General features: G+C 50.1%; 1 protein-coding gene across 1 annotated transcript; it reads right to left on the bottom strand.

Moving 5' to 3' along the window:
• Positions 1-6,406: 6,406 nt before the first annotated feature.
• LOC123351475 (IgGFc-binding protein-like) lies at positions 6,407-46,180 on the bottom strand. The gene is made up of 21 exons (XM_044990861.1): positions 46,014-46,180; positions 39,854-39,924; positions 36,106-37,329; positions 35,473-35,813; positions 34,120-34,693; positions 31,581-32,179; positions 28,054-28,621; positions 26,716-27,305; positions 25,629-26,202; positions 25,160-25,359; positions 24,403-24,544; positions 23,362-23,693; positions 21,025-21,598; positions 15,970-16,568; positions 14,590-15,154; positions 13,620-14,215; positions 12,530-13,100; positions 11,836-12,035; positions 9,254-9,634; positions 7,565-7,851; positions 6,407-6,585 (listed from the first exon to the last, which is right to left on the bottom strand). Exons 1-21 carry the CDS (start codon positions 46,178-46,180, stop codon positions 6,576-6,578), a joined length of 9,165 nt encoding a protein of 3,054 aa, XP_044846796.1. The 3' UTR covers positions 6,407-6,575.
• Between the last annotated feature and the right edge of the window lie 20,838 nt (positions 46,181-67,018).

The raw sequence follows: 67,018 nt of genomic DNA, 5'->3' as shown, positions 1-67,018 counted from the left end.
CGCGGCCCGACGGAGGCCGTGGGCGTGTCTGCCGGCGAGGATCCCCCCCAGCACTCCTCATGGCGCCGATCATCTTTGCCACTTTGAACGCCCGGGGCTGTAGGATTGGTCTCCGCAGGAGCCAGGTGCTCTCCTTCCTTCGGGACGGGGGGTACTCTGTGGTTTTCCTGCAGGAGACCCATACGGATCCGGCCGCTGAAGCTAGCTGGCGGCTGGAGTGGGGGGACACGGTCTACTTTAGCCACCTCTCAGTTCGCTCGGCAGGAGTGGCGACCCTGTTCTCCCCCGACCTACGGCCCGAGGTGCTGGGGGTCGCCGAGGCTGTGCCGGGCCGCCTGCTGCACCTCCGGGTCCGCATGGAGGGGCTTGTGGTTAATCTCGTCAACGTCTACGCCCCGACATCGGGCCTGGAGAGGTTGCGTTTTTATCAGCAGGCGTCCGCCTTCCTCGGCTCTCTGGATCCTCGTGAGTGCCTGGTCCTGGGCGGGGACTTTAACACCACCCTCGAGGAACGGGACCGCTCGGGGACCGAGCAGTGCCCGGCCGCCGCGGACGTCCTCCGGGAGATCGTCGAACGGCACTTCCTGGTGGACGTCTGGCGCGACCACCACCCGGATGACGTCTCGACGTTCACCTTCGTCCGGGTGGAGGCCCATCGGTCGCATCACTCCCGGCTGGACCGCATTTACCTGTCACGTTTCCACCTTTCACGAGCCCACTCCTCCAGCGTTCGGCCGGCCCCCTTTTCGGATCACCACCTTGCCACCGTGACGGCCTCTCTCTGCGCGGAGAGGCCGGGGCCGGCCTATTGGCATTTTAATAATAGTTTGCTGGAGGATGCGGGCTTCGTGGCGTCCTTCCGGGAGTTCTGGCTGGCCTGGCGAGGGCAGAGGCGCGCCTTTCCTTCGGCGCGGCGATGGTGGGACCTGGGGAAGGTGCGCGCCCGGCTCTTCTGCCGCAACTACACCCGGGGCGCCAGCCGACGGAGGGATGTGGCGATAGAGCGGTTGGAACGGGAGGTTTTGAAGCTGGAGAGGCGTCTGGCCGCCAGCCCCGAGGATCCATCCCTCTGCGGAGCGTGCCGGGAGAAGCGGGAGGAGCTCCGGGCCCTCGAGGATCATCGAGCCCGGGGTGCCTTTGTTCGATCCCGCATCCGCCTCCTTCGGGAGATGGATCGTGGCTCCCGCTTCTTCTACGCCCTGGAGAAAAGGAGGGGGGCCAAAAAGCACATCACCTGCCTCCTGGCGGAGGACGGCACCCCCCTCACGGATCCGGCGGAGATATGCGGGAGGGCCAGGGCCTTCTAGGCGGCTCTTTTCTCCCCGGATCCGACCGATCCTGACGCTTGCAGAGTGCTCTGGGACGGACTCCCGACGGTCAGCGCGGGCGACCGGGACCGGCTAGAGCTGCCTCTCACTCTGGCCGAGTTCTCGGAAGCCCTCCGTCGCATGCCCACCAATAAATCTCCGGGCATGGACGGGCTGACCGTGGAGTTCTACCGCATGTTCTGGGACGTCCTCGGCCCAGACCTAGTCACCGTCTGGGCCGAGTCTTTGCGGGGCGGGGTCCTCCCTCTCTCGTGCAGGTGAGCCGTGCTCGCCTTATTGCCGAAGAGGGGGGACCTCCGCGATTTACGGAATTGGCGTCCCATCTCGCTCCTCAGCACGGACTACAAAATCGTTGCGAAGGCCATCTCGATGCGGCTAGGGTCCGTGCTGGCGGACGTGGTCCACCCAGACCAGACCTACACCGTCCCGGGCCGCACGATCTTTGATAATCTGTATCTGGTCCGGGACCTTCTGGAATTAGGGTGTAGGGATGGTCTGTCGTTCGCCCTCTTGTCCCTGGATCAGGAGAAGGCGTTCGATAGGGTGGACCACGGGTATCTCCTGGGCACTCTGCAAGCGTTTGGCTTCGGACCCAGTTTGTGGGTTTTCTCCAGGTGCTGTACGCTTCCGCGGAGTGTCTGGTCAGGCTCAACTGGACCCTGACCGAGCCGGTCAGCTTCGGGCGAGGAGTGCGGCAGGGGTGTCCCCTCTCGGGTCAGCTGTACGCTCTGGTGATCGAGCCCTTCCTCTGTCTCCTCCGTCGGAGGATGACGGGGTTGGTGCTCCGGGAGCCGGAGCTGCAGCTGGTCCTGTCGGCATAGGCCGACGATGTGCTCCTCGTGGTCCAGGACCCGGGCGACTTGGCGCGGGTGGAGGCTTGCCAGGCCATTTATTCGGTGGCCTCTTCCGCCCGGGTCAACTGGGTCAAGAGCTCTGGCCTGGTGGTAGGGGACGGGTGGCAGGCGAGCTCCCTCCCACCCGCGCTTCAGGCCATCCGGTGGAGCGCGGGTCCGCTGCTCTATCTCGGCGTTTACCTTTCTGCCACGCATCCGTCTCCGCCGGAGAACTGGCATGGTTTAGAGGGCGAGGTGAGGGCGTGGCTCCGGAAATGGACAGGACTACTCCGGTGCCTCTCTCTTTGAGGGAGGGCGCTGGTGCTGAATCAATTAGTCCTGTCCATGCTCTGGTACTGGCTCAACACCTTGGTCCCGGCCCCGGATTTCCTGGCCAACCTCCGGACGGCGGTTCTGGAGTTCTGGCCAGGAACGCACTGGGTCTCTGCAGGGGTCCTCCACCTGCCCCTGGAGGAGGGGGGGCAGGGCCTGAAGTGCCTGCGCACTCAGGTCCACGTCTTCCGCCTCCAGGCCCTGCAGAGACTCCTGTATGGTACGGGTAGTCCGGCGTGGAGCGTATTGGCGCACACCTTCCTCCGCCGCTTCCGAGGGCTCCAATACGACCGGCAGCTCTTTTATCTCCATCCGAGAAGTCTTCTGCGAGACCTCTCTGGGCTGCCGGTCTTCTACCAAGACCTCCTCCGGACCTGGAAGCTCTTTTCAACGACCAGGTCCGTGGCGGCCACCGTGGGGGTTGATCTCCTCGCGGAGCCCCTGCTACATAACCCCCAGCTCCGTGTGCAGGTGGCGGAGTCCCCCGCGGTGCACCAGAGGCTGGCCTTGGCAGGAGTCACCAGGGTCGGAGACCTCCTGGACTACGACCGGGGAGACTGGCTGGATCCCCTGACGCTCGCTCAGCGCATGGGGCTCTCCAGCCCTCGTACCCCCCGGCGCGTACTTCAGGAGGTGAAGGCCGCTTTACTGCCCGCTGCTCAGGTTTACCTCGACCGGGTCCTGCGAGAGGGCACGCCCCGCCCACCTTCCACCCCGGGCCCTGTGGATCTTTTTATCGGGCCCCTGCCCCGTGGACCCAATCACCCCCTTCGCCCTTTCACTGCGAGCCGGCTGCCCGATCTGCAGCCGGTTCTGTTCCAGACCGCACCAAGAAAACATCTGTACGCGCTCGTGCTCCACACGCTTCACTACCTCACCCTCGCGTCCCGCCCCGATACGAAATGGCGGGACCTCCTGCCACCTCTCGAGGGTGAGGAGCCCCGGTGGGCCAGCCTGTATTCTGCCCTAGTCCCGAGGCCCGCCGGGGATGTCAGTTGGCGGCTCCTTCACGGGGCCGTGAGCACGGGCGTGTACTTGGCACGGTTTACCCCTGTCCCCAACACCTGCCCCTTTTGCGGCGTGAAGGAGACCCTGGTGCATGTTTATTTAGAGTGCGCCAGGTTGCAGCCCCTGTTCCGGCTCCTCTTGGATCTCCTATTGCGTTTTTGGTTGCACTTTTCCCCTCACTTGTTTATCTATGCACTCCCCATCCGTGGCCCCAAGAAGTCGCGGGCTCTCCTTGTCAACCTCCTCTTAGCCCTGGCCAAACTGGCCATCTATAAAACCAGGGAGAGGAGGTTGGTCGACGGGATTTCCTGCGACTGTGGGGCCTATTTCCGCTCCTCCGTCCGTTCACGTATCCGGGCAGAGTTCCTCTGGGCGGCGTCCACTGGCTCCCTTGACGCCTTCGAGGAACAGTGGGCGTTGTCCGGGGTTCTCTGCTCGGTGTCCCCATCTGGTTCCCTTCGTTTAGCCCTATGACCTCACTCCCGCTCCTGTTTTTTTTTTCATTGGTTGTCCCACGTAATTAGTGTCCCGGATCTGTGGATCCTCCCCTTAGGCTGGGGGGAGGTCCTTTAGCAGTGGGCGGGCTTTGCCCGCCCACTTCCTGGATACTAATAGGACCAGACTCCTGGACCCCACTGGTCTAGGTTTGTCACAGTACTTATAGACTTGGATCAAATCACCCTTTAATCTTCTCTTTGTTCTACTAAATAGACAGCTGCTGGAGTCTCTCATTATAAAAGCATGTTTTCTATTCCTTTCATTCTCAAATGTCTCTTCTGAACGTCTCTCCAATTTATCAACATCTTTCCTGAACTGTAGACACCAGAACTGGAGACAGGATTCCAGCTGTGGTTCCATCAGTGCCACATAAAGAGGTAAAATAATCTAACCTTTTTTATGAAGATTGAGCTCCTTAAGTCCCTGTGTGGTGTGGTGTGATGTGGTGTGGTATGGTTGGGGAGGCATAGCTCAGTGGATTGAGCATTGGCCTTCTAAACCCAGAGTTGTGAGTTCACTCCTTGAGGGGGGCCACTTAGGGATTTGGGGCAAAAATCAGTACTTGGCCCTGCTAGTGAAGGCAGGGGGCTGGACTCAATGACCTTTCAAGGTCCCTTCCAGTTCTAGGAGATTGGTATATCTCCAATTATTAAGTCTTGCTCTATTGGCCCTGTTCTTCAGGCATCCTTGTAGCTCTTTGCTGAAATCTCTCCAACTCTGCCCCAATGATGTAGCCAGCTTATTAACTCCTGCCCACCTGTTATCTTCCCCCCCCCCAAGGCCAGTGTAACACAAACACAGACACAGCAGCTATCATGGGGAATACAACTCAGGACCATCCATTCGAGAGACACAGACTTCTCTAGCTCATGGGATAAAGCTTCATCCTTACTAATGTAACCCTTCTGCTGGGCTGAAACGATAGCAGCAAGGGCCAGGTTCAATACATAGGGGTCCCTTCCCCACAACATAATGCAAAACCAGCTTGAGCCCCCACCCAGTGACCTGGGAAAATCTTACACACACCCCGGGCGCCTCGAGGAGGCAATACTTCCCCTCTCGCAAGCACAGAGTCTTGGTGTAGCAGAAAAGTTTTAATTACATGATAAACAACAAGCATTAAATTGGGAAAATACCTCAGCTAGAGTTCATAGGTCAAACCGTGAGCAAAGATCCACCCCAGCAAATTGGGCCGTGCCCTTCTCTCTGGGCCCTTGAGTCCAGCAACCCCCAAATCACCCACAGTCCCAAAAGTCCCACAATCCAAAAGTCTCTGTCCCGGGTCAGTGCAGCCCCAGAGTTCAAGAGTCTCTCTGCAGAGGTCCCCCTCCCCAGCCTGGGTAGAAAGGGGCACCTTACGTGGTTTCAGGGCCAAGTGCCCTGCCTCTTCGTGGGGTTCTGCTTCCACTAGTCGTCCCCACAAACAGCTCAGCTCCGCTTGCTCTGTGGGCTGCTCTGGTCCACCAGCTGTCCTGTGAGCCACTCCAGCCGTCCTCGCGAGCTGCTTGGCTCCACTCACCCAGTGGCTGCACAAACTGCTCCACTCCGCTCTGCCAGCTGCTCTGCTCCATGGTATTGCTTCAGGCTCCCCCACTCATTAGCACAGTACTCAGTGCTCTCAGCTCAGCAAGTCCAGCTCTTCAGTGATTTCAGCTCTTAGTGATTCCAGCTCATAGTAGGGGAGCCCCAGTGCCAGTGAGTTCAGCTCAGTAACCTGTATCTAGACTCTTAAGGGAATCAAAAAATTAACTCTGACATTCCACAGTGGAGAGAGGCATAGGTGGAACTGGTGCTTCTGGCTCACACAAGGAGCTTATGGCACCAAGTACAGATATCTGTCCCCAGCCTCTCTCCCTTGACTGGGTTTTGGAACCCATGTCCCTTGTCTAGCAAGTGCTATTTAGTTGACAATGAAACCCTCTATCATAAGACAGTTTTGTAGTTCCTCATTTACTTAATCGGGATGACAACATTTTATTGCTCCTGCCCCAATAACAACGAAATTGGGGCTCCCATAGCTGTGAAAATAACCATCCCAGGCTGCTGTGCGGTATGTTAAGTGGGGTGGGAGTGTCAATGCAAATAACTGAAATGCTAATGCAAATACTTGAAACTTCTTTCTGCACTCCCCATAATCTACCACCAGATGTCAGGGTAGAGCTCATCCTGACTCTGCTTACACTAACAAGTTTTAGTAGCAGGATGCACTATTATTATTGTTAACTATTTGTATGGCAATTTCACTCTATTGTGCTCAGCGCTGTACAGACACGGAACAAAAAGACTGTCTTGTTCTCTTCCTCTGAGTCAGGAAATTACCTTAAGATAGAAAGAAACAGGCTGCTATAATAAAATCACAGGATGAAGTTTGCAAAAATGAATTTATTGCTTCACATATCCGCAGGTTTATTTGTTTTTATTGACAATCAGAACAAAGTCTTTTTCCTCATTAAATACCCTAGAGGACACAGAAAGTCACGAGGGCTACAGTTATGGCCCTATGAGCAATTCCTAGTTAAGATGGCAGCGGGGTTCACTCCAGGGAGGGAAGATACTTCAGCAGCCAGGATTTTGTTTAGACGTCACTAAAAGACAAAAACAGGAGAGGAGTTAGTCAGCCTCCTTCAGGACTGGGAAAATTCCTTTGCAATTGATTCATAGATTTTAAGGCCAGAAGGGACTAAATCAGGGGTGGGCAAACTTTTTGGGCCGAGGGCCACATCTGGGTGGGGAAATTGTATGCAGGGCCGGGGCGGGGGTTGGGGTGTAAGAGGGAGTATGGGATGTGGGAGGGGGTGTGGTGTGCAGGAAGGGGCTCAGGGCAAGGGATTAGGGCAGAGGAGGGGTGCAGGGCATATGAGGGAGCTCGGAAGGGGGTTGGCGTGCAGGAGGGGTGCCGAGTGCGAGAGGGGGCTCAGGGCAGGGGGTAGGGGTGCAGGAGGGGTGGGAGGTGCAGGCAGAGGGCTTAGGACAGGGAGTTGGGGGGCAGGGTGCAGGAGGGGTTCGGGCTCCGGCCCGTGCCACTTACCTAAAGCGGCTCTGGGGTGGCAGCGGTGCGAACCGGGGCCAGGGCAGGCTCCCTGCACGCCTGCCCTGGCCCCACGCTGCGCCGTTCCGGAAAGCGCTGTGGCCCCTGGGGGAAGGGGGGTGGAGGGCTCCGCATGCGCTGCCCTTGCTGCGCCTCCAGGTACCTCCTCCAAAGCTCCCATTGGCCATGGTTCCCCGTTCCCAACCAATGAGAGCTGCGGGAGGCAGTGCCTGGCGGCAAGGGCAACACATGGAGCCCTCTGCCCCCCCCCCGCCCCTGGGGGGCTGCAGAGAAGTGGTGCCGGCCGCTTCTGAGACCGGTGTGGGGCCTGCAGCACCACGGGGGGCAATCCCACGGGCTGGATCCAAAGCCCTGAGGGGCCGGATCCGGCCCGTGGGCCGTGGTTTGCCCACCCCTGGACTAGATCATCTAGTCAGCACAAGCCAGGGAATTTCAACCACTTTCCTCCCCAGGGAGGTACCTATAGACCATCATAGAAAGATCATGGAAAGGGCAGCATCTGCAGAGCCACTCACCACCCGGAGAAGTCTCTGGCCTTCCAGGCATCGATGACCTCAGCAATGTTTCCTGCGACCTTCCCGCTGGGCAACTGCAGGTCGTCGGAGACGTCGCCATTGAAGTTCCCACAGGACGCGCACAGCTTGTTAGCCAGGCTCTCGCTGACTCTCACCGTCACCCCCCCACTGGGGCTGAACAGAACCTGCATCCCCGAGGCCTGGACCACGGCCACGCCGCCCTGAGACCTGCTCACAGACACGGCATCGGAGACGTTCACTGGCAGCTGCACCAGGCGCCCGTTCACCTGGAACACAGAGACATAGGTCAGAGGAGAGCTGGGGAATGTGGAGGTGAATGAAATAGGCCAGGAGCTGAACTAGAGTCCATAGGCCACGTTACATGGCAACAGGATCTAGAGTCTATAGGCCCCATCCTAAGGCTATGGGATCTAGAGTCCATGGGCCCCAATACCAGATAAGGGGATCTAGAGTCTATGAGTCACAATAAAAAGCAATGGGGTCTAGTGACTATGGGCCCCATTATAAGGCAATGGGGACTAGAGCGTATGGGGCACAACAAAAGCCAATAGTCTTAGACTGAGAGGTGCAGAAAACACTATGACTGACTGAGAAGCCAATCAATAAACAGTGCTCTGGAGAGCAACTTTTTCCAATTCTGTCAATACCCAATCAAGGTGCACTGATTTGCATAGGCAACTTGATTGGCTAAAGTCCCTCCTGATTTCAATGTTATTGACCTGTGAGCAACAGTGTTTCTTAGTGCAAAAAGAACTGTAGAGATTTTATGCAAATGTTTAATACCTTAATTTACATATTTGATTAATGATACCTGCACTTATTTGCATCAATGACGGCAGGCACTCAAGAGAGAGACAAGGTGGGTGAGCTAATATCTTTTATGGGATCAGCTTCTGTTGGTAGCAGCACAAGCTTTCAAGCTACACAGAGCTCTTCTTCAGGCATGTACAGCTCGCAAGCTCCTTCCTTCCACCAACAGACATTGGTCCAACACAAGGTATCACCTCACCCAGTTTGTCTCTCTAATATCCTGTGACCAGCACGCCTACAACAACACTGCAAACAGCTGTTCAGGTTACTGAGTTCTGAATGTGACACCATGATACTGACTCTGATTCCTCCCTCTCTCCCCAGGGGGCAATCTCGCCTCCCCCCAATGGACAGTGTCCCCCCCATGAACGGGGGGTCTTTTCCACAATGGACAGCTGCCCCAGTGAACGGAGGGATCTCTCCCAGGGAACCTACTGGTTCACAGAGACCCTTCCTAGAGCAGTTCCCTGCATCTCCTCCAACCTTTGAGGTGGGACACAGCAGGGGTGAGGGGGGCTGGGAGTCAGGACTCCTGGATTGCAGCCCCAGCTCTGGGAGGGTAGTGGGCTCTAGTGGGTTAGAACAGGGGAAATTCAGGACTCCTGGGTTCTAATTCAGTCTTTGCTACTGAATAATTGTTCATCAATAACTCATGTCATCCCCCCAAGTCTGTACACCACATCCTGTCAACACCGGGGTTTCATGAGGCTGAATGAATTGAGCTTTGAGATGCCCAGATCAGCCCCAGTGATTAGGATCAACATCACTGTAATTTCTCGTCTTTTCATCATTTTGGTGGCAGCTGAATGAACTTCCTGCCCCTTTGACTCAGGCTGTTCTAACGTGGTCCCCTCTTACCCAGGTCTCCTTGTTCCTTTTCACAGCTATGAAAGCATCTCGGAAGAAAATGTAGGCGGTTGTCCCAGCCATTGTTGCTCCGTCGCTGCATGCCCTGATGTCCACCACCACCCTAAACCAGGAGGGGGCGCTGTCGTTGCAGAGAGAGGCCAGCTCGTAAGCGCCACTGTGGAGATCTCCTCCAGAGGCGCCGTCGAAGGAGGTGAGCTGGGCTCCGGGGAGCAGTGTGCACCGGCCTTCCTGCTTCACGCAGCCGCGCACCCCATCCTGGAGCGCACAGATCTCTTTGTTGGGGCAGCTGTGTGGCTCGCAGACGAGCCCGCCTGTGGCATGGCAGGTGCACTTCTCGGAGCAAGCGCCGGAGATGATGCTCTCCCCGGCCTGCAGGGAAATTCCCAAACAACTTTGTTACAGAAAAGCAGCAGAAGAAAATTCCCAGGATGGGATCAACTCAGAGCTCCCTTTGATTATTTAAATTACAGTAACCTGCCGAGGTCAGGGTCCTATTGCGCTGGGTGCTGTATGTATAAATAGTGAGAGACAGTCCCTGCCCCAAAAGGTATGTCTACTGCAGAGTTATCTTAGGAGATCTTTCTGGGGTAGCCTAGCCCAGGTCTGAGCAGTCACACCGCAAACCCCTACCCAAATTACTCTGTCCCCCCTGGTGCTGAGCTCCACCATGTGCGCTGCTGGGACTTCTGGGGGCATATCCTGTGGTGCTTTCTGCTGCAATAAATGTGGGAATTTTGGTAATATTTTATCAGGTCTATGTGCGCCTCAGTTTCCCTCGGCGCTTTGTACTGTATAAAGGGAAGGGGTGAGGTTTTGGATTCATGTAGCCACCTGGTTGGAGGCTAGAATCATTAACAAATGGAATAAAGTCTAGGCATGTGAACAGAGGGTCTGGAAGAGACAATGGGAACCCATTGGAAACCTGCACTGACCAACTACCAAAGACGGGAATTTAGCTGCAAGGAAGCAGAGCAAAGGACCTGAGCTGGAGAATGAAGGGGAAAGGTGCTGGGTGGCTGGGTGAAGAGCTTAGCTCACAGGGGCTCTCTCCTGGGATGGAGACAAAGGGACAGAGCCAAAGAAAGGAAGCGACATGGTTCGTCCGGCAGCATGACTGAAGGAAGCCCGGGCATTAGCCAGCCTGAACTCTGCCGTGACCTTTGCTTCTCTGTGCTAACCCAAGGCCTTTCAGATGCTGTAGCCAGGGCCTCCTGGTGTCCTCCTGGTGTCACTGCAAATTCTCACTGAGGGCTTTGCACCCTGAAGAGATAGGAACAAAACTCCCACAGGAGTCCGGCTTGGCTGGACTCGCTGCAGGGAGCCATGGAGAGACAAGGGATCACTGGTGCCCAAAGGGCCAGTTGTGGACTCACGGGGCCATGGGCCTGCCCCTGTGGAGCTGTGTGGGTCCTTGGGGCCCGGCACACTAAAGGGGTCACCCCAAGGGACTAGTTACAGGCTGGCGCATAGACCAGTCCCTCTGAGTCCATGACACTGGAATTCTTCCTGTGAATTGTGGCACAGGAGGGCCATCAGTGATTTAGCCTGTGTCTTCATGGCAAAGTGCCTGTTACCAGCCTGAGAGTGAACAGCACCCAGGGTCCACCCCAACCCCCACCCCACCCCACCCCCGGATGGGTCGGCCAACCTGGGCTGAAAGAACCACTGAACTCGAGTGAGAACATCAGAATGGCCATAGTGGGTCAGACCAATGTCCATCTAGCCCAATACTCTGTCTCTGGCAGTGACCAGTGCCAGATGCTGGAGAGAGAATGAACAGAACAGGGCAATTAGTGCATGATCCATCCCCTGTCATCCACTCCCAGCTTCTGGCAGTCAGAGGGTTAGAGACAACCCGGAGCATGGGGTTGAGGCCCTGAAAATCTTGGCAAATACCCATTGGTGTCCCTATCCTGCTTGAATTTATCTATTTTTTTGTTGAACCCAGGTATAGTTTTGGCCTTCGCAACATCTTGGCTGACTTCCACAGGTTGACTGTGTGTGGTGTGAAGTGCTTCCTGACTGGGTTGAAGATGGAGCATGATAAGTTTATGAAATTCCTAGACAGGAAAGGACCTGTCCCATTCCCCATCCTCCAAGCCAGCCACTTACCCTAACTGGGGTCAGGATTAGACCTGCAGCCCCCTAGAGGGGAAAGGGAACATGTCCCTTTCCCTACCCCTAAGGCAGCCAGTGTCCAGCGCTGGGCCGGATCAGACCCAGCGCCCTCTAGTGGGGAAAGGCTCCATATCCCATTTTCCATCCAGTCCCATGGTTTTCCTGTGATGAATCCCTAGCGCATGGCATAGTTTCATTTCCACATGCAAGGATCACACAGGGCAGGTGTTTGGATGCTCCTCTAACCCAATGCCACTGACTGCAGCGGAAGTCACATGGGTGACTGAAGGCAGGACCTAGCTGTAGGTTTTATGTGTCGCTGCACTGAAGGGCACAGACACCCAGTCGCTGTAACTCCCAGTGGGAAGCTGGGACAATCCCACACCTACAAGGGCATCCGATGCCAAATGACAGCATCGAGGATGACAGCCGACTCATATCCCAGCACCCACCTTGATGTAGCGTCCGTCACGCACGCAGCCGCATCCTTCCATGGACGTGCACGTTTCCCCATTGAATGCGTAGCCGGCGTCGCACTGGCAGCCTTCAAAGCATTTCGCAGTGCACTGGGCAGGGGAGAACAAGCCAGCACATGTGAAATCACAGGATCTAGTGCACAGCTCGTAGTGGCTGTTGGCTGGGCAGGTGAAAGCTGGAGAGATAGAAGCGAATGAGAAACGGATGAAAAACTGAGGCTATGTCTGCACTACAGCAGCTACAGCGGCACAGCTACAGCACTGCAGCTATTCTGCTGTAGCACCCTGGTGTAAATGCGTCCCACATCAACTGAAGGGGCTCTCCCATCCATGTAGTTAATCTACCTCTTTGAGATATGATAGCTCGGTCAATGGAAGAATTCTCCCTCAACACAGCTGTGTCTACAGTGGAGTTAGGTCGACCTAGCTATGTCACACAGCAGGGTGTGTAATTTTCACAACCCTGAGCGATGTGGCTACGTCAATCTAATTTTTAGGTGTAGTGTAGACCAGGCCTGCCTCAGCCATCCCACCCCCTGCAGAATGCTCCCAACCCAGCTACTCACTCCTCGCAAAGGTATCTGACAAGCAGAGAGATTGTGATACCACATCACTAGCTGCAAATACAGCTGAAGATAAGAGCAGGCTGTAGATTGTTCTGTAAACTTACGGCAGAAGGAGGCTGTTCTCCAGGCACTGACTATGCCTCCAGCTACCTGGCATGCAGCAACGTAGGCCTGGACACTCTGGCAGAGGATTTCTCTTGCTCCATTGGCAGCACACATGTCATAGAGACAATGGTTGAAATACTCAGTAGGGCTGACCAGCGAGTGACAGTATTTAAAGGGACCTGATGTCGCTTTGATCAACCCACAGGAGCTGTCAGCCTGGTACGGCTTTGTCTGAGCTTCATCACAGACTGGGCACCTTTCCCCACAGCCATCGGTGCACGTGGCACCATCAACAGGCACCTTCCAGGAGGCCCCGAACTCATCCGCGTTCTGGGTGCTCTTCCCACTGGGCAGCAGGAAGTCGTCGTTCTTGTCACCGTTGAAGTTGCTGCACAAGCTGCACACGTGTCCCTTGTAGGAGCTGGGGATGGAGACTAGGACATAATAGGAGGTGTCATAAAGGACTTTGAGGCCAGAGGCAGACTGGACAATGATGTTGTTCCCCTCCTGGTTGATCTGAAGTTTCCCGTCGTTCATAGCCAGCGGGAGAGTGTAGAGCTCCCCGTCCACCTGTGCCAATGAGAGGGAAATTCACCCATCACTAGTGGGGACTCAGCAGCTGTGTCCTGGTTACAACACACAGTGTTAGTCACTCTAGGCTAGTGGTTCTCAACCAGGGGTACGCAGAGGTCTTCCACCGGGTCCATTAACTCATCTAGATATTCGCCCAGTTTTACAACAGCCTATATAAAAAACACTAGTGAAGTCAGTACAATCTACAACTTCAGACAGACAGTGACTTGTTTCTATTGCTCTCTATACTATACACTGAAACGTACATACAATATTTATAGTCCAAATGATTTATTTTATCATTTTATGGTAAAAAGGGGAGAGATTTTTCAGTACTAGTGTGTCTGTGACACTTTTGTATTTTTATGCCTGAGTTTGCAAGCGAGTCGTTCTTAAGTGAGTGAAACCTGGGGGTGCACAAGACAAATCAGACTCCTGAAAGGGGTACAGTAGTCTGGAAAGGCTGGGAGCCACTGCTCTAGGCTACAATGAGAAAAATGTCAAAGAGGGACTTACCGTGACTTTCCACTTCATTCCCCTCTCCATGGTGACGGTGTAACCATGAACGGAGACCACCACCAGCCGTGCCACTGACACTTGCCCATTACCGTAGCTCTCATTTTCTACCACCACGGAGAAGTTTGCCAGCCCAGCGTCACTGCTGCACACTCTGGCTAAGCTGTAAGTGCAAGTGCCCTGGAAATCAAAGGCCCGTCCATCAAAGGTCAGATAGTGTCGATTACCAGACACCACACATTTGCCGCAGCCCATGGCGTGGCAGCCTAGGATTCCATTCTCCACCCTGCACTGCTCATTGGCTCCGCAGGAGGCCTCCTGGCACTCGACGACCCCGTTGTCTTTGCACCGGCACCGTTCCTGGCAGGAGGCACTGGCGTAGAACTCCTCTCCCTTCCTGTAGTACCTGCCCTGGTGCACACAGCCGCACTGCGCAACGGGGACGCACCGGTCTCCGCTCAGGAGGAACCCGGCGTCACAGAAACACCCTTCAGCACAGGGAGCATCACAGCCGTCCGGTGCCGAGAGGCCATGGCAGGTGGCAGGGCAGCTGTTCCCACAGAGCTCGTAGTGGGAGTTACGAGGGCAGGTGGCACCTGCAGGAGAAGATCAGAGCGAACGTGCAGATAGGGACGAGAGAAAGAAGAAATGCAAAGGTAAGTTGAAGGAAATCTCTCTCAATTCACATCACTTAGAATAGGATTGTTCTGGTGGAGTTGGGAGCCAGGACTCCTGGGTTCTATTCCTAGTTCTGGGAGGGGATTGGGGCCTAGTGGTTAGAGCAGGGAGGCTGGGAGTCAGATCTCCTGGGTTGTATCCCAGATGTGAAAGGGCGGTCATGTCTAGAGGGTTAAAGCAGTGTGGGCTGGGAGTCAGGACACATGGCTGACCCATTCTGAGCCCACCCTCTAGAGGGCGCTGCACATGCACACTACACACACATAAAGCGAAGTCAATTAGCAACACTCACTGCAGAATGAGGCCGATCTCCACTGCCCTATCTGGATGCCCTTGGCCTGGCAGGCTGTCACATAGGCACTGATCGCGCTGCAGAGAGCGTCACGGTGACCCTTGTACTGGCAGGTATCAAAGACGCAGTCGTCAAAGAAGGGGGCTGGGTCGATGTCCTCATGGCACTCTCTGAACGGCCCGTCCCCTCTGGTGATGACCCCGCAGTACCCATCTCCCTTGTAGGGTTGTCTCTGAGCCTCACTGCAGACTGGGCAGTCCTTGGTGCAACTGGGCAAGCATCCAGGGACCTCCCCCACCTTCCAGCTCTCTGCAAACTGGATGGCGTTGGCCGCCCGGCTCCCGTCCCTCATGGTCAGGTCGTCACTGGCAGTTTGGTTGTTGTTGCCACAGAGGCCGCAGAGGGCGTTGGTGTAGGTGTTGGGCACGGTGACCCGGACCAGGCTGCTCCCGTCGAAGGTCACCGTCAGGGCGAAGGCGGTCTTGATGGCGATGTGGGATCCACTGACGTAGGCCTGTAGCTTCTCCTCATGGTAGAACGGCAGGTCCATGAAGACTCCATCCACCTGGAACAGATGTGGCAGGACCGGGGGTTAATTTTGAATGAACACTGCAAGCAGAGAGTGGGGATCCAGAACTCCTGGGTTCTATCCCTGGATCTGCAAGGGGGTGGGGTCTAGTCCTGAGAGAATGTAGAAGGATAGAATCATAGAAAGGGACCTCAGGAAGTATCTAGTCCAACCCCCTGCTCAAAGCAGGACCAATCCGCAGACAGATTTTTGCCCCTGATCCCTAAATGGCCCCCTCAAGGATTGAACTCACAACCCTGAGCTATCCCTCCCCCAGTCCACAAAGATGCTATTCGTATAGAAAAGACGTATCAGGGATGGTGAAGGTCTGAATTCCCAGTTACACTAAGTCCCTTTCGCACCTCTTGGGCGGGATAAGGGCAATTTATTTCAGCTTTGGCCGGCAGAGCAGTGCAAAGGGCCTTAGCACAACAGAAATCAGGGTCAAGCACCTTAGCAGAGGAAGCTTTTAGGGCTGTTGATTCCCCTGGAGTCAATGGGGCCAGATATCAAAGTGGCATGAATCGGCCATAGCTCCACCGGAGTCAATTGGGCCCAATCCCCAGCTAAATGAGTAAGTTGTTTGAGTGCAGAGGAGTTACAATGGCATAACTGCACTTACAGGGAGGAGAAAATCATTCATTATATATTCACAAAGGGGCACTCGGTTACTTCCCATACGCCCACCAGCTCAGTGTACAGTGGACACAAGACATGGTTCTACAGTGGGGGCTGAAATCAGGGGCAATGTATCAACAGGAAGAGTTCCTGCTCACAGCTCCCCGAGTAGTCCTGTGGCTCTCCGTCCCTACCTTGATCTTGCGGGGATATTGCTGGCTCACAGTGATGCTTCTGCCGTACACCTCCAAGGTCACCGCTTTGGTGTAGGACACGGCCTTGCTGCCGCGGTTGTTATTCTCCACCTTGATGTTGAATGGGGTGAGCGTGGGGTCCTCAGAGCAGACCCCAGCCAGCTGGTAGATGCAGGTGCCCATGAAATCGTACTTTTTCCCGTCAAAGGTGGTGTAATGAGGGTCCCCAGAGGCTGTGCATGTGGAGTAGCTGATTGCGTGGCAGTCACGGACCCCGTTGATAACAGCGCATCTCTCACTGGCTTTGCAGCTGGTCTCCTGGCAAACCACCATGCCCAGGCTGGGGTCACATCTGCACCGAGAGCGGCAGTTCTCATCAGCCCAGAACTCCTCGTTGGGTTTATAGTAGCGGCCATTGTAGTCACAGCCACAGCTCCCCACGGGGACACACTGGCCGGCACTCAGGACATAACCGTTGTCACACTGGCAGGTCTCCACGCAGGGCTCCTGGCAGGAGGAGGGGGCAGTTCGGTCAGAGCAGCTGGCTGGGCAGGCGTTTCCACAGGCCTCGTAGTGGCTGTTCTCAGGGCAGGGCAGGACTAGAAGGGGGTCAGAGAGGGGGAGATTTAACAACACAGGAAATGAACTACAACCACCTTCTTAGATGCAGCAAGAGCCAGAGACAAATTCTAATGTGCAATCGGCATCCTCTATATCACAGGCCCGATGTACAAGCAGCCACACTAAGGCCACCTCTGGAGCACAGCACGGGGAACAACCCAGTTAGGGAAGGGTGTTTGCTAGCTGGGAGAGCAGGGAAATGCTCTCTGCTTATAGAAAACCCAAGAAGATCTGCAAAGTGCACGCAGAGCAGACTAGCCCTCACTTGTCAAGGCCTCCTCTGGAAGCCCCACCCACCCCAGATGGCCTAGGACTCAGCACCTGTGCCACTGAAGTCAAGCGGTTAAGTAGATCCTGTATTTCCAGGTAGTATTTTGGATGGATCTCACCTTTCCATCTCTTTCTGATTCATCCCTCTCTTCCATCCAATCCACCCAGCAAATCCATCCCTCTCTTCTGTTCCTCAGTTACATCCCTCTTACACAATATTGACAACCCCATATTTGAAGTCATTCGTTTTCACAACCTCCTTACATGTACTGGTAAGAGCAAAAAATATATTGATGAATACAATGATACGGCTACATAACTGGAATGTGGAAGTGTTTCCAAAGGTTGGCCGAGCATACTTGACCTTGAAGCGTTAGGATGCACAGGGAGAGGAGAAAGTGAGATTGGTTTTACTTTTGAGTCTAATAAAATGCTCAATGCCTCCCAAGACCCCTTAATTGTCTTTTGTGACTTCTGCTGAGGGGCAGGGGTGTGTCATGACTCATTGGTTGGGGAACACTTCTCTAAAGCTTTCAATCCATCCATTAAAAAAATCCATTTATCTAATCCAGCCATATAATCCAATAAATCAGTAAATCCACTGCATCAGAGACTATCTGCCTATCTTAGGTAATTATATAGCACACATTGCTATACTCTCTGAGCAGCTCACGATATGTAATATATTTACCCTCCCTCCTCCTTGTGAGACAGGGGAGGGATAGCTCAGTGGTTTGAGCATTGGCCTGCTAAACCCAGGGTTGTGAGCTTAATCCTTGAGGGGGCCACTTAGGGATCTGGGGCAAAAATTGGTCCTGCTAGTAAAGGCAGAGGGCTGGACTTGATGACCTTTTAAGGTCCCTTCCAGTTCTAGGAGATTGATTGATTGATTGGTGCTGTTATCCCCATTGTACACATGGAAACAGAAGAAAAGAACTGTCAAAGTCACACAGGAAGCAGCTGGAAGAACAGGGATTGGAACCATGGTCTTCTAAGTGTAGGTTACATTTACAGAGTCTAATACCAGAAGGCATCATTGTGATCAGCCAGAGAACATCCCCAAAATAAACCCTACAGCAAATCTGTTAAAAAACATCTAATCTTGATTTAAAAATTGTCAGTGATGGAGCATCCACCATGCACCGTATCAAATTGTTCCAATGGTCAATTACTCTCACTGTTAAAAATTTACTCCTTATTTCCCATCTGAATTTGTCTAGCTTCACCTTCCAGCTGTCGGGGTGTGTTATAACTTCATCTCCTAGACTGACGTGCCCATTATTAAATATTAGTTCCCCATTTAGATATTTATAGACTGTAATCAAGTCAACCCTTAACCACTGTTAAGCTTAATCAGTGGAGCTCTTTGAGTCTCTCACTATAAAGCACTACAAATGATCCTTTAATCATTCTCCTAGCTCTTCTCTGACCCTGTCCAATTTATCAACATCCTTCTTGAACTGTGGGCACCAGAACTGGACACAGGAGTCCAGCAGCAATTACACCAGTGCCAAATCTAGAGGTGAAATTACTTCTCTGCTCCCTTCTTTATGTATCCTAGGATTGCATTAGTTCTTTTGGCCACAGCGTCACACTGGGAGCTCATGTTCAGCTGATTATCCACTGTGACCCCCAAATCTTTTTGACAGTCACTGCTTCCCAGGATCAAGTCCTCCTCCTGTAAGTCTGGCCTACATTTTTGTTCCTAGATTTACATATGTACATTCAGCTGTATTAAAACACATATAATTTGCTTGCACTGAGTTTACCGAGCAATCCAGATTGCTCTGAATCGGTGACCTGTCCTCTTCTTTATTTACCACTCCCCCAACTTTTGTGTCATTTGCAAACTTGATCAGTGATGATTTGATGTTTTCTTCTGGGCAGGGGCGTGCATAGGAATTTAGATTCCAGCATTTTTGGAGGGGCAAGTTCTGTGCCCCCGCTGGGGTCCCAGGGACAAAGGAACTGTCAGCTCTCATCGGGGTTCCAGCACTGGAGGAGAGCATGCTCACCCTGCCAGGGCCCTGGGGGCTGGAGGAGCTCGCGTGCTGACCCTGCCAGGGCCCTGGGGGCTGGAGGAGCTTGTGCTCTTCCTGCTGGGGCCCCCAGGGGTCCAAGGAGCTCTTTGCCCCCTGCCAATTAATTGGGGGGCCCATGCCCCTGGTTGCCCCCCTTTTGCACCCTCCTGCATCTAAGTCATTGATAAAATGGTAATTAGCAATTTTTCCCACCATGTGTGGAATGCATCACCTCCATATTGGTGCACACAACAAAATTCATGTTGTGGGGCTGGGCCTGAGGGGTTTGGAGTGTGGGAGGGGGCTCAGGGCTGGAGCAGAGGGTTGGAGTGTGGGGGGTGATGGCTGTGGCTGGGGTGCGGGCTCTAGGCTGGGGCCGGGGATGAGGGGATTGGGGTGCGGGAGGGGGGTCAGGGCTGGGGGTCGGGTGTGGGGGGATGAGGGCTCTGGCTGGGGGTGAGGGCTCTGGGGTGGAGCTGGGGATGAGGGGATTGGGGTGCGGGAGGGGGGTCAGGGCTGGGGCTCGGGTGTGGGGGGATGAGGGCTCTGGCTGGGGTGTGGGCTCTAGAGTGGAGCTGGGGATGAGGGGATTGGGGTGCGGGAGGAGGGTCAGGGCTGGGGTTCGGGTGTGGGGGGATGAAGGCTCTGCCTGGGGGTACGGGCTCTAGGGTGGGGCCGGGGATGAGGGGATTGGGGTGCAGGAGGAGGCTCAGGGCTGGGGTTCGGGTGTGGGGGGATGAGGGCTCTGCCTGGGGGAGAGGGCTCTGGAGTGGGGCCGGGGATTGGAGGTTTGGGGTGCAGGCTGCCCCAGGGCTGTGGTGGGGAGAGAGGACTCCCTCAAGCCCTCTCTCACTGCAGCAGCTCAGGGCCGAGTCAGAGGCGCCTCTCTCCAGCCATGGCAGCTCCAGCGGGGCTGAGCTGGGCCGGACCGGGGGAGGGGCACCTCTCCCCACCTGTGTGGCCCTTGCTAGCCTACTTTGCGGCCGTGCGGCTGAGCAGCTTACAGGGAACTTAGCTGCTCAGGGATGATTCCTTAACCATGCTCCAACCAGCTTGTCCATGCTGATTCCTGCCTTGAGTGCGGAGGACTGGACTAGATGACCTCTCAAGGTCCCTTCCAGTTGTATGATTTTATGCAATTATCTAAGAGTGCTGGCTGAAAAAGCTTGAAAAAAAAAATTTTTTCCATCAGACAATGTCAAAATTTAAAATTTCTGTGGGAAATTTAAAAAGAAATGGCAGAATTCTTGTGGTCCATAATGGGGCAGAGAGAGACCAATCTGCATCATGAGAGATGGTCAGGGAGCAATGCCCATAGGAGAGAATCAGAGTACAAGGAGTCCGGAACTACAGCTCCCATGTGGCTGCTCAGGCAGGTGCAGAGATTAATGTTGATGTGAAATAAAATGTTTCCTTTCAGAACCCCAATCTGAAATGTTCGATTTAGGAATATCATAATGTTTGTTTCTATCTAACTATTTCATTTGGACATTTTTTAATTTAAATTTTTTTCAGAACATCAATGTTTTGACATTTTGGGCCCATTTGGGGACAAATGGAAATATTAAAACATCAGAATTTCCCATGGGATGGAAATTCTCTTTACTGATCAGTCAGTCATTTTCTGTCTCCCATGCCTCCATCTAATGTGTATACCTGATGTTTACACCCATGAGTGTGTACACCACACATCTGATGTGTACACCCATGAGTATCTATATCTGTCTCATCTGTAACCTAATCCATTTAATTTATCCATCCATCTGTCTAATGTCTAATCTACCAATCTTTACCTCTAATCGATTTAATCTCCCTGTGCATCAAATCCATCCATCCAGCCATTAAATCCATTTAATCTCCCTAACCATGCAATCCATCTATTCCTCCCTACAATATACTGAGTCTTTCTCTTTCTCTAATCTAATCTACCAAACCCATGTGTCTATCCATTGTCAATCTATCTAGTCTGTTCTCGGGATTTCTAATGCACACATCCCCATAGTGCCTAGTTGCCAAGGTGCAGTATCTAAGATAATCTGCCTGATGCTAAGCCCCCTCAACATCTCCTCAAGCAGTAGAGTAAGTAGATTGGCTTGTCTTATTGCTGCTTTTGTCAATAAAGAAACCAAAGCACAGAGCTCACCACAGCCGGATGGTGTCCTCCAGTCATAGACGGTGATGCCCTGTTTCTTGCAGATGGCTGCGTAGGCCTCCAGCGCCTGGCACAGGATGTTCTTGGCTCCCCGGTTCAGACACACGTCGTAGATGCAACTGTCAAAAATGTCCTCCGGGCTCACTTTGGGGTGACACTCTCTGAAGGGCCCTCCCGGTGCTTTGCTGATCAAACCACAATATTCATTGCCCCCATAGGTCTCCTTCTTGCTCTCATCGCACGTTGGGCATTTCCCTTTGCAAACATCCCAGCAGAAAGGGTCCCGGTCTTTGACTTTCCAGCCCTTGGCCCAATCCACGATGGAGGAGAATCTTGTACCGTTGGGTGATGTCATGTCATCTCCACGGTTTTGGTTGAAATCCCCACAAAGGCCGCACATGGCCCCATAATAGCTGCTGGGGAGGGTGATGATCAGGTGCCAGTTCCAGTCATACGACACCTGCAGACCAAAGTCTGTCTGCAGGATAGCATTGAGACCGCTCTGGTAGAGCTTGATTTTACCATCTTCAAGGGTCACCGGCAAGCTGGTGGTCACGTCATTGATCTAGAGACAGAAGGAAAAAAACAGTGGTTATTTCTCTTTTCATCTCACCTATTACAAGAGTTGTGCTCCTCTGGGACAATAAAGATTAGAAAGCCCAGAATTAAGCACTTGAGTCCTCAGGGATAAAATGTTCTCTGTCCAAGGGACCTGGCTGTAGACCGTATTCCCAGTGCAGAATAGATAAATCTAGAGTCTGACCAACTTCAGGAAATGCTGGAAGACCCTCCCCATCATAAAGCTTTTTCACCATAATGACGACATTCACAGCTTGAAACCCACCCAACTCACCACAAAAATCCCACCTCAAGTAGAGTTTTGTATAGTCCAAAAAGAGAATAACCCAAAACTCCATGGATTTCACCAGAGCATTTACTATTGTCAGTATATATTTTATGCAGAGGATGCTTGGATACTGTGGTGTTGGCTGGCAGTACAAAACCAGAGGGGTGGGGAGAGAGAGAGAGAGAGAGAGAGAGGGATGGTCAAAATGTTTTAAATGAAAACAATTTTTCAAAATGAAAAACTTGGCTTCTTTATTATTGGTTTTCTCTGAATACAAACTGTCAGCATCCTTCTTCTTCTTTGTGCATGGTCATCAACATCTTTGTTCTTCTTTGTGTTCAATCACTGTAACCCTGTATTGTGTTCAGCCGTGGTCATCCTTGTTTTTGTCTTTGGTTGTTCCTGTCATTTACTGAGTATGATCACTGTAGTCTCTATTCTTTTTTATGGACATTCATCATAGCCCATTATTGAGTTTGGTCATCATCATCTTTGTTTTTCTTTCTGTTTGGTCATTGTTGTCCTTGTTCTTCTTGGTGGTCATTTCTCATCACCCTTTGTTGGGTTGGGTCATTCTCATCCTTCTTCTGTGTTGGTTTTGGTCATCATTGCACTGTACTGGGTTTGGGCCTCATCATCTTGTTCTTCCGAGTGTTCAACCACCATGGCCCTGTATTGCATTTGGTCATCACTGTCCTTCAGTGTGCTCAATCCAAGGAACCAGTTAACCTGTGTGATTTGGAGGGACAATGTGACCTAAGGAGACTGGTGGAACAGGAATTCTGGGAGGCCCAAGGGGACCAGGTGGCCCATGTGGTTCATGGAGACAAGATTGCCCTGATGACTTGGTAGGACCCAGGGGGCTGGAGCATATAATTTAAAATCGGTTCATTTCTTGGCTGTTCAGATTCCTATGTGATGTTGGCATTTTGAATCTTTTTTCTTTTCATGGACACTTTGAGACCACAAAAAGCAGATTTTTTTCAATGAAAATCCAAAATGTTTCAATTCTGAAATTTCTAAATATAATTTGAATTGCCCATTTAAAAATGAATGACATAATTCAGTGGAAATTCTTGAAAAGAAAAATATTGGTCCTTTTTGTATGAATGGAACAAAAAAGATTTTGCAATTCTCCAAAATATATTTGGTATCTATCTATCTATGTGTGCATGAGGATGGAGAGGATGGATGGAGAGAAAAAGAGATGTCTGTGGGGGATAGATAGATAGATAGATAGATAGATAGATAGATAGATAGATAGATATGGGGGATAGACAGAGTGATGGATAGATGTGTATGGGGAAGGATAGATAAAGAGCTTTGTACGGAGATGGAAGGGAGGATGGATGCACAGGTATGAGAATAGATAGATAGATATGTAGGAGGATGGAAGGGGAGATGGATTCAAAGATAGATATATTTGGGGGTGTGGATCGGAAGATGTTTTTATTCCAATCATTTTTGCATTTTCTACTCACTCTGATTTTCCCAACTTCCTTCTTGTAGATAGCGATGTTGTACCCATAGACATAGATGTTGGTCAGGCGCACGTAGGAGACAGCCTGATTCCCCCCCCGGTTGTCGTTCTTCTCATTGATGGTGAAGGGCACCAGGGTGGGGTCAGTCCCACAGTACTTGGCCAGGGTGTAGGTGCAGGTGCCCTGGAAGTCAAAGTTCAGCCCATCAAAGGTGTGATAGTGCGGGTCCCCCCAGCCCCAGCAGGTTCCAATGAAGTTGGGAACACAAGTTGCACGGCCATTCTTGATCTTGCACGTCTCCTTGGTCCGGCACTTCAGAACTTTGCAAGGATCTGAAAGGGAAGAAATCCCAGGAGTCCATGAGTGAGAGCTAGATGCCAGGCAAGCTTGGTTCAGCATAGGCTCAGTTATTGTCCAGAACCAACTGGCCCACCAAAGTCATTCGGAAGAGAGGCCAACCAGAGAGGAGTCAATAACAGACAGTTTGCTACAGATGAGAGACCTAAACTGTATGTCCCTGCTCAGTGATTGATGAGGAAGAAATTCCCTTGGCTTCTGTAGAATCATGGAATCAGATGGTTAGAAGGGACCGAAAGGGTCATGTAGTCTAACCTCCTGCTAAGATGCAGGATAGAAGCTCTGCCTGAGAAGGGATTAAGTAAATAGATAGAGTAAGGACCTCAACATATGACCTAAAAGGCAGAAACAGAGGAGACTTTTATTTACCTCTTGACTGTCAAGTCCCTGATCCAAAAGCCAAGGATAAAATCAATTTCTTGATTTCACGTCTTGCCTCCCAGCCCCCCATCTCCTACCCTTATAACTCATTAGATCCCACTCCCCTCCTAGAACTGGGGATAAAGCCCAGGAGAACTGGCTCCTAGCCCCCCTGCTCTAACCACTTGACCCCACTCCCCTCCTAGATCTAAGGATAGAAACTCTACTTTGGGCCAGACCCTCAGCTGTTGTGACTCGATTGAGTCTGCTCCAATGTCCAGTTCTACAATCACCTCTCTTCTTCTTTCACTCACTCTCTTTTACCTTTGTTGATACATTGCATGACTCCATCTCTGATCTCACAGGTTTCATCACTGGCACAGCTGTGGGCCTCACAGGTGAATCCTTGGCCAGGAATGCAGGTGCAGCTTTGCTGGCACTTCTTCTTCAGGACCGTGTGGTTGGGCTGTTTGAAAAAAGGAGAACTAAGACAATGTAACCCAGACAAATATGGTTTTACAGTGAGGAAGTTTTCAGTTATATGTAGCCCATATATGGGTACAGAAATCACATCTCTTGTCTCCCAGCGTCCCTAACTCACTAGATCTCACTCTTCTCCTAGAGCCAGGAACAGAACCCAGGAGTCCTGGCTCCCACCCCCCTTGCTCTTTTCTTTACCTCTTGACTGTCAAGTCCCTCATCCAAAATTCAATGATAAAATCCCTGACTTGATTTGACAGAGACCCCACTCTCCTTGAGAGCTGGCTATAGAACCCAGGAGTCCTGGGTCCCTGCCCCCTTTTGCTCTAAACCACTAGGCCCTACTCTCCTCCCAGAGCAAGGGACAGAAGCTATTAGTTATCATTCCCGGCCACCCTGCTCTAATCCACTAGACCCAACTCCACTTTCAGAACCAGGGTTCATGGAAAGAGAATTGTACCATTAATGTTGTTTGCCTTTCTATAGAGATTTATGTATTGGCCATTGGCAAGTGACAACGGTCTGATCCAACATGGCCGATAAGAGCAGGGCGTGGAGGAAGCGAATGGATAGGAGCTAATACCCCAGCAGGGGGCGGTACCTTGTAATATAGCCCCTTGTTGAAGCACCCACAGCTCTGCAGAGCAACGCAACCCTGGCCATCGAAGAGGAAGCCATCGTCGCACTGGCAGCCTTCGGCGCAGGTATCTGGGCACTTCCTGGCGTCGGTGATCCTGGCACAGGTGGTGGTGCAAAGGTCGGCGCACAGCTCGTAGTGACTGTTAGCCAGGCAGGGCAGAGCTAAAGCGGAAAGGGAAGTAATTGATGGCTGGAGAGATCTCACCCCACAGCTTTGAGGGACAGCCATGAAGGAGAGGAGACTCTAACAGGGACAAGAGGACCAGGTCACCTTTAAAACAGAACATGAAGTTGTTGGTTCCCACCCAAAGGAGTCTCTGAAGAAGCCCAGAGGTCTGGAATGAGATACCTAGAATCGCTGTCCCCACCCCCCAGAGGGATTGGAGCAAGTGGGACAGGCCCTTGTGCTACACCAGCATCACGGCACTTACGGCAGAAGGAGGCGCTCCTCCAGGGCTGAATGGTGACCCGGGCCTCTTGGCAGGCCGTCACGTAGCTGTGGATGCTCTGGCACAGGACCTGGGAGTCCCCATTGCCCAGGCACAGATCATAGAGGCAGTTGTTGAAATACACAGTGGGGCTGACCGTGCTGTGGCAGGCAGTGAAGGGGCCATCGGGGACCGTGAGCAGCCCGCAGTAGTTGCGCTGTTTGAAGATGTCCTTCTTCCTCTCCTCACAGACCGGGCAGTTGTCCCTGGTGCATCCGTCAGCACAGGCCACCCCCGGGACTGGGACTTTCCAGGCGGAACCGAACGCTGCCACGTTAGGGGCCGCCCTGCCATCGGGGAGCAGGAACTCGTCGTCCCGACGCCCGTTGTAGTTCCCGCATAGGCCGCACGTCTGGCCCTGGTAGTTCCCTGGGACGGTGACTCTGGCGTGGTAAACCAGGTCGTAGCTCACGGTGAGGCCGAAGTCCGTTTGCACCAGCACGTTCCCGCCGTGCTGATATGCTTGGAGCTGCCCATCGGCCACGACCACAGGGAGGTTGTGGGACACCCCATCTACCTGGAAGAGACAGAGCATTCCCTGTGAGCCGGGGGAGTGGATGCTGTAGGGGTGGGTTATGGGCACAAGACAGGGTCTCGGTGACACCTGGGCAAATCTGTAGTGACTCCACTGAACTGAATTAAGTTAGGGCCAGATTCTCATTTCACTGATCCCAAGGTAAAACCACAGTCACTTCTTTCAGTGTAACAGGGTCAGGTCTGGATTCTGATCTGTTCCCTGAGGTTAATCTGCAATCATCCACTCACTGCAATGGGGTGAGGACTGGATTCTGGTGTCACTTGTACCATTCAAAATCCATAGTCCACTTTTTTCAGCGTGAGGCCTCTGGATTTACACTGGTGTCAATGAGGTCAGGATCACACTCTCAGTCTTTGACCCCAGTTGGGGTCTCCCCAGAGAGTTAATTCTAATGACTGACCTGTGAGACAAGTGCCTCTTGGCATTGCCACATCACTGGGGCTGCCCCTTGGCTGGTTTCAAACCCACGGGATCACCATGAGCAGGACTTACCATGACAAGCCCCTTCTTGTTCTGCAGCAGGGTGAGCGTGAGCCCATAGACCTCCACGGACACCAGCTTGGTGACAGACACCTTCCCATTGCCCCAGGGCACATTTTCCACCTTCACGGCAAAGGACGTCAGGTTCCCAGTGTTGGTGCAGCTCTTGGCCAGGATGTAGGTGCAGGTGCCTTGGAAATCAAAGGCGACCCCATCGAAGGAGAGGTAGTGGGGGTCCCCGGCTGCGGAGCATGTTGCAGATCCGACAGGCTGGCATTTCCGGATGCCATTCACCAGCTTGCACTCCTCATTAGGGCGGCAGGACAACCCCTTACACACCACGTCTCCGCTGGCCTGGCACACACACTGCTCCTGGCACGTTGGGTGGAAGGTCTCCCCAGCCTTATAATAAAATCCCAGGTAGCCACATCCACATTGGGATATAGGAACACACTCATCACCGCTGAGCACAAAGCCCTCATCACACACGCAGCCTTCCCAGCACTGGGCCGAGCACTGAACTGGGGCGTAGAGGCTGCTGCAGGTCGACTGGCAGCCCCGGGCACAGACCTCATAGTGGCTGTTTTGGGCACAGGAGAGACCTGCCATTGAAACAACAAGACGTTAGCATCCCATAAAAGAGAACTAGATGGATTCTGAACTATGTAACAATGTAAGGGCTGGAGAAGGGTGCCTGATGACAGCCCTGGACAACGGAGTCTGTTGCGTGCAGTAAGGGAAGCTGCTGGGAAAACTTCCGTCATACTATGCCTTGCCAGTATGTCATTGTTGGACCCCTTGTCAGAGGAGAGTTCAGTCTCCATGGTTCATTCATCTCTTGACCTCTTCTGACACTGGCAACTCAGGGGTATTTAGTTCCAGATATTACCGTGAGCTCTGTGGCAGGCTCATTTGTCCAATAAGGATCTGCATGAGATTCACATGCTCACGAAATACAGGCCCCATATCCCATTCCCTGGACAACCCACACTGAGTCAACTTCTCACCCCCAGGCAGGGCCTGGATTAGAATTTGCACTCTCCAGGTGACAGGTCCTGAATTCCAATTCCCTGCCCCTGAGTCAGTTATTTCCCCTGTCTTGGGGTCAGATCAGAGCTGGTGCCCCCTAGAGGGGAAAAGCCCCATATCATCTCCCATGCCCACCTTGAGCTGGCCAGTCCCCCAACCCTGGGGCTGGATCAGAGCCTGCACCCCCTAGAGCAGAAACATCTTATATCCTATTCCCTGAACACCAACCAACTTGTCTTTCCCTTGAGCAAAGACTCTGTTTTCTTTCTCTCGTGCATTAACTTTCATCCCAGAAGATGGTCCCAAGCTGCTTCCACTTACTGCAGAAGGAGTTGGTCCTCCAGGCATAGATAGTCACCCCAGCAGCATGGCAGGCTGTGGCATAGCTGGTGATAAGCTGGCATATCACAGCTTGTTGGCCTTTGAAGACGCAATAGTCGTACACGCAGTCTTGGAAGTAGCCCTCGGGGTTGACTTTGCTGTGACACTCTCGGAAGGGGCCGCTCTTGTCTAGGAGGATCCCACACTCCCCATTCATTCCTCTTTGGCGTCTCTCAACAGCCTCTAGATCTGAGCACTCGTACTTGGTAATCTCCACACAGCCGGGGATATCCTTCACCTTCCAGCTCTGCCCAAAGACCGTTGGGTTTGGGGCCAATGTGCCGCCCCTCGTGGTCAACTCATCACCCTTGTCCCCGTTGAAGTTCCCACAGAGACCGCACACGGCTCCAGCGTAGGTGCTTGGAGCAGTGACAGTGATCTGGCCCTGCCAGTCAAAGGTGACGGTGAGACCGAAGTCAGTCTGGACCACTGCTGCCTGCCCCCTCCGGTATATGGAGATCTTGCTGTCGTTGGTGCTATATGGTAGGTTGATCAGCACGCTGTTCACCTGGGATCAATGCCAAGGGATCAGTGAGAATGGTCTGACACTGAGCAAGCAACTCTGAACCTGCCCCCTAAAGAACTTTACAGGTAGAGCTGGTTGAAAACAAAACCCAAATGGTGAATTTTTATTTCATTTTCATTCTCTTCATTTTTTATTTTCCTTTTTTAAAAAACTCTTTTTAACTATGTTTTTAACTGTTTCCATTTGGAGGTTAAATAGGTTTTGAAAATGAAATTGTATTGATTCCGAAACCAAACATTTTCAATTTGGGAATGTTTTTGACTGCTAAAAAATTCCCACCATTTTGTCATCAGAGTGACTGATTAAAATTGTCAATACAAACCTCCTCCCAAATGAAGCGCAATGCACAATCACCGATGACTGGGGATAGAAAAATAAGAGACAGGGGTACAATGACAAAATGCCAAAGAAAGAAAGTTATGGCAACTAAACACAAAAAGAGAAGAAACACAGAAAGGCTGACGAACATAGAAAAGGAAGAAAGCTAATGAATCTGAGGAGAAATAACTTGCAAAAGCTGGTCAGAATTCTCCATCAGAATGATTTTTGCAGCAGAAAATGCAGTCAGAAAATTTTGATTTCTTGAAAAAAAAAGCTATTTTCCTGACAAGAAAACCATTTTGTGTCAATTTGACCTGATCTGGAATATTTCATTTTTTAACTGCCCCACAATGTTTCATTTTGAGTCAGTTAAAAAAAAATTAAGCTTCTTTTTCTCATGGCACATTGCCTTATGGGAGTTGTAGTTCCAGTCCCCATTCTCTCCTATGGGCTGGACTCCCTGGAGGACTACAGCTCCCAGTAATACTGTTTGGAGCATCATGGGTATCACATGACTCTGGTTGTATTATGGGAGATATAGTCCCCCAGGAGAAAATGGTGTCAGGAACTACAGCTCCGATCAGGCAATAGGGAAATACGATTTAATCTTGAAATGTGGCTCAAGAAGCTGGATCAGAACATTCCTGTTTGAGTTGCTTGAAATGTTTCATTCACTTGAACATATTAAAATGTCATATTTTGACATTTCAACTTTTTACCCCATTTTGGGATGAAAACACAATTTGGAAAGATCTAAACTTCCTGTGAAATTTCACTCAGCTCCGCTTGCCATGCGGACATACACAGAGAAGCCTTATTTGTATAGCAGCAATGCGGAAAGTAAGGTTTGGCTGATTATCTACATGAAATTACATCTGAGCTGGGGAAACTGAGCAGGATTGCCAAATGTCCCATTTTCAACCGGACAGTCCAGTCGAAAAGTGGACATGCCGGCCACCTGTGGGAGCAGTGTGGAGCCAGGGCAGGCTGGGGGCCTGCCTTAGCCTTGCTGGGCCACCAACCTGGAGCCACCCCCTGCCCCAGAGCACATCCTGAACCCCCTGCCCCAGGTCAGAACTGCCTCCCAGACCCTGCACACCAAGCCCCTGCCCCAGGTCGGAACCCTCTCCCACACCCAAACACCCTCCCAGAGCCTGCACCCCCTCCCACCCCCAATGTCCTACCCCAGCCCTGAGCCCCCTCCCGCATTCCAAACCCCTCATCCCCAGCCCCACCCCACAGCCCACAGCCCCAACCGGAGCCCTCAGCCCCTCCTGCACCCCAACCCCCTGCCCCAGCCCAGAGCCCCCTCCTGCACCCTGAACCCCTCATTTCTATCCTAGAACCCTCACCCCCAGCTGGAGCTCTCACCCCTTCCCACACCCCTACCCCCTGCCCCAGCCCAGTGAAAGTGAGTGAGGGTAGGGGAGAGCAAGTGACGGAGGGAGGGGGGCTGCAGTGATTGGGGGCAGGGCCTCAGAGAAGGGGTGAGGCAGGGCTCAGGGAAGGAGCAGGACAGGGGGCAGGGCAAGGGTGTTCAGTTTTTTGCAATTACAAAATTGGTAACCCAATTGGAAGGGCTCGAGCGGACAAGGAAGGGGGCTGCTGGGCAGGCAGCGCAGAGGGAGGTGGGAGGCTGCCGTGCAGGAGGGCTGCCTCCTAGTTCAGTGGGGCTGCTCCTGGGTGGCTACAGTGCTCTTCTGACCTGCACTACCAGGCAGCTCGCTGGAGGTGGGGTTTGCAAGTCCCTCGGGGCTGCTCACCCTGGAGTTGGGCGGGGAGAGCAGTGAGTGATGCAGGAGGCGGGAAAGAGGAGCGAATCGGGGACGGGGCCTTGGGGGAAGAGATGGGGAAGAGGGTCCAGTTTTCAGAAATAAGAAGGTTGGCAACCCTAGAACTGAGAGAGAGGCAGATGTGGGCCGTGTCCTAGCTGGATGCAGCTCCTGACAACTCCAAATTATAGCTGGGAGAATAACAGGTTTTTCAGTTTGCTGGCAATTCCAAAACCAACCAACCAACAAACAAACAAACAAAAATTACATCGAACCAAAATGAAAGGTGCCAAAATTTTCAGTGAATGAAATATTGGGAGGGGGGAACTAAACTTTCCATTTGACGCAAAACAAAATGTTTTGGTTGAATTTCAAGCACGTCGTGTGTTTAATTTTATTTCTAAAACTATCATAAAGGAAAATTTGAAATTAAAAGTCATTTTGAACTGAATTTTTGTTTTAAAATGTCAAAATGGAACATTTGATTGGGTTTTTTGTTAAGGTTCTTTCCAAATGAAACAATTTGGTGAAACTGACACAATCTCAAAGTGTTTTCGTTTCGCCAAACCTGCACTTTTTACCAAAAAAGTTTTGGTATGAAAACCGTTAGCCACCTGAAGTCCAAAATATACATCAGAAATTTCAGTGTGTGTTGAAAATGTGGTTGAATTAAACATCTAATAACAGTGTCCTGGGTAAAAGAAAATGTAAAATGAGCGAACTCAGGAAAGAAGAAAAGAATGATGACTGACCACCGGAAAGAAAGAAAGGTTCGGTGGCTAAACATGGCAAAGGAAGACAGGTCTGATGACTGACCAGAAAAGGGCGGAAAGGTTTGATAAACTCACCATGACTCTGCCGGGGTTTTCCCTGCTGATCACAATGTCAACCTCATAGACTTTGACCTGCACAACTTTGGTGAAGGACACGACTTGGCTGCCCCGATGGTCGTTCTGAACTAGGACCTGGAAATCCACCAGGTCCTGGCTTTTGATGCACAGCCCGGCGAACTGATACAGGCAGGTGCCCTGGAAGTCAAACTTCTTCCCGTCAAAGCTGATGTAGTGAGGATCCCCTGAAGCTGAGCAGGTTCCATAGCTGCTGGGGTAGCAGTTCTGGATGCCATTCTCTACCCGGCACTGCTCCCCAGTCCTGCACCCTGAGGCCTGGCATCTCACTTGCCTGGTTTGGGGGTCACAGAGGCACCGTCTGGTGCAGGTGCTGTCCCCCCAGAATTGCTCTCCAAGATCATACAGACGCCCCTGGAACTCGCACCCACATCCAGCCTTGGGGATGCATTTCCCAGCGTCCAACACGAAGCCCTCGTTGCACTGGCAGGTCTCCACGCAGGGTGAGGAGCAGTTGTTAGGGACTGCTTGGTCATTGCAGGTGGCAGGACATGCAGAGCCACAAGCCTTATACTGGCTGTTCTCCGGGCAGGGCAGAGCTGTCAAAAGAACAGGACACTGAGGTCTCTGGGAATATTGCTCCCCTGTAGCATGAAACAGTTTGGCACTGGTCTGAGGAGCCCAGCTGGAAATTCTACATCATAGCAGCCTCTAATGATACTCCTGAACCTACAGTGAGCCCTGACCCATAGAACTAGAGATGTCACAGCCCCCATCACCTTCAGCCCATGGCTTTGTCCAGTTTATCTTTAAAAGACTGAAGTAATGGGGCTCCCACCCATTCACTGGAGAAGATAATTTTGTAGGCTGATAGACTTCACCGTTTTCCCTTTGCTCCACCTTGTCCCATTACTGTTAGATATACTCACTGGGAGTATTTCCCCTTCCCACTTCCTCCCTCTTCAGATCCTCTGATCAGGTTGTCTCATCCACTGCTTATACCTAGTCTACACGAGAAAGGGTATGCTAGTATACCTATACCAGCAAACTCCCCTAGTCGGGATACTGCTTATACCAGCAAAAGAGTTTTTATGCTGATATAGCTCATACCATTTCCCCAAATGAATTAAGCTATAATGGCAAAAGGTCTTTGCTGGGCCCTGTATCCAGCTGTGGTCACCCATGTTGAAGAAAGATCTAATCAGACTGGGGTAGATGCAGAGAAGGGCTAGTAAGACGCTATGGGGAATGGAGGGCCTATTTTAAGAGAGTAGACTAAAAGAGCTTCGCTAATTTAACATAGCAAAGGAGAGGATTAGGCGCTGACTCCATGGGTGCTCCGAGGCTGGAGCATCCAGGGAAAAAAACAGTGGGTGCTCAGCACCCACTGGCAGCCCCATCAATCAGCTCCTCCCCCTCCACTCAGTGCCTCCCACCCGCCGGTGATCAGCTCTTCAGCAGCATGCAGGAGGTGCTGTGGAGAAGGGGGAGAAACAGGGCAGAAAGAGGCAGGGCAGGGGGGAGGTTTGGGGGAAGGGGTGGAGTGGGGGCAGGGCCTGGGATAGAGAGGGGGGTCAAGAACCCCCAGAGAACTCAGAAAGTCGGTGCCTGTGAAGTGATTGCTCTCCATAAATACATCGAGGGAGAAAAGGTATTTTAACGAAAGGACAACACTGACATAAGAACAAAGGAGGCTAAACTGGCCATGAGTCAGTTTACACTTGAAATTAGAAGGTTTCTTAACATCAGAACAGAGTGAAGTTCTGGAACAGATTTTCAATAGGAGCAGTTGGGTAAAGGACCTACCTAATTTGAAGTTGGAGCTTGATAAAATTATGAATGGGACTGTATGATGGGATGGCTGCAACAGGAGGGACTGAATGCAATGATCCAGTCCTATGTCTGCCAGTATAATTGCTTCTACACTAGGTTTTTTTGCCAGTATAAAAATGTCACAAAGAATCACAGTCCTAACTGCCATTATTATACTGGCAAATGTTTCAGGCATAGACCTGGCCTGAGTCATCAGTTAGCCAAGCTCTGCACAGGCACACCTTTGACTGTTTCCTTCTTATTCAGTGCCCCCACTTCTTTACATTATTTGCACTGGCCATTTTTCAAATTCCCCCAACAGCCAAGGGTGAGGCCAGAACCTCTGCTGAAATCAAAGGAATCATGCCAATTTCCACCAGGGAAAGAACTGTCTCATTATCATTAGTTTATAGGTGCCTAACAAACAGCACAAGTATTAAAAGAAGACAGGGATTCAAAAAAAGCCAACTGGGGACCACTGAGGTTTGATACAGAGAGATCAATTCTCATTGTGATTTTCCAAAGCCACTTAAACATCTATCTGTGCAGTCCTACCATAGCCATGATATCTCAGAGTCTCTATGATATTTACACTCAGTTTTACAAATCACTTAAGACCTCTTGGGGGACCTGTTCCCATTTTGCCATTGGCTTCAAACTCTGCTACTAAAACCTCCTGCCTTAAGGTCATGAGCCAGCATCTCTTTGTCACCCTGGGTATACTCACAGCATCCTGTGGGTGTCCTCCAGTCGGAGATGGCCGCCCCCTCTCTCCGGCAGGCATCAGCGTAGTTCGTCAGCACCCGGCACAGCATCTCCTTGAGGCCGTCGTTCATGCACAAGTCATAGACACAGTTGTCCAGGTAGATTTTGGGGTCGATCACGGAGTGGCACTGGCTGAAGGGGCCACTTGCTTCTTTGGTGATCCAGCCGCAGAAGGGCTCAGCTTTGTACCTGCCAACCAGCTCTGGAGAGCAGCTCTTGCACTCCCCATGGCAGTCGTCCCAGCAGAACCTGTCCCCATCCTCCACCTTCCAGCTCTTCCCAAACTCCACGGGGCTGGCAGCCAGCGCCCCTGTGGGGGTGGCAAAGTCATCCCCAGGTTCCCCATTGTAGTTGCCACACAGGCCGCACATGCTCTCCGAGAAGCTGCTGGAGATCTTCACCACCAGGTAGCTGTTCCAGTCATAGGAGACCCTCAGGGAGAAGTCAGTCTCAATGACCACAGAACCTCCACTCTGATACACCTTCAGCTTCCCCTCGAGCAGGGAGATGGGAAGGCGGGAGCGCTGGGCGTTCACCTGGGAAGGGAACCACAAGAAACAGACATTGTTTTGGGTGCATTACCCAAAGGAATCTGGCACAGTGAAGTACTTTCTGGCCCTGCACTGAGGCTGCTATGTGCCACAGCAGTACAAATAATAAATAATAATAGGTTGAGATTTGCAAGCTTAGCTAGGGGATTTAGCCACGCAACTCCCATTAATTGCAATGTGGTTACATACCCAAGTCACACAGATTTTTCTATATAAAGCCACCATGTAGCTTGTCATGCTCTGCTGAAGACAGAGGTAGAGAGTTACATGAGGGAGGGGATCCCAGGGTTGGGATAGTAGAGCTGTATGTATGTGCGGCTGTGGGGGTAGCCTAGGGCTGGGATAGTGGGGTGGGGGTGGGGAGACTGTGGGGCTGGATTGATGGTCACCAGCAGATCTGTGTGTATATGGGGAGCCCAGGGCTGGAGTTGCTGGGGGACTGTGAGTTGAGACTGAGAGGCACTGGCAGCGCTTTGTGTGAGGAGAGCCCAGAGCTGGATTAGCAGCGGGCTGAGGGTCAGGACTGAGGGGCATTGGCACAGATGAAGGGGAAGTGGGGGAAGGGGAAGTAGAGATGAAGGGGAAGGGAGGCTGGAATAGCAGCGAGTCGTTGTTCAGTTCTGAAGTAGAAGTGTGAATCTCTGTAGTAAAACTTTCCAGCAGCTGCCTCTAGCAAATGCGATTTTATGTTAGCATCACCAAATCTACCCTTAAAACATAAGCAGAAAACAAAGTATCAGTATTTATTCACATTGCGCTCTTACCCTCACAAACCCAGTCTCAGATCTGACCACTGAGACAGTGACATTATAGACTTCAACCGTCACATAACCAACATAGGAAACACGCGTGTTGCCCCTGTTGTCGTTCTTGGCCTTGACACTGAATGACGGGAGAGTTGAGTCTGAGCCACAGGTCTTGGCGATGGTGTAGGTGCAGGTGCCCATGAAGTCGAAATTCCGCCCATCGAAGGTGTGATAATGTGGGTCTCCCTGAGCCCAGCAGGTGGATTCTGACTCAGCCACACACTCCGGGCGGCCATCTACAATCTGACACGACTCTTTCTTCCTGCATTGAACAGTGCTGCAGGACAGGGCCGGGTTACCTAGAAAGATTCAACCGGCCAGTTATACAAGAACTCACTTATGCCATGTACTGGCAGGGTGATTTGTTTGTTTTCATTGCATTTCTCAACCACTAGGTATCTCTGTGCAGGATGAGGATGTAACAAAGGAGGCAAAGCTGGATCTCAAGCTGTGTATAGCCTCTTTGTGTATATTTGTTGTAATTTCTCATCCTGTGCAGTTTTTTTTTGCGTGGGGGGGGTTGCCTGGATATTAAACACACACAAAAATTACTTACTGCCTGGGAATTATAGAAACACAAAAATTACTTACTGGGTGCACAAAGGCCAGCTGAGCCATATCCACTGTGCTCCCCCCCTCCAAAGCTCAGCAGACCGAAGGGAGAGGTCGGGTGCTGTACGGAAAGGGCACTAATCTTTGTTCCGAAGCTGTACTCTCCCCAAGAATACTCCGTGCCGGGGATCTGCCTCCACTGGACATTTCCTATGGCTCTCTGATCAGAGGTGATCCTGCTGGACTCTGAGCTCTTGACTACGATCAGCACACGGTTCTCAAAATCCTTCACACCGTCAATGTGGTAGGAGTGGCAGTAGTTTGTGACGGGTGGGATGTTGATGAGGAACGGGTCATACGTGGATTTCCCATTATTAGCACCAGTGAAGAAGAGAAGAACCTGGATGCCGGCACCAGCAGAGATGTAAAATGGGTGAGAGACTCGGACTTTATATTGAACAACCTGCCCAGCCAATATGTTGCGGGAAACTCGTGTGGGCCCTGACTGATAGTCAATGCGTGTGTTTTGGGAGGCGACGATGTACGCAATGTCATACTTGTCCTGGAAAGACAGAGGAGGGACGATGTATGTGCTGCCCCAGCTGGAGACGGGCAGGAGCTGCTCGACAGCGTAATCACAAACAGTGTTTTGTTCAGCACAGCTGTGCCCAGTCAAGACGGCCACATGTTCCCGAGACTTGATTTTAGTGCCAGATAAATCCACAGAGCTTTGCAGTTGCAAGGCTTGGTAGGGAGCGAGGGTAACAGTGAGTTTACGCCCAGCAGCATAGATCCACCCTTTGAACAGTACAGCCCCTTTCAAGTAAATATCAACTGTAGTGGGAGCCTGCCCTGCTATGACAGCAAACTCTTTGTAGGTGCCTCCATATTTGCCAGGGGGAGTTACAACGTAATATACAGTACCCAACTTTTCAGTGGGGTACACTACAGTGGTATCGATGGAATTGGGCTTTGAGTTAACAGACAGGACAGAGATGTCTTTGTCAGCCTGAATCAGGATGGTGCTATCAAATATTTTGCTCCCAAACATCTCTACCGAGGCTGGGATCTGCACGGTCACCGTCTGTCCTTCTCCAACAGGCGTCACTCTCTGGAACGTACCCTTGTTCACCGTCACAGTAACCGTAGTGGAGGCATGGTAACCAGTGATGAAGAGCTTGCAATCTGCTTCGACACTTTCGACATGGTTTTGCATGAAGACCGTAATGAATTCTTTCCCACGGAAACTTGCTCTGCAAAGACCTGAAAGTAACAGATTGTGGGTTAGAGGAAAGAGGATCAGAAACTCCACACCAAATCACAGCTGGGAAAAGAACCCAAGTGTCCCAACTTCCAGATTCACTGCACTAAACAAGAGATACTAGTGACCCTCCCACGGTGGGAATAGAACGCTGGAGTCCTGACTCCTAGGCCCTCTTAGTTCAACCCTAAATCCCACTTTCCTTTCAGATTTAAAAATAGAAATGACAAGTCCTGATTCCCAGACGTTTCTACTTTAACCATTAGACTATCACTCTCCTCCTGGAAAAGGAAGAACATGCAAAAGAAGACCTATCATGAAAAAGAGCTAATACAAGGACCTAATTAAAGTAGAAGAAAAATAAGAAGAAGGTTAAATGTGAAAAACATGAAGAAAGCAAATCAACCATTGCAGAGATGCCTGAATTTGAAAAACAAGAACCACTGAATATGAACACAAAGAAAAAGACTACAAAGAAGTGCCAACAAACACAAGGAAGACCAAATGTGAGGAAGACCAGAAAACCAAGAAGATGAGAACCAAACATGAAGAAACTCAAAGCTGATGGAGAAGAATGACTGAGCATTAATGAGAGAAAAGATTGAGCAAGAAGAAGCTAGAACAAGATGAAAAGTGAGTGTAATGCTGACAGATGTTGGTGGGTGGGGGTCAAACTGGGGACCTCTAGAGGTTAGTGCTTGAGCCTCTAAAGCATGAGCTAAAAGCCAACTGGCTGTTAGCTAAGGCTGTAGAGCACTCATTGTATATCTCTCTCTAAGGGGTCTCGGTGCCACTAGATGGGACAGAACACCACACCCAGGAGGTGTGTGGGTTACATGAGCACAAAGAAATCCCAAAGTGAAGAAAACTGAGCATGAAGACAGAACAAGAATGAGCATGAAGAAATCTCAATTTGAAGAAGAATGCTGAACACAAAGACAGAAGAAGAATGAGCATGAAGAAATCCAGACTTAAATAATATTGAAGAAAAGAACACACCAGAAGAAGATTGAACATGAAGAAGATGGAACAGTATGAAGAAGAAACGGGAAGAAATCCAAACTTGAAGAAAAAGATTGAGAATAAAGAAGACGGAAGAAGAATGAGCATGAAAAAATCCAAACATGAAGAAGATTGAGAAAGAAGAACAAAAAGTATTAAGAATTTCAATCAAAGAAGAAAACCAAATAAAAAAGCAATGAATTACCATAGATAAGAAGAGGAAGAAGAAGACCAAACATAGACATGACTGAGCACAAGAAGGCTAAAAAGGAAGATGAAAAAAAATCAAAACAGAAATAAAAAATAGAAAAACCAACAGGCAACATTTTTGTTTATTGTTTCTATTTACATTTTTAAATAAACAAAAAATTTCAAGGTGGGGAAACCCATCAGTTCTGCAAAGTTATTTTAAAAAGGCCATTTTTAATAAGAATCCTTTTAATTTAAAAAACCTTAAGCCAGCTTGACTATTTAACCGTCTGAAGACACCTGTGCAGCTTTGCCTGGTGCTTAGGGGCAGTGTAGTATTGTGGCTAAAACGGGGCACTGGGATTCATAAGACATGGTTTCTGTTCACAGGTCTGACCTTGGCTTGCCGGGTGACTGTAGGCAAAGCACTTCCCCTTTCTGTGCCTTAATTTCCACAACTGTAAAATGGGAATCATGATAATGACCTGCTTTGTAAAGCACTTTGATGAGGAGGACTGGATAGGAAATGATTTTCCCACTGAGAATTTTCAATATTTCTACATTTTTTCCCATTCCAAATGGGAATGAAATGTGGAATGCTGAAAATTTTTGCAAACCTAAACTCTGAATGTTTTCTCAGTTCGAATCAACTGAAACATTTTGAATTGATAATTTCAAAACATTTCGTTCCAATTTTGATCTTTTTTTTCACATAGTTTTAGAATAAGTAAATGTACAGGTCAAAACAAAAAGTCACTTTGAAATGAAAGAAAGAGATTTTTTGTTGTGAAATTGTCGAAACGGGATGTGGGGTGGCAGAGGTGGGGCTAGTGGAGCGGTACAGCGTTTGGTAATGGGCATTTTGAGGGGTCAGGGAGAATCTGTGAGCTCAGTACAGTCTGGCGGCACTTTATACAGATCTGAGCACTTTGCTTTCAGTCGGGGTCTTTAGCAAGAGGTTCTGCAGCAGGGTCAAAACCCCGTATGTCATTGTACATCTGTGAGAACCAGCAGCATTGTCAGTGTCTCTCTCACACACACGGAGGGTGAGGGGTTCAAAATTGAAAAGACAGTCCAAAGCACACTCTATATCTTCGTTTTTAAAAAATCTCATTGTTGGGATTCCCTCCAAGACCTTTTCTACTTGGCTTATCCAGAACACCTTGTCCAGTTCTGGGAGAACACTTCATCCAGTTCTCTGGGATACAAAGCACTGAGTTTGATTCTGGATTTCATTACTCAGGTTCCTTTATTTGGCAAACCTATGCTGAGTTGATCAGACTCAAGTTGTAGGGGGTGGGTATAGGGGATACCACAGATGCGAAACTTACTTACCTGTGCAGTAACTGAGATTCTTCCAGATGTGTATCCCTATGGGTGCTCCACTGTGGTAGCACCTCCTGCACCTGGGATCAGAGATGTTCAGTAGCAGTGCCCGTTGGGCTGCACATGTGCTCCTCCCTATCTTGTGCTGTGAGTGGTGTCTATATAATACTGTGCTGTTCTCAGTTCCTTCTGTACCGCAGCAACCACATTTGAACTATGAAGCAGCGGGGAGGAGGGCAGGTAATGAAGCACCCAAAAGGACACACATCTCGAAGAACTTCAGTTACTGCACGGGGTGAATAACGTTCTTTTCTTCTTTGAGTGGCGTCCCTATGGGTGCTTGTAACGGCGTGATCACCCGGCTCCTCCCCTGAAGGGCTTAAAACAGCCCTGGGAAAGGACTGCGGCGGGGGAGAAGCTAGGCTGATTGAGGGGAGCAGCCACAGGTGGGGCCATGCCCCAGTCAGGCCATGGCTGGCTCTGTAAGAGGACTGAGGGCCAGAGACTAGGAGAGTCTCTCTCTAGCTGTCTGAGAGAGAAGGACCTGGCTGCCTGGGAGCTGAGAAGGGTACCTAAGGTGGAGCAGTGCTGGAGAAGGGCAGAGGGACCTGGGGAGCTCCAGCCAGGAAAACCCCCAGGCTGTAAGCCTTGGTAAAAGGGCTAAAGGGGCAGCCCAGAGATAGGCAGAGGCAGCTGGTCCAACCCCGCTTGCCGGTGATGAGTCATTAACAGACTGCCATCTGCCCCAGTGAGCAGGGGCTAAATGGAGACTGGCAATAGCCATTGAGACAAGGTGGGGATAGGGGTTGGGGGCTCCCCTGGGAGGGGAGACCCAGAGTGAGGGGGTACTGTAGTGGGCAGAAACCCTGATGTAAAGGGCATGGGGGTCTGGGAGGGACTCGGGGGCCAACGGCAGGTGAGGCATCAGCCAGCAGAGGGTGCTCCAGAGCTGGAAAAGAGCTAATTCCCTGGACAACCAGCAGGAGGCACCATGCTGGTAAGTCGTTGCCCTGCCACAGTGCTTTTCTCTAGGTGACTTTGTGACCAGGGGCTGCTAATGGAGTTTTGCAAGAGAGTTCTCCAGGTGAAGAAGGAGCAAATAAAGCCCCCTTGGGGTAAGTGGCTGTCTGTAGTGTGTGTTTGTGTTTGGGGGTTACTTGCTGAGCTTGTGTTTGTCTGTCTGTTTGGTTGGTTGTTTGAAGGACCGTGTGCTGTGGCTGGCAGTTGGAAGCTGTGAGCTTCAAAGTAAGGTTTGAAAGCTAGAAGCCTCTGTTAACTGGCTGAGCCTTAGTCAGTGGGCAGGGCTCTCACGAACGACAGGGCTTTATAAAGCAGTGTGCAAGCGACACGGGGCTACTAACAGAGAGTTTCGCAAGGGAGTTTGGAAGGAAAGTGGGAAGGGGGCAAGGTTCATTTGCTATTCTTTAAAACCTGTAAACTAAACTACATTCAAAACTTCTTGATTTAAACAAAACCCTTTCATTAACTAGGTAGTGCAGGAGACAATGCAGGCAGAAGCCCAGCAGCAGAGTGGGGGCTATCCAGTTTATTGCGCTGAGTGCAGCATGTCTGATTACCTGCCCTGTGGGCGAGGGGTGTATGTGTGCATTCGGTGCAAGGAGCTCCTGGCCTTCAGAGACCGCGTACGGGCTTTGGAGGCCAGGGTGGCGGAACTGGAGGAGCTAAGGGAGCAGAGAGGTATGTTGATGAGGCTTTCCGGGACACTGTAGAATTGTCCCACCTCCGCTCAGGCAGCCCCTGCGCTGTTGAGGAGGATGAAAGGCCCAGGGAGGCAGAGCAGTCAATGGGAGCAGAGGGAAACCTTCCCGTAGTTGGGACCCTCCTTCCAGATGGTGTTGGGGTATCCTCTGACACTGAGGTTATCTCTCCGGGGGAGGGAATGCCAATCACTAAGAAAAGGCAGGTGTTAATAATGGGAGATTCGATCATTAGAAATATAGATAGCTGGGTTTGTGATGACCGAGAGAATCGTATGGTGACTTGCCTGCCTGGTGCGAAGGTTGTGGATCTCTCGAGGCATCTAGATAGACTTATGTGTAGTGCTGGGGAGGAGCCGGTGGTCGTGGTACATGTAGGTACCAATGACATAGGGAAGGGCAGGAGAGACGTCCTGGAGGCCAAATTTAGGCTGCTAGGGAAGAGACTGAAATCCAGGACCTCTATGGTGGCATTCTCAGAAATGCTCCCAGTTCCACGCGCAGGGCCAGGTAAGCAGGCAGAGCTTCAGAGTCTCAATGCGTGGATGAGACGGTGTAGAGAGGAAGGGTTTAGATTCATTAGGAACTGGGGAAACTTTTGGGATGGGGGGAGCCTATAGAGGAGAGATGGCCTCCACCTAAACCAAAGTGGAACCAGACTGCTGGCACTTAACATTAAAAAGATTGTAGAGCAGTTTTTAAACTGGAGATGGGAGAAATCCGACTGCTGCAGAGGAGCACATGGCTCGAACAGAGACTTCTCTTAGAGGAGAGTCTATTGATAGAGATTCTCTAGGTTATAGTCAGGAGCAGAGGATGGAAGAGGATAATGTAAGGGCCAGATCAAACGAGAAACTTTCACATAAAGAATAGGACACATCAGAAAAGGGCAGACAAATAAACAGGGACAAGTTTTTAAAGTGCTTGTACACAAATGCTAGAAGTCTAAATAATAAGATGGGTGAACTAGAGTGCCTTGTGATAAAGGAGAATATTGATATTATAGGCATCACAGAAACCTGGTGGACTGAGGACAATCAATGGGACACAATCATTCCAGGGTACAAAATATATTGGAAGGACAGAACAGATCGTGCAGGGGGGGAGTGGCACTATATGTGAAAGAAAATGTAGAATCAAATGAAGTAAAAATCTTAAGTGAATCCACATGTTCCATAGAATCTCTATGGATAGTAATTCCATGCTCTAATAAAAATATAACATTAGGGATCTCAACCACCTGACCAGGATAGTGATAATGAAATGCTAAGGGAAATTAGAGAGGCTATCAAAAATAAGAACTTAATAATAATGGGGGATTTCAATTATCCCCATATTGACTGGGAACATGTCACCTCAGGACGAAATGCAGAGATAAAATTTCTCGATACTTTAAATGACTGCTTCTTGGAGCAGCTGGTACGGGAACCCACAAGGGGAGAGGCAACTCTAGATTTAGTCCTGAGTGGAGTGCAGGAGCTGGTCCAAGAGGTAACTATAACAGGACCGCTTGGAAAAAGTGACCATAATATAACAACATTTAACATTCCTGTGGTGGGAAAAATATCTCAACAGCACAACACTGTGGCATTTAATTTCAAAAAGGGGAACTATGCAAAAATGAGGGGGTTAGTTAAACAGAAATTAAAAGGTACACTGACTAAAGTGAAATCCCTGCAAGCTGCATGGACACTTTTTAAAGACACCATAATAGAGGCCCAACTTCAGTGTATACCCCAAATTAAGAAACACAGTAAAAGAAGTAAAAAAGAGCCACTGTGGCTTAACAACCATGTAAAAGAAGCAGTGAGAGATAAAAATACTTCTTTTAAAAAGTGGAAGTCAAATCCTAGTGAGGTAAATAGAAAGGAGCATAAAGACTGCCAAATTAAGTGTAAAAATGTAATAAGAAAAGCCAAAAAGGAGTTTGAAGAACGGCTAGCCAAAAACTCCAAAGGTAATAACAAAATGATATTTAAGAACATCAGAAGCAGGAAGCCTGCTAAACAACCAGTGGGGCCCCTGGACAATCGAGATACAAAAGGAGCGCTTAAAGACGATGAAGTCATTGTGGAGAAACTAAATGAATTCTTTGCTTCAGTCTTCACGGCTGAGGATGTTAGGGAGATTCTCAAACCTAAACCAGCTTTTGTAGGTGACAAATCTGAGGGACTGTCACAGATTGAAGTGTCACTAGAGGAGGTTTTGGAATTAATTGATAAACTTAACGTTGACAAGTCACCGGGACCAGATGACATTCACTCAAGAGTTCTGAAAGAACTCAAAGGTGAAGTTGTGGAACTATTAACTAGGGTTTGTAACCTGTCTGTAGACGTGCGCTTCATCGCTCGTGGTACTAATTAGCTGGAGACCACTCGTTCAAACACCAGTGCCCTTTTATTTCCCTGTCTTTTCCCACCACCACCTATATGCAGCTATATACAGTCCAGTATCAGTCAGGTAGCCCCTTGGGGAACAGCTTGTTCTTCCAGCTAGCTGGGAGTTCAGGCCCTCACTCCTCACTTTCCTCCCCTCCTACTTCCTTCCTGCTAGCTTTATAGGCCTTCCCTCATCACGCTCACAGGTGTCTCTCCTTCAGGGCTTTAATCAGCCACAGCCCGTCAGCTCTAATCTCTTCCCCTTACTGGGAGCTGTGCTAGCAGGCTCTGCGCTAACAGGGGCTGAGTCACTGCCTTTTGGCCAGCACCCTGTTACACACACACACCCCTTAAGAACGGCAACCCCGGGCCGCCTTCGGCCTCTTGGCCCCTTGGCTCTTCCACCACTCCCCCAAGGGAGGGTACTGTGGGTGGGGCTCTCCCCAGCCATTACCTCGGACGGTCTCTTCATCCCGCTCCCACAGAAGGAGCACATATCACGGAGGGGTAGGCCCCCCATCTCTGCCTCTGCTCGCAGGTCGTCACACCAATCGCAGTGCGGCAGGCCCCCTATCCCCAGCTCCACCTGTGTGCCTGGCTGGAGTTCGGGGGTTATTTCGGCTTCTAGCGGGACCTCCCGCTACTCAGTTTCCCCCGGCTTTCCTTGCGGCTCGGGGCCTTCCTGCCCCACTGACAGGGGCTTGGCGTTCCTCCCACCTCAGGGCGGGACCTTCTGTGCCTCAGTTTCCCCCATTCATCCCAGTACATCTGGGGCTTCCTCTGCAGAGAGCGGGATCAGGGGTTTTTCCCCCGCGCCCCTTCCTTCTCCGGTGGGGTCCAGACTGACTAGCTCCCCCATATATGCTTCCTGTGGGTCTCACCGCTCTGGGCTTTGCAGTCTAGGAGTTTTTTCTCGGTTCCCAGGACTAGGCCCATCCTCCTGCCCTGGGGTTCTCATTCTCCGGGGATCCACCCCCCTTCTCACGGTACCCCATTGTTTCATGCCCGGTAGTGGGGCCCAGTCCCGGCCTAACACTACTGGACATGGTAGTTTCTCCAGGACCCCTACCCACTTCCATCTGAAGCAACCCTTTGCTTCTAGGGGTACCTTGGCAACCGGGCAAGTCTTCCTGTCCCCATGTATGCATCTGAGGGCCAGCCTTGCCCCCGGAATGAGCCAATGTGGTTTGACCAGTGCCTTTCGCACCAGCGTGCAGTTGGAGGTGGTGTCGACCACACTGTTTGGGGTCTCCACCCCACCTTCACGGGCAGAGTGGACACCCCCAACCCCCACTTCCGTCCCACCCGTTCTGTCCAAGCACAAAAATCCGCCCAGCCACATTCCATGTCCGGGCAGTCTTACTTAATGTGCCCTGGCTTCCCACAACGCCAGCACGTTAGGCAGGCGGGCCTCTCGGGTGCGCCTCGGGGCTCCCCTTTCTTCTCCTTGCCTCTCCCAGAGAAAGAATCTCCAAGCTTCCGCCCCAGTTCTCTGTCTTTCCGTTGCTGTTCTCCCCCCCGGGGTCCCTCAGCCGAGTCAGCCTCTATAGACTCCTCGGTTATACTGCCTCTTCGATGGTGCCTGGCTGGTGTCTTCTCACCCAGGTGTGCACCATCCCCAGGAGGTTTTGCAAAAACTGCTCCAGTATCCGGGAGCCCATTATCTCCTCCAGGGTACGCGTGTCAGGCCTCATCCAGCATGTGGCCCAGTCCCTTAACCTCTGGGTGAATGCCCATGGTTGCACAGCAGACATCCATAGGGCCGACCGGAGCTTCTGCCTGTACCTTTCTGCCGATAAGCCTACCCGCTCCAAAATGGCTGCTCTCATGGCCTCATAGTTCTGGGCAGCTTCCTCCCCCAAAGCCATATAGGCCGCTTGCGCCTCACCAGTCAAATAAGGGGCTAGTTGGAGGGCCCAGGTTGCCCTGTCCCATCCGGCCCCCACGGCTACCCTCTTGAAAGTTCCTAGGAAGGCGTCCGGATCATCCGCCGGGCTCATTTTACAAAGTCCCCAGCCCAGCGGCCGGGCGCCCTCCCCTGTCCCAGGACTCACCAGCCGTTGCAGGAGCTACCCGTGGACATTGCTTTGCTCCCGGATGAAGTCCTGCAGGCTTTTCTGTTGCTTGGCCTGCCAGACCAAAGCGGCCTGTCTTTCTGCTTGGTGTGCCTGCTGGAAAGTCTGCAGGGCTTGCTGGGTCTGTTTCTGCTGCTCTACAAGCCATTTCAGGGTCTCCTCCATCGCCAGGCCACCAACCGTGCTCGTTGGCTTCAGATCCCGGACAAGCCCCCACGTGTCGACATGTGCTTCGTTGCTCGCGGTACTAATTAGCTGGAGACCACTCTTTCAAACACCAGTGCCCTTTTATTTCCCTGTCTTTTCCCACCACCACCTATATGCAGCTATATACAGTTCAGTATCAGTCAGGTAGCCCCTTGGGGAACAGCTTGTTCTTTCAGCTAGCTGGGAGTTCAGGCCCTCACTCCTCACTTTCCTGTTCCTCCTCTCCTACTTCCTTCCTGCTAGCTTTATAGGCCTTCCCACATCAACCTCATAGGTATCTCTCCTTCAGGGCTTTAATCAGCCACAGCCCGTCAGCTCCAATCTCTTCCCCTTACTGGGAGCTGAGCTAGCAGGCTCTGCGCTAATAGGGGCTGAGTCAGTGCCTTTTGGCCAGCACCCTGTTACACTGTCCTTTAAATCGGCTTCTGTACCCAATGACTGGAAGATAGCTAATGTAACGCCAATATTTAAAAAGGGCTCTAGAGGTGATCCCGGCAATTACAGACCGGTAAGTCTAACGTCGGTACCGGGCAAATTAGTTGAAACAATAGTAAAGAATAAAATTGTCAGACACATAGAAGAACATAAATTGTTGGGCAAAAGTCAACATGGTTTCCATTAAGGGAAATTGTGTCTTACTAATCTATTACAGTTCTTTGAAGGGGTCAACAAATATGTGGAGAAGGGGGATCCAGTGGACATAATGTACTTGGATTTCCAGAAAGCCTTTGACAAGGTCCCTCACCAAAGGCTCTTATGTAAATTAAGTTTTATGGGATAAGAGGGAAAATCCTTTCATGGATTGAGAACTGGTTAAAAGACCGGGAACAAAGGGTAGGAATAAATGGTAAATTTTCAGAATGGAGAGGGGTAACTAGTGGTGTTCCCCAAGGAACCAGTGGTGTTCCAGTCCTAGGACCAATCCTATTCAACTTATTCATAAATGATCTGGAGAAAGGGGTAAACAGTGAGGTGGCAAAGTTTGCAGATGATACTAAATTGCTCAAGATAGTTAAAACCAAAGCAGACTGTGAAGAACTTCAAAAAGATCTCACAAAACTAAGTGATTGGGTAACAAAATGGCAAATGAAATTTAATGTGGATAAATGTAAAGTAATGCACACTGGAAAAAATAACCCCAACTATACATACAATATGATGGGGGCTAATTTAGCTACAACAAATCAGGAAAAAGATCTTGGGGTCATCATGGATAGTTCTCTGAAGATGTCCACGCAGTGTGCAGAGGCGGTCAAAAAAGCAAACAGGATGTTAGGAACCATTAAAAAGGGGATAGAGAATAAGACGGAAAATATATTATTTCCCTTATATAAATCGATGGTATGCCCACATCTTGAATACTGTGTACAGATGTGGTCTCCTCATCTCAAAAAAGATATACTGGCACTAGAAAAGGTTCAGAGAAGTGCAACTAAAATGATTAGGGGTTTGGAACGGGTCCCATATGAGGAGAGCTTAAAGAGGATAGGACTTTTCAGCTTGGAAAAGAGGAGCCTAAGGCGGGATATGATAGAGGTATATAATCATGAGTGATGTGGAGAAAGTAGATAAGGAAAAGTTATTTACTTATTCCCATAATACAAGACCTAGGGGCCACCAAATGAAATTAATAGGCACCAGATTTAAAACAAATAAAAGGAAGAAGTTCTTCACACAGCACACAGTCAATCTGTGGAACTCCTTGCCTGAGGAGGTTGTGAAGGCTAGGACTATAACAGGGTTTAAAAAAGAACTAGATAAATTCATGGACATTAAATTCATTAATGGCTATTAGCCAGGATGGGTAAGGAATGGTGTCCCTAGACTGTTTGTCAGAGGGTGGAGCTGGATGGCAGAAGAGAGATCACTTGATCATTACCTGTTATGTTCACTCCCTCTGGCATTGGCCACTGTCGGTAGACAGGATACTGGGCTAGATGGACCTTTGGTCTGACCTAGTACGGCTGTTCTTATGTTCTTAGTAGTGCCCCTAGATTGAAGGCTGGAGCTTCAGGGTGACATCTACTAAGGCAGATAGGACAGTGTGTCCTAGGAGGCCATCTGATGCCACATCGTGGATAATTGCATAGTGTTGGCTAAAAGTGTCCGAACATGCCCAGGTGGCCACTTGGCAAATGTCAGTATCGGCATGTTGTTCAGAAAGGTGATCAAGCTGGACAGTGAGCGAGTAGAATGCCTTCAAGTTCCAGGTGGACGTGACAGCTTGTGTCATTGGTACATTGGTGGTAAAGGTTGGTGCACTCTAGGATCCTTTTAGAGAGAGATTATTTGGATATGGCTGATCACTTTGATCTTTCTCCTACAGAGAGGAATAAGTGTGGCGACTGTCTGAAAGATTTCGCCCTGTGAATGTAAAAGGCTAATGCTCATCTGACATCCTACATGGGCAGCGTGACTTCATGTTGGTTGCCATGTGGCTTGGGGAAGAAAGAGGGAGGGTGGATAGGTTGGTTTAGGTGAAAAGAGGATGGCCTCTTGGGTAAGGATTTTGGCTGTGGTGGTGACATGAGGTTGTCTTTATAAAAGATTGTATATGGAGTGTATGCCATGAGAGCACCTGTCTCTTCTACCCGTCAGGCAGATGTGATTGCTATGAGAAACGCAGTGTTCATGGATAGGTGCATGTAGGAGTACGTTGCTATGGACTCAAATGGAAGATCTATGAGACAGCACAGAACTAGACTGGGATCCCAAGGTAGGATGGGGTCCTGTATTTGAGGGCAAAGGTTTTGAAGGTCCTTAAGAAACCGTTTTTTGTCATTGGGTGGGTAAATATCTTGGGATGGAACGCAGTGATGATGGTGAAGTGTACACATATGGAAACGATGGATAGTCCTGATTTTTAAGTTCTAGGATGCAGTCTAGAATAAATGGTAAAGGAGCATTCGTTACCAAGACATGTTTGCCACCGTACCAAGTCTGAAATCTTTTCCATTTATAGAGGTAAGTATGGTGAGTTGCCTCACGGCTGCTATTTAAAAGAATCTCTTTCACCTCTTCTGAACAGATCATTTCTGGATCCCAGAACCATGAAGGGGCCATGCCTTCAGATGGACGAGTTCCAGACTGGGGTGGAGGATTTGGCCTGAGTCCTGCGAGAGGAGGTATGGCATCAAGTGTAGAGTGATTGGTGGACAGAGCCAGCTTGCCTGGAGACGGTGCTGTACACAGAGGCACCGGGGCCTTGGCATGTAGCTGAGGGGATGCCAATGCCATCATGGCAATAAGGTCCCTCACAGCCGCAAAGGTGTCCAGCGTAGATGGCAGCTGGACTTCTACCACGCTGCGGGTCGGGGAGTCCAGCGGTACCAGACTCAATGGCTCCCCTCTCAGGGCCGGAGTCAATGGTGCCGGGGCCATAACCTTTGCTCCTGGGCACACCCCTCTGGGACCTTCCCCCATTGGTGGCTCCAAGAAAGCTGGTTTCTGCGAAGGTGAGCCGCCCATTTCCGGCTTCTGGTGCCGCTTCTGATCATGAGAGCAAGAGTGGTGCTGGGCCGATGTCACCGGTTGTGGTGCCGTGGAACGTCGGTGCCATGTTTCTCAGTCAGAGTCCAAACACAGTGCAGCCCCGGCTGCTGCCGCCAGGGCACTGCGCACCAAAGTGCTCAGTGCCGGGTCTTGCCGTGCCGCAGGAGGCTGAGGGCTAAGACCTGCCTCCATGAGGAGCTGCTTTAAATGACAGTCCCGATCCTTTTTAGTCCGAGGATGAAACCCTTTGCAGATCCTACATATCTCAGCTTGATGAGCCTCCCCCAGACACTTCAGGCAAGAGTCGTGGGGGTTGCCCGTTGGCATGGGCTTAGAGCAGAAACTGCAGGGCTTGAATCCCGGAGCTTTGGGCATGAGCCCAAGAAGAAGAATCGGGGTGGAGCGGAATGCCTCCCAACCCAACTAACACTAAGTAAAAACCAAACTAAGAACTATAACTAACAACTATTAACTATAATGCTAGGGAGAGTGGTGAGCAAGCGAAGCAAGATTCCACAGTTCCAACGACCGTCACGGGCGGTAAGAAGGAACTGAGGAGGCGCTAGGTCAGCTGGGGTATATATCGAGCACCATGAAGGTGCCACTCCAGGGGGCTCCACAGCCAACCCGCTGGGTGTTGCTAGGGTAAAAATTTCTGACACACGTGCACATGGTGCACGCACACCCTGATTGGAATCGATATGAGCAAGCACTCGAAGAAGAAGTAAGGATACCAAATCTGTCATGGCCATGTTGGGGCTATGAGAATGACTCTGGGTTGATCCACCTATATCTTGTGAAGTATTTTGAACAATGGGGATATTGTCAAAAAGCATAGTGTAGGGGTGCATTCCATGTGATGAGAAAGGCCTCTCCTCAAGACCGGTGACCTAATCCCACTCTTGAGCAGAACTGTGGACATTTGGCATTGGCGGGTGTGGCAAAGACAGCTATTTTCGGGACCCCCCAGCGGTGGAATATATATTGTAGGGCTGTTGTGTCTAATTCCCACTCATGGTCTTGTGAGACTCTCATGTTCAATGTGTCTGCTGTGGTCTTCTGATCTCCAGGTAGGTACGTGGCCAAGATGTTGATGTCATGTTGAATACACTAGATCCACAATTTCAGTGCTTCTGAGCACAGGGACTGTGACCTGGCTCCTCATTGTCTCTTGATGCAGAACATGCAGGCGATGTCTGTAATTATTCTTACGGTTGTTTGATCAGTGATAGGAAGTGTCAGCACACATTGCAGACTGCATGCAGCTCTAGAGCGGTGATGTGCAACATGGACTCTGAGCGGTCACCAAACTGATGGTCCGCTGAAGATGGTTGGAGCATCTGGACCAGAAGTAGGCATCTCAGGGACTTGACCAAAACGTCAAAACTGTGGTTTGGAGGTGGATGTATGAGGCACAGCAGGTTGTGTTGGTGTCTGTCTGTGCTTGGGAGGGGACCTCTGTCACTGATGTTGCGGGTCATACTGCCACTGAGGTGTGAAGTGTGGAGGTTAGGATCTAGGGTAGGCTGGTATCTACCCTGTCTTCTCTTCAGCGCCGGTGAGTGAGTGGAATGTTGCTCTAGAATCGTTTAAGGTATGCAGGGATTCAGCTGTGCACTTGACATAGAGTGTAGGCCCCTTAAAGTGGAGATTCTCAACAGTGGTCTGCACTCTCTGGGGAACCCGGAGAGGTAAGGCCATGATGCTCGTCTCATAACCACCGATGTTGCAATGGAGTGGACAGCTGTGTCTGTGGAGTCCAAAGAGGCTTGCAGTGCTGTACAGACTAGGAGTTCTCCCTCCGTGATCAGTGCCTGGAACTGTTCCTTTTTGTCCTCTGGGGGGTGTTGACAAAAGTCTTGGCATTTCCAATAGTTTATATGATTGTATTTTGGCAGGACTGCCTCATCATTAGCAATGTGGAACTGGAGTATAGCTGGCGAGTAGGCTTTCCAACCTAAGAGGTCGAGGCTTTTCCAGTCCCTGTCATAAGGGGATATTATACAGTGATGTTGCCACCCCGTCTCTTGTACCACATAGACCACCAGGGAGTCTGGAGTAGGATGGGAAAAAAGAAACGCCATGTCTTTAGTGGGGACATAGTATTTCTTGTTCGCTTGCTTGCAGGTGGATGATATTGAGGCTATGGTCTGCCAGACTACCTTGACGGGTCAAACAAGGTCTCATTGACCGACAGTGCTATTTTGGCAGATGTAGAGGCTTGCAGGATATCAGGCAACTTGTGTTGTTGCTCTCTGACTTCCTCCAGAGGGATCTGGAGAGACTCCACCATGCTATCGAACAGTTCTTGAAAATGTCTGCAGATGTTGGAGGTGGTGGCATGATGGAAGGAAGATGGAAGATGAGGAGATGATCAGAGGAAGATGAGGAGAAGTGGGTTGGTGCTGTCACCTCTTCCTCAGTTTCTTCCTCCTGTTCCACTAGCATTTCTTGTTCCATATCAGGCAGTCTAGAGACTGATGAGGATGGAGATCATCTTTGTGTCTGCCTCTGCTCCATGGTTAGTTTGGGAAAATGTGACCCGCTGTACCCCAAAGCAATACCCTGGTACCCTCATATTTACCCTAGTGATATGATTATGATATCTTTTGTACAAAGTATGCCTTGTGAGGCATCATTCTAAAAGTCTTGATCTATTGAACATTAATATATTGTTGAATTGTACATGCTCTCATTGTATGTGAAGTTATGAAGTTTTGCTGTGTGTGTGTTACTGAAATATGTTGGGAAGTTGGAAACACCCACAACCAGCCTTTCAGGTACAATGGAGAAGCCAGACAGCACTGATGGCCCATTAAGGGGAGTCCACATTACCAAGGACTATCACAGGATCTATATACAATGAAGACTTCTCAGAGGGAGCACATAGACAATGGACACTGCTTGACTCATGTCATAGCAAAAGATCTATAAAAGAGGGGAAGTGACATCATCATTTGTCCTCACTCCCATCACAACTCAACTCCTGGAAACACGTCTGGAGAACAAAGACTGAACTGGGGAGGTGGTCCCAGCCTGGAAAGGAGAATCCCAGCTTGTGTATGAAGGAACTACACCATCAGGGTGAGACACTGCTTGATTTAAATCCTTTCTAGTTTATAGAACACAGATTGCGATTCTACTTTTATTTCTGCTCAGGACTCAGTCCCAGATTAAAGGTGGTTGAGAAGGAACTGAGGGTGGTTGGACCGCACAATGCTATATAGACACTGCTCACAGCGCGGAGTGCATGTGTGGCCCAACAGGCACTGCTATTCTCTGATCCCAGGTGCAGGAGGCACTACTGCACCTACAGTGGAGCACTCATAGGGGTCACTACCTGAAGAAGAACCAAAGTTACATAGCAAACCTCTTCCTTTATATACATTTACATATTACATTGCATTTGCTATCCATTGCACCACACATTTTTGGACTGGCTCCGTTACTTTGCAGGAACCAATCCCTGACAGCGGGCTCTGTCCATGTGCTGTTCACATGGATCCTGATCTTCACATTCCAGATTTACTTTGTCCATAGTTCCTAGCATCAGGGTGTCACTGATTATTTTAGCTACCACAGACATCCTGACTCCAGCATACTGTTTGAGAAGTCCCTATTTACAGCTTAACTTTCCATTCACCTTCCCAATTATACCCACTAAGAAATGAGGTGAATTACTTATGTCAAGCCAAGCCTACACTCATGATTTTGGGGCAGATATAATCATTTGTGAGTCAGAGTCTGACTCATGATTTTTGAACTTTGGGGATTGGAGTTACTGAATATGTCACAGGTCCTCCTGACTGCAGACAATACAGTTGATCAGAAAACAGGATTTCTGTTCTGCAGGAAATTCTGACCTTTTGGGTGGAGTGGGTAGGTGGGGGGAATTAATTCCAATTAATTTCCTGTGAAATGGACATTCCAAAACAATTCAGTTTGGGACAATTTTGAAACGTTTTGATTTGATAATGTGGAACTATGTCATTTCAATATGGTAAAAATATTTCATTTTGACTTTATCTTTTTGATTTATTTTGTTTTGACTTTCATATTCATTCTTTCTAAGGCCAGAAGGGACCCCTGTGATCATCTAGTCTGACTTCTTGCATAAGAGAGGTCATAGAACTTCCCCACAATAATTCCTCTTTGAAATAGAACAGACTTTTTAGAAAAACATATGATCTTGATTTAAAAATTGCCAGTGATGGAGAATCCCTTCATAAGTTGTTCCAATGGTTAATTACATTTCCTGATTTACAGTCTGAATGTGTCTAACTTCAACTTCCAGTCATTAGATATTGTTAGAGCTTTGCTAGATTGAAGAGCCCATTATGAAATATTTCTTCCCCATGTAGGTACTTATAGACCGGGGTGGCCAAACTTACTGATCCTCTGAGCTGCACATGATAATCTTGAGAAGTTCAAGAGCCGGGCTCACCTGCCAGGGCTTGGGGCTTCTGCCCTGTGGCACGGTGGTGGTGCTAGGGACTAGGGGCTTCATCCCCGTGGGAGGCACCTGCCATGGGGCAGAAGCCCCTAAACACCCCCCCAAAACTGGGCAGAAGCCCCAGCCCCACCACCCTGCCTCAGGGCAGAATCCCTGAGATTCCCACCCCCCCCCCAGTCTGGTCGGCAGAGAATGTGAAGGCGTGGGGGGCTTGGCAAGCCACACTTTAACTGTAAAAGAGCTGCATGTGGCTCGCGAACTGCGGTTTAGCCACTCCTCTTATAGACTATGATCAAGTCACCCCTTAACCCATTTAGCTCTCCACCATCCCAGTGCTCAGAGGATAGGAAGAAGCAGTGGTCTCAGAGGTTGTGTTTCCCCTTCTATTCTTTAATATAAATAACCGTAGGTTAACTTGCTGAGTCTACACTCTCTCCTGAGAAAGACTGCGATTTAGTCACGGAGGTCACAGAAGTCATGGCACCCATGACTTCCAAAGACCTCCGTGACTTCTGCCAGTGCCAGCAGGGAGCTGCAGGGTGCCCTTCCGTCTGTGGAGGCAGGCGGACCCCCTGCAGCTCCCGACCACTGCGGCCAGCAGTAAGGACCCCCTCAGCTCCCAGCCGCCATGGGCTTCCGTGAATTTTTCATTATTGCCCATGAGCTGGCCATGACTTTTACTAAAAATATCCGTGACAAAATCTTAGCTTTACTCATGAGACCTCAAGTAGCCATGATGTTTAGCCACTCTAATGGGAGCATTTATCCCTTTGGAGAGGGGGAAATAATCAATTTCCCCTTCCCCATCATGTACCAGCCAATTCTGCACACTGGTACAGAACCAAGATTCCTCCCACTTCTGCCATTTGGCACTTTCTCCCAGGGCCAGAACCTTATGCAGGACACCTGGCCCTATCATTCTAGGCTACATACACACACACACACACCATACAGCACAGTTACCTCAGGGTCAGTCACAGCATAGGCCTTACGCCTATGTAACCCACTGGTGAGTTTGTTCTAGGAGGATCTCTGAGCTAAGGAGCTTTAGTGCAAGCTGTAGCTGTATCTCCACTCACTTCTAAAGACCAGTGGTTCAATCCCCTATATGTCAGTTATAGGGGTGTCTATCTCACAATCAGAGGGGTAGCCGTGTTAGTCTGGTTCTGTAGAAGCAGCAAAGAATTCTTTGCTGCTTCTATCTAACAATGTTGTCCATGTGCCAAATGATTGAGTACTTCATGCCCATACTGTAACTATCCAGCCCAGGCCTGCACAACTTGTAAAGCGGTGAGGGCCATATTACTCCAAAGAAAACAGCTGAGGGCCGAACCTCCCCAGCCCTGCCGATCCCCCCTGCACTGCCCAGCCCCCCTGAAATACTGCCCGCCCCACGGAAACAAACCCTCCTTCCCCAGCGCTGCCCCACCGAAACAGCAGTATTGTTATAGTGGGCCCCTAAGGTAGTATAATTAAGGTAAAAGAAAAATGTCTTTTTGCTAGAAGTAGAATAAGATCTTCCCCCAACTGCGTAATCAATTGCCCTGTTGAATGAATGAGGTAGGTGTGGAAGGCAGCACCTCCAGACTGCTGCAACCCTTGGAGAGGGGATGGGAGCCAGACCAGATCAGTAGAACAGGTCAGCCACTGACTCCTCGCTCGCCTCCTCAGCCCCGCCCGGCTCGCCTCCTCACCCCACACCACTGCCCGCCCGCCTCTTCAGCCCCCTCCTTCATCCACCGCTTGCCTACTCATTCCCCACGGGCCGCACAGTGACCCCACCTACTCACCCCCCCGCGGGCCGCACAGTGAGCCCACCTACTCACCCCCCGCGGGCCGCACAGTGAGCCCACGTGGGCCGCATGTTGTGCAGGCCTGATCTAGCCCAAACCCAGCGGTTCCTAACAGTGAGCTCTTGAGTTAAACAAGAATATGTTCAAATAAGAAGCCCCAGGGTTCAAAAGACATGGGAATAGTTAGGCTACCAGTGTGTTAAAACCAGTCTACAGTTAGGCTTGGGAGGATTATATTTTTATTGATAAATGTCACCATACATGCTCATACTGACAAAAAAAATGCCATTGATAGTAATTAAATGCACAGATAGCAACATAAGAAAAATGCTGCTTGAGAACTTATTAGAGTTAGATTTCAGGCTATTTATTTTGTATATTTTGACATGAAATGTTGACAATTTGTGTTTTAGCCGTTATAAAGCTTTAGCTGCAACTGTAATACACCTAATAAACAGCAAAAATAATGTACAGCACCTGGCACATTCGGGCCCTGGTCTATGACTGGGGTGCTGAGATGCTGCCATAATAGACCTAGTATATAGCCATAATAATATACGGAGCCTGGCACAGAGGGGTCCTGATCCATGATTGGGGCTCCTCGGTTCTACAGTAATTCACCTAATGAATAGCAGCAATAATTTATCAGGAGCTGGGACAAAAATTTAAAATCTGCATGCCTAAAGTTAGACCCTTAAATAGAACTGGTCCAAACTTGGAAATTTCATTCCATGGGAAATTCTGAGATTTCAAGATTTCTTTTTGTCCAAATCAGAAAGAAACATTGATTCCCCCCCCCCCAATGATATTTTATCTTGAGCCAGTCAAAACACTTTGATAAAACTGAAATGTTTTATTTTGGTTTTGAATGCTTTTATTTTGTGAAAAAATATAATAGACAAGAAAATACATTTCAAAGTGAAAAGCTGTTTTGAAATGAAATGAAAAATCAAAAACATTTCATTCTGAAAACATGCAAATGTTCCATTTTGACATCATCAAAATCATAGAGTCATAGAGTTTAGGGCCAGAAGGGAGCACCAGATTACCTAGCTGGCCTCCTGTACATCAGAGGCCACAAAAAACACCAAGAACTTGCACATTAACCTGTCAACTGAAATGAGACCAAAGTATTACAACACACAGGAAAATAAACTATTATGTGCCAAGGCAGACGAGAGGAGGGACTGAGGACCTCCAGTGCCCGAGGCCCCTGCAATGGCAGGGAAATGATTAAATTAAATTAGGTCTGTCAATTAATCGCAGTTAACTCACGCAATTAACTCAAAAAAATTAATCACAATTTAAAAAATTAACCACAATTAATCGCAGTTTTAAATCACACTGTTGAATCTGCTGTAAATGTAAACAAACTTGTTTGTCTTAGCAATTGGCTGAGCAAGAAGTAAGACTGAATGGATCTGTAGGCCCTAAATTTTTACATTGCTTTGTTTTTGAGTGCAGTTATGCAACAACAAAAATCTACATTTGTAAATTGTACTTTCACAATAAAGAGATCGCACTACAATACTTGTGTGAGGTGAATTGAAAAATACTATTTCTTTTGTTTATCTTTTTACATTGTAAATATTTGCCTTGTACACTTGTATTCTGTGCTGTAATTGAAATAAATATATTTGAAAATGTAGAAAAATATCCCAAAATATTTATAATAAATTTCAGTTGGTATTCTATTATTGTTTAGCAGTGTGATTAAAACTGCAATTAATTGCAATTAATTTATTTAAACACGTGATTAATCACAATTAATTTTTTTAATCATTTGTTAGCCCTAACTTAAATATACCCAGATAATCTCAGCAAGTGACCTTCACCACTCACTGCAGAGGAAGGCAGAAACTCTCCAATGTCCATGCTAATCTGATCTGGGAGAAAATTCCTTCCTACCCCATCTATGGTGATCAGTTCGATCTTGAGCCATATGAGTAAGAACTAGCCATCAACACCCTGGAAGAGAGAATACTTGGTGCCACCTCAGAGCCCTGGCTCACCGTGCCCAATGTCTCATCTCCAGTTGTGGCCATCCCGGATGCTTCAGAGGAACAAGATTAAAAAACCCTCCCAGAATACATAAGAGCAGGAGGTGGGGATGTGGAGGGATTCCCTTCCTGACCACTGATGGCGGCCGGCTGAACCCTGAACATGAGCCTTAGGAACTTAAGACAGAAACCGGAAGTTAGCCCCAGGCTGTTAGGCCCTACAACCCATTGTACAATCCCACGCAGACATTTCTCCTGCTCTCTCTGAAAACTAATTAACTCGCTGCTTTGCTTCAATTTTTTTTCTGAAACAATTACATTGAAATTGACACAGAATGTTCCACAAAGCCACAATTTTCGACAGAAAACGTTCAATGGGGAAATTACCGGGTAGCTCTCATCTTAGATCCATATTTAGGCACTTAGGGCGGAATGTTTAACAGTGTCTAAGTGATTAAAGAGTGCCAGTCCCCTGAGCTTAACCAGCGTAAGTATCCCACCCCTGGGTGCCTAACTTCAGACACCCAGGGTTGAAAACTTTGCCCTGGTATTTTGATCCTTACTCACCACACAGAAGCACCAGCCAGGTGCAGAGAAGCAGCGTCCCCTTCATTGCCATTGCTGGAAAACAAGGAAGCGAAATGTGTCAGATTAATGCAGAAAGAAGGCAGGGCTATCAGTGTCTGAGGACACTAAGGGGGATCAGATGCCAAATTTATCCCCTCCCGCAACTGGGAAATGGGGACAAAATGGCCTGCCTGGGAGGTGGGTAAATATGATTCTCTCCATGGGGAAAGTGAGGCACAGAGAGTTGAAGTGACATGAACCTGAGAGTCCCGACGCCCTCCCCCCTCCTGCTCTCACCACTAGACCCTACTCCCCTCCCAGAGCTGGGGACAGAACCCAGGCGTCCCGACTCCCAGCCCTTCCTGCTCTAAACCCCAAAACCTTCCTGAATAAATACAAGAGAAGAATTTGAAACAAAGCAGCATTAGATGTATTGCGTTCAAAATCACATAAAGCAGAGGACCACCTATGGCAGGTATCTGTCCATCTATCTGTCTGAGAGAAACATGCTGGGTGAGCTAATATCCTTTACTTGACCAACTTCTGTGGGTGAGTCAAGCTTTCAAGCTACACAGACCTGAAGAAGAGCTCTGCATAGCTCCAGAGCTTGTCCCTTCCACCGACAGAAGTTGGTCCAATAAAAGATATTTCCTCACCCATCTTGTCTCTGTAATATCCTGGGACCAACATGCCTACAACAACTCTGTAAACAATATGTATCTTTCGATCCCCAAATACACCCCTCTATCTATCCCTAGTCACATCTCTCCATCTATCTATTTCCATACACGTTCATCGATCTATCCCCATACACACCCCTCTATCTAATCTAATCTATCTGTCTATTCATCCCCATTCACACACCCCTCTATCTACCTATCTATCCATCCCCACTGGATCTATCTAGCTATATTTGTAGTGCTCCTATCACTCTGTGATCTAAGCAGCTTTGCCTTAACAGGGAAAGGAGAAGATTGTACTCACCTGCCCCATGCACTTGGCTAGCCTACTGCCTGTACACACAGGTGTTATATAGCAGGGAACACCTTGGGGAAGCAGCCAGTGTTCTACGGTGACACCCATACATGGGGGCGGGGGGGGGGGAGCAGTAAGTGCCAAATTAGATCAGAGCTTGCTGAATGAAAGAAAATTGTTCTCACATTATACATGATTATATATTCCTTATTTAATTTAATTTAATTATATATTAAATATGAGTCAATAGTGTAACACTGTTGCAAAAAAAAAAAGCAAACATCATTCGGGGATGTATTAGCAGGAGAATTGTAAGCAAGACATGAGAGGTAATTCTTGCACTCTACTCGGCACTGATAAGGCCTCAGCTGGAGTATTGTGTCCAGTTCTGGGTACCACATTTCAGGAAAGATGTGGACAAATTGGAGAAAGTCCAGAGGAGAACAACCAAAATGTTTAAAGATCTAGAAAATATGACCTATGAGGAAAGATTGAAAAAATTGGGTTTAGTCTGGAGAAGAGGAGACTGAGAGGGGACATGATGTAGTATATAAGAGGTTGTTACAAGGAGAAGGGAAGAAAATTGTTCTCCTTAACCGCTGAGGATAGAACAAGAAGCAATGGGCTCAAATTGCAGCAAGGGAGGTTTAGGTTGGACATTAGGAAAAACTTCCTAACTGTCAGGATCGTTAAGCACCGGAACAAATTGCCTAGGGAGGCTGTGGAATCTCCATCATTGTAGGTTTTTAAGAGCAGGTTAAACAAACATCTGTCAGGAATGGTCTAGTTATTACATAGTCCTTCTTTGAGTGCAAAGGACTGGAATAGATGACCTACTGAGGCCCCTTCCAGTCCTACACTTCTATGATTATACAAGCCTATAATGCTGATCTATATTTATTTGTCTATCCCCATACACACCGATCTATCTGTACTGAAAAGAATCACAGCTGCCCTGCTGTGTGCCACAAGCTCTACACTGCTAAAGCTAATGGTGATCCTCCAGTATGAGTTAAGGTATCTGGACCTTGACCACAAGAAGTAAACAGTGCAACCTTCCGAAGACCTCTAGGAGGCACCTGTATCCTTGGATGTGCTGTTCAATCCATTTCAATGCATGCGATGTTGGGCTTCAACTTCCAGACATTGAATCATGTTAGACCTTTCTCTGCCAGATGAAAGAGCTCATTATTAAATATTTTTCCCCTTGTAGGTACTTATAAACTATAATCAAGTCACCCCATAACCTTCTCTGTGTTAAGCTAAATAGAGTGAGCTCCTTGAATCTATCACTATAAGGCAGGTTTTCTAATCCTTCGGTCATTCTCGTGGCTCTTCTCAGAACCCTCTCCAATTTATCAACATCCTTCTGGAATTGAGGGCACCAGAACTGTACATAGCATCCCAACAGCAGTCGCACCAGTGCCAAATACAGAAGTAAAATAACCTCTCTGCTCCTATTCGAGATTGCCCTGTTTCTGCATCGCAGGATCACAATAAGTGATTTATTTTGTAATTCTTATTTCCTGTGACCTAAACCATATCGTCCTTTCTTCAAGGGGAAGGTGGACTGAGTGAGAACTAGATCGATCTAATCTATCTATCTATCATGCCTATGTACATACTGATCTGACAAAGTGTTTATTCTGCAAATGTATTCAATTTTCCTATTATTACTCCTGATTTACACCACAGTGAGTGAGAGGGGAATCAGCCCCATTGATTCCAGTGGACTTACTCCTGATTTACACCAGGGTGAATGAGAGGGGAATGGTGCCATTGACCCCAGTGGAGTTACTCCTGATTTACACTGATGTGAGTGAGGGGGGAATTGGCCCCAGTGACCCCAGCAAAGTTACTCCTGATGTACACCTAGGCCTGATCAGAACCAGGCCCATTTTTGTACTTTTTATAAGGGTTATATGGCATCTCTCTTCAGATAAGAACAAGAGTATCTCTGTGTACTGATGCTGTGTCTACAGAGCCTGTGAGCCAGCCCAGCACTTGAGGCAGTAAAAGCCCAGGTAGGCCAAGCAATCTGAAGCAGTTGCTATCTGGGGAATTGGGGCCATAAATACATTAGGCCGTGGGCCAGTTTGGCACATGCAAAGGGTCTGAGGGATGGAGCATATTATTTGGAAAGCCCTTCATGTGGCTTACTTCCTTCTAGCTGAGCAAACAAGAGGGAAATATTAATCTGTCATCTGGGCTGTGTTTACTAGATAACAGGAATGTGTGATTTCCTCAGAAACCATGAGTCAGCTGACAGCTTGTGTTAGTGATGACTTACACATACTGCTGGGGTATGGGGGTCAGCACAGGCTAGGAGGGGAACATGCCCCCTGCTGAGTCTCCCCACTTTGCTTCCTGCAGCACAGCACTCCCTAGCCCAAGGATCAGGGCCGGCTCCAGACCCCAGCGTGCCAAGCACATGCGTGGGGCGGCGTGCCGCAGGAGGGCGGCAGGCGGCTCCGGTCAACCTCCCACAGGCATGCCTGTGGAGGGTCCGCTGGTCCTGCGGCTCCGGTGGAGCATCCGCAGGCATGCCTGCGGGAGGTCCACCGGAGCCGTGGGACCGGCGACCGGCAGAGCACCCCCCGCGGCGTGCCGCCCTGCTTGGGGCGGCGCAATTCCTAGAGCCACCCCTGCCAAGGATGGGCAACCTTTGGCAGGCTGTCCACCAGGGAAAGCCGCTGGTGGGCCGGGACGGTTTGTTTACCTGCAGTGTCCACAGGTTCGGCCGATCGCAGCCCCCACTGGCTGTGGTTCACCGTCCCAGGCCAACAGGAGCTGCGGGAAGGGGTGGCAGTGCTATGTGAAAATTAAGGAGCTAAGGCAAGCCTAGCGGTAGGCCAGAGGAAGCAAATGAATACAAAACAAATTGGGTCTATTTCTTGTTTTGATCCAGTCCATCTATCTTTTACATCTTTAGGGTGGCAGCAGATGGTGCAGTTTGATTGCTAGTCATTGTCAGCGCCTGGGTGCTCATCAGGAGTCTGCCCAGGCACCCGTGACTGACCTCACCAAGATCAGTTAAAAGAGCACCCAGGAATATGACAATGATGGCTACCAGTTGAACGCACCATCTGCTGCCAAAGGCAAGGAGCTGCTGCCGTGTAGCAATGCAGTCTCACGTCTGCCATTTGCCCAGGCACCCCTCACCAAGGTTGTTAAAAAGAGCACCTAGGAATATGACAACACTGGCTACCAGTCATAATGCACCATCTGCTGCCAAAAGGCAATGAGCTGCTGCTGTGTAGCAATGCAGTCCCACGTCTGCCAACACCCAGGAGAGTTATGGTGACGGTCAGCTTTGTGGGTTCCATGCTTGCCGTGGTATGGCGTCTGCACAGGTAACCCAGGAAAAAAGGCATGAAACCATTGTCTGCCGTTGCTTTCACGGAGGGAGAGGGGGGCCTGATGACATTTACCCAGAACCACCCGCGACACTGTTTTTGCCCCATCAGGCATTGGGATCTGAACCCAGAATCCCAATGGGCAGCAGAGACTGCGGGAACTGTGGGACAGCTACTCACAGCTACCCACAGTGCAATGCTCTGGAAGTCGACGCTAGCCTCGGTACTGTGGACGCGGTCTGCTGACTTAATGCACTTAGAGCATTTTTTGTGGGGACACACACAGTCGACTGTATAAAAATGATTTTTTAAAAACCGATTTCTATAAATTCGACCTAATTTCGTAGTGTAGACATACCCTGTGACACTATGGTTAGGCTGACATACTACCTGAGGAGTTTACACTAGATAATTGGTTGGTGAAGTCTAAGAATGGAACTCACAGCCAAATTGGGGTTTGTTCCGTGCTTCCCAGCAGTCTGCCCTGAGGTTGGTACTCATGCTCTTGAGTCACTGCAAGCAGCTTGACACTGACACAGTTGATAGGATTCACTTACCACATCTCTGTGGAGTTTATAGATCATAACCCCAGGGCTGTTAAAGTTTAAACTTGATATGGAGGTTAAAGGTTAAAGAATAGACCCAATGAGTGAACCACAGTCAGATGATGATCTTGGGAGAAAAGACCCTGAAGATTTGTTTGGAGAGGGGAATATCCTTTAAAAGGAAAACCCCAGATCAGAAGCTGAGAGTTCGGCTCATCAGTTTTGACCAGGCATCCAAGGAACCAGGGGCGGCTCTAGGAATTCCGCCGCCCCAAGCAGGGCGGCGCGCCGCAGGGGGCGCGCTGCCGGTTGCCGGTCCCGCGGCTCCGGGGGACCTCTTGCAGACATGCCTGCGGGAGGTTCACTGGAGCCGCGGGACCAGCACACCCTCCGCAGTCATGCCTGCAGGAGGTCCACCGGAGCCGCGGGACCAGCACACTCTCCGCAGTCATGCCTGCGGGAGGTCCGCTGGTCCCGCGGCTCCAGTGGACCTCCCGCAGGCATGAATGCGGAAGGTCCGCCGGAGCCGCCTGCCGGCAAAATGCCGCCCCAAGCACGCGCTTGGCGCGCTGGGGTCTGGAGCCGGCCCTGCAAGGAACTGGTTGCCCTAGCCACTGCAGAGGAAAACACCAGAGTGGAACTGGCCCAATTGCAGCACCTGAGAGCCCAGGAAGAATGCCAGCACTGGAGACTGGTAGCTGAATTGTGGATCAGGGAGACTGAGGCAGCCCAATCTGCAGTCAAAACCAGCAAAGAAGCTGAGTGGAGGGCACACAGGAGGCAGATGGAAGCTGCAGGGCCGCCCAGAAGATTCAGGGGGCCTGTGGTCTTCGGCAGCAGGGGGCCTCCGCCGCCGAAGACCCGCCACTTCAGCGACGTGTCCCAGGGCAGAAGAACCCCCTGCTGCAGGTCTTTGGGGCACTTCAGCGGCGGGTCCCAGAGCAGAAGGACCCCCTGCTGCCGAATTGCCACCGAAGACCCGGAGTGGAAGAAGCTCCGGGGGCCCAGGCCCCGCGAGAGTTTTCCAGGGCCCCCGGAGCAAGTGAAGGACCTCGTTCCAGGGGCCCAAAAAAACTCTTATGGGGGCCTGGGGCAAATTGCCCCACTTGTCCCCCCCCCCAGGCAGCCCTGGGTAGCTGAAACACTGCAGATCAAAATACTGGGGCAGGAAATGGAGCTTCCCCAGCCAAGGGAGTGGGAGAAAGTCTGCCCAATTTATAAAGTGACTGACCAATTAGAGGAGTTTCTGTCCACCTCTGAAAGAGTATGTGATGTCTTGCCTCTTAACCAGATTAACTGGAAAAGCCAGAAAAGTTTTTAATGATATAGAGGCGGGTGACGCTGAGGTGTATATGAAATTTAGAGAAGGTGTACTGGAAAGGTTTAAGATTACCCCTGAGACCTATCAATGGAAGTGTAGAAACCGCAGAATATTTGACAATGTCACTCATGTTGAATATGTGCTTAAAATGTGTAATTTTAGGAGAAAATGGATAATGGGGGTAGGGGACTGGAGGTGATTATAGAAAACTGTTTGATCTGATGGCCCAGAATAAATCGTAATAGGCAGTTACTGATGAGGTAAAAGCAGCCATTTGCAACAAAACACATCCACGGTTTTAGAGGCTGCAGAAACTGTAGGTGAATATGTTGACTCAAGGGCCCAACTGGGGGCACAAATCCTCATTTCACCCAAGTTGAGGGAAGAGAGGATTAGAGATAAACCTAACCCCAACTTTGATTTAAAAAAATACCAAGGGAATACAGGGTTTAAAACCCCCTACCAACAGAGAAGGCAGGTAGTTTGCCATCAGTGGTGGGCTCCCAGCCATATAAAACCAAATTGTTCCAAACTTAAGGTAACCCTACTATCCACACACACACCTGCCAGAGCGAATGCCACTACCATCACTCCAGAGGCAGCAGAATAGGAGAAAATTGTTGTGAATTATATTAGAACTGAGCCATGGGATGGGGGTGAAGAATGTATTGCCAAGGTAAATGGCATAGACTGTAAGCATCCCAAGTCATAGAATCATAGAGGATTAGGGTTGGAAGAGATCTCAGGAGGTCATCTAGTCCATCCCCCTGCTCAAAGCAGGACCAACACCAGCTAAATCATCCCAGCCAGGGCTTTGTCAAGCCGGGCCTTAAAAATCTCTAAGGAAGGAGATTCCACCACCTCCCTAGGTAACCCATTCCAGTGCTTCACCACCCTCCTAGTAAAATAGTGTTTCCTAATATCCAACCTAGACCTCCCCCTCTGCAACTTGATACCATTGCTCCTTGTTCTGTCATCTGCCACCACTAAGAAAGAGCCAAGCTCCATCCCCTTTGGAACCCGCCTTCAGGTAGTTGAAGACTTCTATCAAATCCCTCCTCGTTCTTCTCTTCTGGAGACTAAACAAGCCCAGTTACCTCAGCCATAGCAGATTGGATCCATGTTCACCTAGCCCAGTCACTTTGAGGGGACTGTACCAGCTGAGATTAAGGACCCCATTGTGCCAAGCACTGTACAGACCCTTCCAAATGGTGTGCGTGTTTCTTTAGTTTCATCGACTCATAGAATATCAGGGTTGGAAGGGACCTCAGGAGGTCATCTAGTCCAACCCCCTGCTCAAAGCAGGACCAATCCCCAAACAGATTTTTGCCCCAGATCCCTAAATGGCCCCCTCAAGGAATGAACTCACAACCCTGGCTTTAGCAGGTCAATGCTCAAACCACTGAGCTATCCCTCCCCCTGCTTTCCCAGTAACTACAAGACACTGCTAATGAGTAGCCAAGCTAACCTATTATACATCCTGGTCCTAGCTGTGCCTTTATGACTTAGGGACCCAGTTTCAATACCCTGCAATGGCCATAGTGTTTGGTGGCATGTGGCCAGGAGTAATATGTATTTCCACTCCACCGTGGTAGATGGTAGCAGTCCATATACGCATTCTGTTGGGTGTATTTGATCTCTGGTGAACTGAGTGTTATCCAAAAGAGTATCTGCTTTCTGTTTGACTAGGTTCTCCTCCCCTTCCTGGAATTATTTGCTCTTCATGGGCAAATCTAGGTGTGGGGTGGGGTCCCATAAATATCATGCTTATCAGGCCACTTTCTTCATGACAAGAAGGTTCTATGGGCTGTTTGGATAATTGAATGTGTATCACTCCCAGGCCAGATCCTTACATGGTGTAAAGCAGCACAATTTCACTGACCCAAAGAAATCTAATGTGGATCTGGGCCCTGTAGTGAGTCGGTGTGGCTCCCCTCCTGCCCAGCAGGGGGAGCTCCCTCCCAGACACCCAAGTGGGCGGAGCTACCACCACCTGTCCCTGCCCCCCAGAAGTCAAGGGGCGGGACAGGAAGTAGAAAAGCCGGCAGCCAGAGCTCAGTCAGAGCGCAGCCACCTCCGAGAGCAGACGTGCCGGCGGGAGCTCCTGACTGGGAACCCTCCAGGGCCCGAGGCAGCTGCCCTGACTGGCCGGAGCTTCCTTGCGCCCGGTACGATGAGGAACCCCCGGAGCTCCCCCATGACCAGTACCCAGAAGGGCCGCTGGAACTCCCCCGCGCCCGGTACGAAGATGAGCCGCCGGAGCTTCCCCGTCCCTGCTGCTACCCGGAGGAGCC

This window comes from Mauremys mutica, chromosome 17, assembly GCF_020497125.1.
Source record: "Mauremys mutica isolate MM-2020 ecotype Southern chromosome 17, ASM2049712v1, whole genome shotgun sequence".
NCBI lineage: Eukaryota > Metazoa > Chordata > Testudines > Geoemydidae > Mauremys > Mauremys mutica.
The sequence above is the reverse complement of the archived record's forward strand: the minus strand, read 5'-3'. Positions and strand labels throughout refer to the sequence as shown.

Coding starts and splice junctions, on each gene's coding strand:
- LOC123351475 (XM_044990861.1), bottom strand. CDS start 46,180: ATGGAGGAGACCCTGAAATGGCTTGTAGAGCAGCAGAAACAGACCCAG. Junction 27,306..28,053: donor GAGGACCAACTCCTTCTGCA/GTAAGTGGAAGC, acceptor TTTCAATGGCAG/GTCTCTCCTGTGCCCAAAAC. Junction 9,635..11,835: donor GTGACGGACGCTACATCAAG/GTGGGTGCTGGG, acceptor ATTTCCCTGCAG/GCCGGGGAGAGCATCATCTC.